Below are 71904 nucleotides of genomic sequence, written 5' to 3'. Positions count from 1 at the left end.
CCTTTATGTAATTTTAAAAGGTCCTAATCTAACGTGGTCTAACTTCTTGCTTAGTCGTCGACTCTTAAAATTTTTATATAGTAGCTATACTTTATCTCCCTCCTTAAGATCTNGTCCCTTAGATCTCTTAGCATTATAGTACTTTTTTATTCTTTACTATACTGTCTTAGCTGTTTCCGTAAGGTTTATATAAAGATTCATTAAAGTCTCTATTCTTTGCTTAGCTTTACTACTTATTTTCTTTACTTAATATAGCGATAATGATGTTCTTAGCTTATATCCGTAATTCGCCTTAAATAGTGACGTACCTATTCCTTCTTATGGTGTTGTATTATATGCAAATTATATAATTAGTAATAGCGATACCTAATTATTCTATACGTAATTAATATAGTGCCTTAGATACTGCTCTAGTATCTAGTTTAACCTTTCCATTTAACCGTCTGTCTGTAGATAATATGCGGTAGAAGTTACTGCTTAAACTCCTTATTCCGCTAAAAATACTTCCTAGAATGCTGCTATAAATCTTAGATCCCTATTTAATATAATTTTGCTTAGTGCTCTATATCTTACAAACACTTCTTTAATATAGATTCTAGTAATATCTTCCGCTGAGATTTCTTCTATATAGGCTATAAAGTATCCCCACTTTATAAGCTTGTCTACTATTACTAAGATTACGTTGTAATCTTGTCCGGTAATAAGATCTCTTAACTTTAGTAACTTAATAATAAAGTCCCATAATATGACCTTCTATAGTCTCTCTAGTATTTTAACAGGTTATAGCTCTCCGTATGGCTTATACCTTATTAGTTTATTTCTTTAGCAATCTAGACACTCTTTAGTAACCCTTCTAGCTATCCTTTAGATTCCGTTAATAATATACTCCTTTTAGAGTCTTAACACTAAGCCCGTGGCTCCATTATGTCCTTAAGTTAGTCCCTTATAGAAGTCCTCTATAAACTGCTTTGCTATGCTTCTTAGGATATACTTTGCTTCTCGATTTTCGTATATGTCCGACTATAGGTCTTCTAGTTATACTTTTAGAATTCTTTATGCCTAAAAGCTTTCTAGTGTCTTATAGACTTTCTTTTCTAACTTATTCTCTTGTATTACTGCGATCTTTAGATAATTATACCTAATTAGTCCATTTATGTCTTTTCGCAGTAAAGCCCCTAATGGCTTATCGTTACTTTATAGTTTAGCCTTTTAACTTAACGCATCAGCTCGCGTATTATCTGTACCCTTAGTATACTAAATTTTGAAATAGTATTCTATAAGCATCTCTGCCCATCTAACCTATCTTTAGTTAAGTTCCTTTATTGTTAGGAATCCTATTAGGTTCTTATAATCCATTTTAACTATAAATGGTTTTTCCGTGCCTTATAAGAATACTCTCTATTTCTTTAGTACTGTAACTATACCTAACAACTCCTTATTATAGATGTCGTAGTTTAACTCTAGTGGTGTTATCTTTCGACTATAGTATGCTACTAGATGCTATCCATCTAGATACTTTTATATAAAATATACTTCTAGTGCAAAGTCTAATATATCTGTTTTTACAACCGTCTCTAGTCCTAGTTAATAGATCTTAAAAACTGGCTCCTAGGTAAATAACCCTTTAACTTTTTTAAAGAGTTCTTACTATTCCTTTCCCCATACCTATAGTTCTTCTTTCTTCGTTAATCATATAAATAGTTCAATATCCTTTAACCATTATACTATAAACCTTCTATAGTAATTACAAAACCCTAAAAACAATCTTAATTACGTAACGTTCTCTAGTTCCTACTAATTCACTATAGCTTTAATCTTCTTTAGATTTATGCTAAGTTGGCCTAGTTTAATAATAAATCTAACACAATCGGTCTTCCTGGTAAAGAACTCGCATTTCTTAATTACTACTAGCATTTGTTCTTTCTATAGTCTCTTTAAAACCTATTTAACGTATTCTCTATATTCTTCCTTATTTATTAAGTAGATAATAATATTATTAAGGTATACTATAACAAATTCATCCAAATGTTCTCCTAATATATTGTTAATACGCTTCTGGAACATTGCTAGTGCGTTTATAAGCCTAAATTGCATAACTAATAGTTTATATAGTCCTTCCTTTAATCTAAAGACTGCCTTCTATTTATTGCCTTCCTTAATCCTAATTTAATGGTATGCCTATCTTAGATCTATCTTTATAAAGATTTGCGTATTGCCTATCCTATCTTAGATTTCGCTAATTAAGGGTAAAGGATACCTATCCTTTCTAGTAATGCTGTTTAACTGTCTATAGTTAATGTACAGCCTTAGTTTACTATTTTTTTTAGTACGAACAGTACTAGATAACCCGCTAATAACTGCAATAGTCTAATATATCCCTTTTATAAGTTTTCTTAGATAAACTCTTTTAATGCTTTACCTTTTTCTTTGGTAAGCTTATAGATTGGAAAGAACCTTAGACTTATTCCTAGTTCTAATTCTATCTTATAGTCCTATGCTATATACTCTAACAGCTTTTTACTCTTAGGTAACCATAGTTTCTTACTATACTTATGGTATCTTTTTAGTACATGGCTTAACCCTTTTTCTGTTTCTTTATAGGTCGCTCCTACTTAGTACTATACTAGCTTAGCTTATTATTATATTTTGCGGCGTTAAGTATCTCTAATATCGACCTAACCCATAACCTAATCAATCTTTAGATTGTATTTCTGTAACTAAGGCATTCCTAGTACTACCTTGTTATTCCCTAATAGTAATATATTAAAAGACATCTTAACTAGTCTTCCTTTAATGGTTAACTAAATAGGTCCTATTTCGAGATTGATAATGCCTCCTCCGTAGGCTATTAAATCTCCTAAAATTGTTACTAATAGGTAAGGATATTCCTTTTACCTATATAGTAATCCTATTCTTTTAACTACTACTAGCGAGATATAGTTCCTTATTACTCCACTATCTATTAATGCCTTAAACTGTTAATCTTGCTACTTAATTCATAAGTTTAGGTATTATCCTTAAATTCTCTTAAGGGTCTAAGGCTTTACTACTGGCTCCCTCTAGTCCTATAGGCCTCTACTTTTCCCAACTATTAACTGCTAGATCCTATTAGTACTTAGTCCAATTTAGGCCAATACTTAGTTCGTTTTTTATCTTTAATATACTATAGACAGGTGTTCTCTAGATATTCCCACTATTATTATCCGTCTAGGTATTCTTCCGTAAGGAATCTTCCTAGTTAAAGTATTAAGTCCCCTTATTCTTAAACTTCTACTAGGTACTAACTATGTATATACTTAGCATTTCTATATTTCGCCTTATCCGTTATTTAATATATCCTTATTAGATACTTCCAATTTTTATCTTTTAGTATTTTATATATATTATACGCATCATCCACGCATGCTATCCATAATAGTATATAATATGCTTAGTATTTTGGGTCAACTCTTAGCTTATCTTTATCCTTAAGTTTAAACCTCTCTTATATTGTTCTAAGCGTTATAACTTTATTCGCGGGTACTAAGATTTATCTTTCGCTTCTCTAGTTCTCTAATTGCTCCTTTAGATCCTTTAATGTTATAATTAAGGCCCCCTTAATATAAGTTATAGCCTTCTCTATAATTAGGTAGTCTTAGACAACTTTTTCATCTAACTATATATAGAAATCTTCCTACTTATTATTATGTTGTTATCTATACCACTTTTAGTATAGCTGCTTAAGTGTATACGGCTCGTCCGTAAGAAAATATCTCTTTATTACTGCGTTATAATAGCCTTTAGTGTGTCATTCTTCGAACCTAGTAAGAATCCCTAAATCCTCTTCTTGTTCCAGTTCGGTAAGCCACTTAGCTCTTAATATGCCTATTTTAGGCCTATTAGTAACTCTTTATACTAGCGCTCTATCCTTTATACGTCTCAATATACTAGATCTCTTATCTAGTTTCTGTTCTTACTATAAGGTAATTCTTACCCTAAATTCCTCTATAGTTTCTTTTACGTCGCGTCTTACAAGTAGATCCTTAAAGTCTTCGTACTTCTTAATCTTAGTATTAACTTTTTAATCTTTAGGCTAAATACTATGTTCCCCTAGTAAGTCCTCTAGGTCTATATATCTGTCTCCTAATCTAATCGCTATTTGCGCTATAGATTCTCTAATCTATAAAGAAGCCTCTTACCTCTTACTTGTGGGTGTCCTAATTCGTACTCCAAATTCTTAACCCCTTAGATTCTTTAATCCTAAGCTTGCTTCTAACTTAAGCTTAGCCCCTACCTTAGTCTAACTAGGCTTAACTAGTGTCCTTATCTCCTCTTAAGAGTCCTAGATCTCACTTATCTCATCTTAAAAGTCTTATACTGTTGGGAATTCTTATCCCAAGCTTATTTATATATCTTTAAACTAAGCTACTACTCTACTCCATTAGTTTCTGTCTATTATAGGTCTTTAAACTTACCTTATCTCATCTTAAGAATCTTAGTTATCTCTCATCTCGTCTTAAGAATCTTAAGCCTTTAGCCTTTTACCTTTATTAAGTGGTAAGCTAGCACTAGCAGTCGTCTACTTACTTAATCGTCTCTAGATATTACTCCTTCCATCTTATAAAGCGATAGATGCCGTATTTAATGGTGTTATAATACCTATTACTAAACCTTGCTTTATAGCGGTCTTAGTCTCTACTTTTATTGCGTTATTAAGGTTTAGATACCCCTAGTTAGTTCCCTTACTATCCTTATCGCTGTTAATTAATAAGTACTCCAACTCTATTATTATTATTACTAATCTTTATCTATATATTGCTATAATATCTTAATCTAGCTTATAGAGTTAATCTTATTTTTTATTTAACTCTTTAGTTCCTCTAAGTCCCTTTAACTCTAGCTCTTATAGCTAATAGCTTACACCGTACTTAGCGTTTTTATAAATCTGGTATGTGTTATTATAACAAAACGCAAAACTTCTAATTAAACACTCTTTTATTCCTTGTAGTATACTATTGTCCCTCTATATATATATATTATATACTACTAGTCTAGTTCCCTTTACTGCGTAATAATTCTAACTACTTCTATAGTCTTTAGCGAAATAACCCTGTTTTCCGTAATTTATATAAGCTCCTTCTTTAAACCATTGCTTCTGTTATAAAGTCTGCTTAAACATCTTCTTCTACTAAGATCCTTAGTTTAGCCTATGCTCCTTAGTCCTATAATCGCTCAATTTTTAACCTCTAGGTTTTTATAGTTTCTTACTCCATCTCTTATAGGTTTCTTTAGTACCGCTTAGGTCCATTAGCTCTACGCCATACCATAGTTTCTAATTTAGCTTTAGTTATTACATACTCTACGTCTTATATAACTATAGAACTCTATCCTAGCCTCTTTTAGCCTATTCCCTTTAGAAGATCCTATTGTTAATCTTAATTGCTTAATCTATTAATTCCCTTAGGGTATCCACATCTTCCATTAGAATAATTACGTCTTAGACTTTAGCCTTAAGTCCCTGTTTATACTATGCTATAAGCGCCTTATTATTCCACTTAAGTTATATAGCTAGCGTTTAGAATTATATCGTGTACTTAATTGCTAAAGTCCGTTACGTTAGGTCCTAAAGCTTTCTTTCCGCTATAGTTGTTACTTCCGGGTCCCCAAATATTTATTATTATTAATTCTATTTATTGCCCGATTCGGTCCCTTTTCTAGGTCCATACAGGCTTCTACCTTCTATATATAGGAAAAACCCCCTAAAGGGGAAAACCTAGGTGTGTCCTTCCAGCTAGTCTTACGCGCTCCGCCTGCGCCTAGCCTGTATACCTTTGTACTACGTCTGCCTTTCGAACCATGCTTCCAAGGTGACTTGGAAGATCTAGGGGGGGGTAGTAGGAGGGTTCGGCGATTCGCCTGCGTGTCGCCTTCGGCTAGGCGGGGGGGTCCAGTCTCTAAGGGGCTGGAAGGGGGCGTATCCTTCGGTGTCCTCCTGTTGGATCTCATTTGCAGTCTGGAATTGCTGGAGGACTCCTTGGCCTATAAGCCATTGTGCTGCTGCGTATAGACCCCTACTTGTAGAGAGCATTCGGGTGATATCGTTTGTGCCTGCCCTAGCGAATAGCTGGTCTCTTGCTGTGCGGTGGATGCAGAAGAGTAGTATATGGCGCACTGACTGTGTAGGCCATCCGCACGTGCAGTGTGGTGTAGTATTTGGCACATGGATACTTGCCAGCCATGCGTTTAGGCCTAGGACCTCCGTCCTTAGTAGGAATGCGGCCGTCCCCGAATATTTATATAAGTTGTTCTATAAATCCATTCTAGCTTAAAAATATAAACCGTACTTCCTGGTTTATTATTATTATTCTATTTGCTTATATCTCTATAAGGTAAGGCTTAAACTATTTAAGTGCTCTTCCTAATAAGAACAATCCTGCATATGCTACTTAATCTATAGTTATTGCCAGCTTTGCTCCTTCCTGCGCAACCTTAAAGTATATTTACATAAGGAATCCCTTAAGCTTTAATCTTTCTCCTAAAAATCTTTTAATTAATAGTAACTTAACCTTTGCTGCTCCTATCCTATTAATCCTATTTTTAAGTGCTGTATTATCTCCCGTTAACTAATTAACTATTGTTTATAACTGTCCTACTATTACAGGTTATTATAAGTTAGTATTTACTATACTAGTGTTGTTACCTAATCCTAAAGTAGTTACCGCCGTCAATGGCGTTGTAGTGGCTGCTTTTAGTGGCATGTTATTTAACTTATTAAAACTATAACCGTGGTAGTAATTATATAACGAAGCCTTATAGTAGGGATTATGGTAGACTTATTAATGGGCTAGGTATATAGGTATTATAAGTAAGTTAACAACGTAATAATAACTAGTAGAGTAGTTGCCTAATAGATTAACTCTAATTGTATTCTAAGAATTACTACAAGGAAGAAACTATCTAGGTAGGGACTAAGGGTCCTTAAATACACAACTGTACTCCTACGAAATCCTTCTTATACGTGATGTACGTTTTGTACGTAAGGTACGTGAGTTCCCTTTGTTCCTCACGTTCCTCTTATAGCACCTCATATAACCTCGGCTACTATTCTTCGTCACATGGTTTCACGGGTTCCATCCTAGACCGTGCTTGTATTAACTAACTAGCTTCTTCTGACTCTTCTCTAAGTAGTCGTAACATTGTACTTAAAGCGTCCGTAACAATTGGCAATTTTACTCCTTCTTACGTAACCTTAAAGTGCATTTGCATAAGGAATCCTTTAAGCTTTAATCTTTCCCCTAAAAATCTCTTAATTAAAGGTAGCTTAACCTTTACTACTCCTATCCCATTAATCCTTTATTTAAGTATTGCATTATTCTCTATTAACTAGTTAACTATCTCTTATAGTTATCTAACCGTTATAGGTTGTTATAAGTTAGTATTTGCTATACTAGTATTACCTCCTAACCTTAAAGTAGTTGCCGCCGTTAATGGCGTTATAGTGGCTGCTTTTGGTAGCATGTTATTTAACTTTCTATATTTAATACTGTAACTAGGTAGTGATTATATAACGGAACCTTATAGTAAGTACTACAATAGGCTCGTTAATAGGCTAGGTATATAGGTAATGTAAATTAAAGTTAATAACGTAATAATAACTGGTAAAGTGGTTGCCTAATAAATTAACTCTAATTGTATTCTAAGAATTACTATAAGGAAGGAACTATCTAGGTAGGGACTAAGGGTCCTTAAATACACAACCGTACTCCTGTAAAATCCTTCTTATATATAATATATGTATGCTCTGTCTGCTTTATTATAGACTCTATAGATTACACAGATTATATAGATTACCTTACGTAACTTATACTACCATTCCTCGTTATATAGTTCTATCGGCTCCATCCTAAACCGTGCTTATATTAACCAACTAGCTTCTTCTAACTCTTCTCTAAGTAGTCGTAATATTATACTTAAAACGTCCGTAATATAGAGCCTCTAGTTGGTTTAGGAAAAGGAGCACCTTTTGTAACGGCGTATGGGATAACTATAAAATCGAAATTAAGCCAGATAAGGAAAACTCCCTTAGCTATACCCCCCTTTGTTAATAATCTATTGCTAAATTATAGGCTACTAAGTAGTACCTTATTAATAACCTATATAAAGGATTTATTAAGCCTAGTTAAGCCCCTTTTACTGTACTAATTCTCTTTACTAAGAAGCTAAATAGAGGACTTTGTTTCTGTATTAATTACTATAAGCTAAATAATATAACCTATAAGGACCGCTATCCGCTGCCTCTACTTAATAAGACGCTGGCTTAAATAAGTAGAGCTAAGTGTAACGGCTCGAACTATTGCACAAATGCCTTAATGGAGGCTTGTATAAATACTTCCAAGATAAAGCAAACGAATGCTGTATTACGAAGATATTAAGCTAAGGAGTAAGAGAAGGTGGTGAGCCTATATCTATATATATATGCCAAGTCTTAAGCGAACCCCTAACTAGGTGACGCGCTTCAGCGCCATTACACTAAGGTTTTTATAAAGCTTAATATCCGTTAGGCCTTTTACTAAATTAAAATAAACCCTAGATATATAGATCTTACTATATTTTAGACCTATTCTAAATTATATAAATATAAAGTACTTCCTTATAAACTAACTAATAGATTAGCTACATACTAGCAATATATAAATAATATACTCTTTAACTACCTTAATAACTTCTATACGGCTTACTTAGATAATATTATAATCTACTTTAAGAATAAGTTGGAATATAAGAAGCACGTCTATAAGGTCCTATAACGGCTCCGTAAGGCTAGCCTCTAGGCTAATATTAGGAAATTAAAATTTAGTGCTAAGCATATAAAGTACCTAGGATATATTATTAGTATAGATAGAATTAAGGCAGACCTAAAAAAGATAGCTGTGATTAACTAGTAGGTATTCCTAAGGGCCGTAAAGAGGGTATAGTTATTTTTAGGTTTCTATAACTTCTACCAACGCTTTATTAAAAACTATAGTAGGATTATCTAGCCCCTTAGCCGCCTTACTTAAAAGAACCGGCCCTTTTACTTTAATACTATATATAAGCAGGTATTTAATAAGCTTAAGAAACGACTAGTCTCCGCTCCCTTACTTACCTACTTTAACTTAAAATAGCCCTTAATGCTAGAAACCAATGCTTTAGGTAATATTATCGCTAGTATTTATTTCTAGAAGTAAACGAACGGAGAATAGTACCCTATTGCTTACTACTTAAAGACTATAGTAAATACTAAGCTAAACTACCTAATTTATAATAAAGAAATGTTGGCTATTATCTCTAGCTTTTAGTACTGGCGAGTATAGCTAAAAGGGACCTCTAAACCTATCTAGGTAGTTTTAGATTACTAAGCCTTAGAATATTTTATAATAATAAAGGCCCTTACGGCTCGGTAGGCGTAATAGACGGATATTCTATCTTAGTTTAACTTCTTAATTATATATAGGCTAGGCGCTATAAACCGTGCAGACGCCCTTATAAGGTATAGATAAGACCTAGACGCTTCTATAACTAGAATACCTTAACCCTTAAATATAGATAGAACTAAATACGGACTCTATAGATACTGAGATATATTTTATTAACTTTATAGAACTTAACCTTATTAATAAACTACTGTAGGCAAACTATATAGCCCTATCTCTATAGAAGTACTATAAAAAGATAAAGAATATTACTAGCCTATAGTCCCTTAAAAATGGATTACTTAAGTACTAGGCTTGGCTAGTAGTAATAAAGGAATAGAACTTATTGACTTAGCTTATCGCTAAAGTATATACCTAGGTCTCTATAGCCTACCTTAAAAAGAATAAGACTTATAAGATTATTAGTAACCGTTACTACTGGCCCGGAATAGTTATAGATATTAACCGTTATATACGGAACTGCAATAGTTACTATAAATCTATAATCCCTTAAGATAAAACCCTAGGACTATTAAAACCACTTCTAATACTAGAACGCCCTAAGTAGTATATATTTATAGATTTTTATAAGTTACCTATAAATTATAACGGATACGATATAGTTATAATTCTAGTTAACCGCCTTAGTAAGCGCCTATTTTTTATTCTCTATTATAAGAATATTAATGCTAAAGAGACGGCCTAACTATATATCTACTATGTCTATTAAATTTACGGACTACTAAATACTATTATATCTAATTATAGGCTGTAGTTTATATTAGCCTTTTAGAACAAATTTACCTAAATTTTAGGTATTAAGCTAAAGCTCTCTATAGTATACTACCCCTAGATAAATAGCTAGATAGAGATTATAAATTAATATTTAGACTAGAAACTCTGGACTTTTATTAACTACTTTTAGAATAACTAGGCTAAACTGCTACCCTTAATAGACTATACCCAAGTAACCCCACCCTATAACTCTACTAGATTTGCCCCTATTTAACTAGAAATGGGCTACTTACCCTATATAAGCTTTAACTAGAAAAAACTAGAAGGACCCCAGACTGTATATAAGAAACTATCCTATAAGGAAGCCTAGCAGTACCCTAAGCGCTTAGAAAAAGCCTAGAAATTAATAAAATAGCAGGTAAATAAGTATAGGCGCGAGCCTAACTTTGCTATATGCGATATAGTCTAGGTTATAGCAAAGAACTAGAAGATAGAACGGCCTAGCTATAAGCTAGACTATTAGATAGTAGGACCGTATAATGTTCTTAAGAAGATAGGCAACTTATATAAAGTAAAGCTCCCAGATTTAATTAAGGTCTATTCTATTTTCTCGCTAGATAAGCTACGGAAAGCTATAAATAACCTATTACCTAGATAAAAGAATAAACTACCCCTACTAATTTAAGTTAATGGTAACAACGAATAGAAAATTAAAGAAATACTAGCCTGTAAACTTATAAGGGGAACGCTAAAGTATTATATTAGTTAGAAAGGATATAACCTAGACCCTGCTTAGTACCGTATATAGAACTTTATAGGTAGTCCCTATAAGCTTTAGAAGTTCTATAGCCGTTATCCTAATAAACCTAAACTGCCAAAATACCTAGACAAATGGACATAATGCTAGTATAATAAAGACGATAAGCTACTAGAAGAATATAAAGATTAAAACGCCCTATAGATATAATACGGACTATAAAGCCTAAGGGCAGGCTTTTTTTTAGAGGGGGGGGGTTAATGTTATAGTACTAGTAGAACTTAGTAGAATGCGGTAGAACTTGGCAGATAGCTATAGTTATATAACTTAAAGATTGTATAAAACTTTAAGCGGCGCTGCTTATCTTTTTCCTTTCCTTTTCTCTAGCTTTGGATTCTTATTTATAGACAATCCAATTATATAGGCTTGTATGCGTCCTTCTTGCTATACTTATGCCTCAATTAATTAAGTTGCTAATACGCTTAATGCCTAAGTAGATATAGATATAGACACAGATATAGACATAGGTAGTAGGTAGGAAGGATTAATTTAGATTGTTTAAATAGCTTAAAGTATCCTATATATAAGATAGGGCCTAAAATTTAACTAATTTTTATATTTTAACCGCTATAAATACTGGAGTATTAATATACCTTATTTTAAAATCTAGAAAATTTAATATCTTAATTATTATTCTAATTGTTTTAATTGTTTTAATTGTTTTAATTGTTTTAATTGTTTTAATTGTTCTAATTGTCCTAATTGTCCTAATCGTTTTAATTGTCTAAAAAGCCTTCTAATGGGTTCCTGATAGGAAGCTAAGTATAAGTATCCTTTAAAGCTTCTAGCAGCCCTAATAGGAGCCTATTAGTACTATTAGGAGGCATAAATAATTTATTAATAAAAGAGCTTGCCATCTAGTAAAAAGACCACGTTAGGATTTTTTTTTTCGCCATTTAGCTTGCATTTCGCCGCACTTCGCTACATTTTACTGCATTTAAAAAGACTATAGCCCTTAAGCATCTTATAGGTAGCTATATTTATATAATGTTTAAAAAAAATCTAGATAGCCTATTAGATATTGTTGGTTACATAAGGGGATATCACGTAGCTACGGTTCGTAGATAGTATAATAATTGTTATTCTTGTTTTAATTCTTAAAAAAAGGGGTAAGGAACTTAAGGTTCCTCACCACGCTAGTGCCGCGGCGGCACGTGACGGTAACTTGCCGCATATAACGGCAACTTGCTATACGTGGTGGCAATATACCTTATATAGTAACTACTTGCCTTTATTTCTAACACTGGCAACTCTTCTTTTATAGTTGCTATCTACATATATATACCGCTTGACTAGCGTAACAAATATTAATCCTCCTTACTTACTATTGCCATTGCAATATAAGTCTCGCTGTCCCAAAATTTGCCTCTTAGCACGTAGTGCTTTCTTACTTAGGAGTTATAGGTAGATATCTTATTTAGAGGGCCGCTAAGGCGCTAGTAATAAGCAAGCCAATAGCAATTTTCCATCCTAGGGATGAAAAATCCTAATTAGCTGGGTTAAGTTAGGGTTTACAGAATATTATGCTTTAAAAAGTCTTAGCAAGAGAATCTAACCAATTAGATAACTTTAACCGCTAGTTAAAGTTCCTAGATATCTTAAGACCTTATATAACTAAGAAATTTCTAAAGACTCTCTTTTAACCTAACCTTTAACTTATACACGTAGAGTATTTATATTAATAAACGTCTCTAGTACCTTATTTGGGTTCGCCTTCGTTATTGCATTTACCGGGTTATTTTAGCTATTAATCTATTAAATTTTAAAGAGTTCTTAACGCTTATAGGATTACTAAAGTGCTATAATATTAATTATAAGGCGCTTCTCCTTTATAGTACTAAGCTTAACTAAACACTCATAGAGGGAATATAAGTTAGTGTATACGATTATAGGGATAACGGAAAATTCAAGTCGATCTATAATTATCTTTAGGGTAGTTCTAATTGTAATTACTATATTAACTCCGCTAACTATTCTATATATCTCTAACGCTAAAATACTTTAGGTAACGCGCTTACTCTTAGTTAAGCTCTAATAGATAAAATTGCTATAGATTATAAAGTTATTCTCTCCAGTAAATTCATTCGCGATAATAATCTTATATCCTAATTAGGAGCTAAAATCTTTATTATTTATAAACGATTTATTAATAAATATAAAGAGCTTAGCGGTAGGAAGATTAATAGGTACATAGAGTAGTCCCTAATTAAGATGGTTTATTTACTAGAAAAGACGCTTATTTAGGGCAAGGACATTATCCTTAGTTAATTCCTAGTGTTAGGCGGTAATAGAGAGATTAAATAAAGCCTTAGGTTGATAGATAAAAGCAATATAAGCTCTATAAGCGCGTTACTCTATATATCCTTACTTTAGAGAATTAGCGTTAATAACGTTAATCTTCTTACCTTAACCCTTTTAGCGCAGAGCAATAGAATCCTTGTTTAGGGAGAGAATGCATTTATTAAAGAGTAATAGTGTTATTAAACTAAGATTTTCCTTTAGCTTTGCTATAAGATTTGCCTTTACTAGCTTATCTTCTTTAAGAGCTAAGAATTGGTCGTCTNCTAANATAATTATATNNTNNNTTTATATGCNNANNATTCTAAATAGAGTTCCTNTAGTTGTAATAAGGAAGTAGGGATTAAATATAGAAGTAGTTATTAAAAGCTTCTCTTTATAGTGCTTGCTATAGGTAGCCTACCAGTAAGTTCCTACCTCTGCAATCCTATATAATGGCTTAAGCACAACTATAATTATATCTTCAGGATACTAGTGGCGAATTTACTCTGGAAGGTATGCTAATATTAAGCGTTAAAGGTGCGTCTCTAATTAGGTATAGGCTTAAGTAATATCTTATAAATAAACCGCCATTCCATTCTTTATTAAGGAGGGAGCTAGCGTAATAATAACTCGCTAACTAGCTTATTAAATTATAGGAGACTATATAAGAATTACCTCCTTACTATTATCGTTATAGCCTTAGATAATAAGCCTTAATTTCTTAAATGGGGCGTTAGTAGCTTTGCCCTTAATCTCGTTAACCATTCTTAACTTAAAGATGCGAACTCTATTAAACTTAGTAGGGTTATACTTCTTAAATTTAAAGACTCCTCTTGTAATAAGACTATCGATCTCCTACTTATTGGATACTTAAAAAGGAGCTCCTAGAGTTATAATACAACCTTCCTTTTAGAGCTGTTTTATAAGTTTAAAGTTAGCCTTCTCCTTAGCTGTTATAAAGGCCATTAATAACTTAACTCTATTCTTAATAGCGGCAATAAATTATTCTTTAAAATTAATAAGATATTAGCGATTTTGTAATCCCTTTAGGCGACCTCTACCGCGTTATAGTTATAGCATATCTACTACAATTATATTAGGATTATAGTCACCTTCTAGAGTATATTAATTATGGTTCTCTTTTAGGGCATCTTCTAGGGCATCCTATAAAGGCTTAGAATTATTATCTTTATAATAAGGCTTAATAACAGTTAAATAAAATTAAGTAGGTCTGTAAGGCATCTAAATAGTATAAGTTTAACTATTAATTATAATAAGTTGGTGTAGGCCTAACTATTCTCCCTTTTTACGCTATACGCGTACCTTAGACTAGAGTGGCAGATTAAGCATAGTTAAGGTGTTTAGGCTATTTCTTATTCCTAGTACCTTATTAACCTAGCGTATAGCATAGAGATGTCGCACTTCCTTTATTGCTTTATAAATAGCCTTGGCTTATTATATAATAGAGGAAAATAGTAAAGAATTGTTAGTTATTTAAGGGTAGGCGCTAAAGACTAGTAATATAGGTATAAGTCTATCCGGGCCAGCGGAATTATTAATAGCTTTAATAGCTATTTATAAGGTAAGTTCTTTATTAGCGTCCTTTAATTCTAAAGAGATAATCTTATATACGCGGCGTAATAGCGCGTAATATTATTCTACTTTTTTAATACTATTATATGCCTTAATAGGGACTTCCTTAACCTTAATTGCTATTGCCTTTATCTGTTATTAAAACTCTATAGATAAGAAGTTCTTTCCTATATTATAGACGATTTAATTAGGGGGTCCTAAATAGATATTAATCTAGTATAACTAAAGGGTCTCCTATGCGTTTCTGGCTAATATATCTTTTAAAAAACGCGCGGCTTAAAAGGAGGTTAAGAAGTTAATAACTTAGAGTACTGGCTTGCCGCTAAGATATATAACGTTAATAATAATAGAGAAGTTAAAGTTGTAGTTATCCTTAAGGGTAAACTTAAATCGGCCAGGGGACTTTTAATTTATTTAGTAGTAATAATAATACTTTATAAGATACTTAATTGCCTTAACCTTAACTTTATAGCCTATTTACTAAAGAACCCTAAGTAATTAATAAATAGATAGGTGGCAAAAATAATAGTATAGTTAGCGTAATTCTAATTTAGTTAAGTGGCTTTAAGCAATACTCTTTTCTAGTTAATAAAGGAGCAACTAGGGGTAACCCTACTTGCGCATAATAGGCACCTAATTGTCTCCCTAAATAAGTATATTCTTAAGGTTGTTAAGCCTAACGCCTAACTTATTTATATCTTTAATATAAAATAGAAATAGAGTGTTTATAGGAATAATATAAAAACTAATATACCCTAAGGGGGTTTAAACCCTAATTATGCTAAGAGAGATTATAGTACCTTTGCTAAAACGAATTGTATACTGGCCTACCGTTAAATGGTTAATCTAAATAGAGCTATTAAGCTGCTAAAGGGCTCGAACTTAAGGTTCTCCTACTATAGATACTCCTGTGGCTCTAGTATCTGGTATAATACTATAAAAGATATTTGCCGAGTATCTATTATTAAAGGAAAACGCGGAGCTCTCCTTTGGCTTATTAAAGATATTTAACTTTATAATAAAATAGAGCGTAGATTGGTTATTAAGGACAGTAATAGTTTATATACCATTTACCTTACTATACTTAGTAAAGTATTGGTTAGGTAAGTAGTTTTTAATTTCTATATCTATAAGGAGCTGTTTAGTCTTATTAACCTTACCCTTAAGGTTTTCTACGCCTTTATATTAAACTAGGAAGCTTTAGAAGTAGGCCATAGTAATCTTATAATTTTTTATATTTTTTATACTCTAACGGAACTTATTATATACCTCTTTTTACTTATTAAGGGAGTGTTTAGTTAACTAGTAATTTAGCTTCTTACAAACATAGTATTTCTTTTAGTAATTACTTTAAAATAAACCTCCATAAGGACCTCTATAATTACCTTATAGCCAACGTCAATCGTACCCTCTTCTATATTCCCTACCGCGGCCACTATATATTTAATTAGTCCAGTTATAATTATATTAGTTAGGAATACTTAGTTAGGTAGGGTTTTTAGTATAGAACTGTTAAGATTCTTATATTTATATTATAGTACCTATAGCAAAGTATAGCTTAGTATATACTCCTTTAAACGTATTTAAAGGTTTATATAGCGCTAAGTTATACTTAGGAACGCCACGGCATGCTAAGGTAACCTAGTCCCTTAGGCTATTCTCGTTTTAGTAAGTTTTAGTAAGGCTATATTAGATTTTTTAGAGTTTATTAAAGAGTAGTTAAAGGCACTCTAAATAAGTCTTTATTAGGTTAGAAGTAATAACTTTCTAGAACATAGTCTCCCGCTATTTAGATATATAAAGTTAGTAATTCTTATTAGTCTTAAAGTAGGCTTTAGTAAGCTAAAGCATTATATTAAAGTTATAGTTTTTACCCGTAATATAGTTATAATAGAATGTTACCGCCCGTCCCTTTAATATAATAGAGAAAGCGTAATAGTACTTATAGCGTTAAATTCTGACCTTATTACAACAGTTATAAAAGACCTATAGTTTTACTCTAAGTATATCGTATAGTTTTTCTTTAAACTTCTTCTCTTTGTCCGAATATACCTTTATTAGATTTATAACTTCTTATAATAAAGGCTTACTAGTTAGCTAGAGTAGAGGAGGTAGAGGCAGAGCAACTCTAAGTAGGAGAGTACCTTTAGGTAGGAGAGTAGCTTTAGGTGGGGGGTTAGCGTTCTAAGGGTTTTAATATAAATTAAAGTTGCCTTTTAAAGAATATGGGTTATTTTTAGGTTTCCGTAGTTAACGTATAATCTTAGCTTCTATCTATATTAGTTCTTTTATACTAGTAATAACGGCCTAAATATTACTAGTAATTAGGTTACCGTTCTTAGTAATATATACCCCATTTTTATAGAGGAAGTCTTAAAAGTTCTAAACAATATTAATGTTGCTAAGTACCTAGGTATTAGCAGTCTATCCTATAAAATCCTCCCTAAAATACTCCTATAGTTGTAAGTTGGTATAGTATCTATTTTAGTAGAATATAATATAGTATAGGAGAAAGCCGTTAACTTGTTTTATGGTATAAGTTATTATATTAAAAGCGAATTCGTCCTAATCTTTATTAATAAGTTTTGCGTGCTTAGCTACCCCTAGTAGTAAGGAGTCTTTCTAGTTATTTAAGGTAGGCGTAGCCATGTTTTTGGANGGAGGGAAGTGTTATTAGTGTAGGGATTGTTGTTTAGTACGCGTTTATAATGTATATTTATTATTTAGTACGCGTTTGTTATTTAGTACGCGTTTATAATATATATTTATGGTTATAGGGCTTAGGACTAGTTCTAGCCTTAAATTATAAAGACTTATAAAGCGTATTATTCTATGTAATAAACGCAAGAATCCGTAATCTTAGAAAGGCTTAGGACTAGTTCTGGCCTTTAGATCCTTAGATTTGTAGAAGAGTTCTATTTAAGGTTTAGGACTAGTTCTAACCTTAAAAAACAGCTTTCTCTAGCACGAGTAGCACTGGTACAGTGGCTTGTCTCTTCTTGGTGGAATACCTAGCTATTTTATAGTATAATAGTAAAGTTAACCACTAATTAGTGTTAGTTATATAAGGGGATATTACGTAGCTACGGTTCGTAGATAGTATAATAATTGTTGTTCTTGTTTTGATTCTTGAAGAAAGGGGTAAGGAACTTAAGGTTCCTCACCACGCTAGTGCCGCGGCGGCACGTGACGGCAACTTGCCGTACGTAACGGCAACTTGCTATACGTGGTGGCAATATGCCTTATATAGTGACCACTTGCCTTTATTTCTAATAGATATAGTATATTATATAAGCTATTCTACTTCTAAAAAAAGATAATAAAAAAAATAACTTTTTTTAGAAGTAGAATAACTTATATAATTTATAAGTAATTTATTAAAAAAAATTATATAACATACTATATCTAATAGACTGTTTAGATTTCCCCCCTATAAATAATATATAATATAGCTGCCTATAAGATGCTTAAGGCCTATAGTCATTTTTAATGCAGTAAAATGTAGTGAAGTGCAACGAAATGCAGGCTAAATGCAGGTAAATTTTTTCCTAACGTACTAAGCTAACCCTATCTAAATAATCGTTAAGAATGCTATATAACGCTCTTATTATTGCATCCTAGATCCTAATAGTGTAGTTATCCTTAAGGTAAGAAGCATACTATTTAGTGAAAATACTACCGCGCAGACTATATATAAATAACTTTTAAGAACAACGCGTAGTACTCCTATTGTTGCATCCTAGAGCCTTACTATATTATCATTAGAGGTAGAAGTAAGGAGCTTACCATCTAGTAAAAAGGCTACTTCGCTAACCCTATTTAAATAACCTTTAAAAATGCTATATAATGCCCCTGTTATTATATCCTAGAGCCTAACTATATAGTTATTAAAGGTAGAGGTAAGGAGCTTGCTATCCGGTAAAAAGGCTGCTGTATTAACCTTATCTAAATGACTTTAAGCGTCTGTATGGTAGAGTTCTAAGCTATTTAGACTTCTAATAGGTAATAAATCTATAGAGAGAACTGGTCTAAGAATTATTGCCAAACTATACTAGTCTTTAGGGCAAAGATAAGAGCAGTAGAATACAGCTATAGAGGTGCTTTTTTAATAATTAATTAGTTATAGAGGATGAATTGTTTTTTATTATAAATAATAGTATACAAATAAGAGTTTTTATCTAGTTTAAAAATTACCTATATTAGACCTATATTAAATAAAACTGGCTTATTAAGTTACTTACCACTATAGCCTATAAGGCTATTACTATACTAATACTATTAGATGTCTTCCCAATTAGGCTAAGGGCCTTAAGCTAGTTAAAGAAGTGCTTCTATAGGAATTTATAAACATAGCAGTTATTAACAAGGTAGGCTTTACTTAACTAAAGATGTTAAACCTAGCAGCGGCCCGTATACTAAAGCTCTGAAGGAAGATATTATTCTATCTTACTACCTTCTACTATACTAATAAGGATACTAGGTGCGTATAGACCACAGATATCCCTCCTTAGGCCTTTAAATATAAGCCGTAGGCAATCCTTAGCTAGAGCTGTATATGCCTTCTTTTTATTTACCCAGAAGCGTTAATTATAGCATTTCTACTTATTAAGAAGAAAGTTATAAAACGAAGGGTAATCTTAATCTATTAGTACCTCTATAATAAAATGCAGATTATATAGCGTCTAGTCTATATCCTCTTTAGGAATATAAAGCAACCTAGCTAAGGTAATAGTAAAAAGGGAGGAAAAGAGGATAGCGATAGTACTAAGAGTTACTTTTATGCTCTTATATAGATTCTCTTTCCTTTAATTATTATATGCATTACTAACGGAGTTTATTAGGATTGTAGTGTAAATATTATTAAGCTTCGTTTCTGGTCCTTTAGCAAAGGTATTACCTTAAAGGATAAAAGACAGTTAACTTATAGCAAATCGTTCGCCTTTACTAATAAAATAGTAGATAGTTACAGCTTATATAAATAAGCCACTAGCGGTTTAAACTAGACGTTTAATAGTTTCCTAACCGGGCTAGTTTATAGTAAGAGTACGCTTCTGTCTAATAATACGTAAATAATGTTTAAGAAAAATGGAAATATTATAGTCTATAATAGACGGAGATATATTATAAAGAATAAAATCCTAGTGTCCAGTCTCTGGGATTTAAGAGAAGATATAGCGAATAGGATTTTAGGTCTGCTTGTTATAAAGATTTATAACTAAGCTGCTTTTAATAATTAAGCCTCACCTAAGAGTTAAAGAATTACTTAAATATCGTTTTCGCCCTTATACTTATTTAAGGCGTTAACTGCAAGAATTAACGGTAACTAAAGTAAGTTGGCCTTTAGCTTAGAAAGCGGTTAAAGGACAAGCTAATTCTATTAGTTACAAAGAGCTTAGCTAGCAATATTGCTATACTGCTTAATGGCTTTATAGATATAGTATTTAAGAGACAATGGCTTCTCTGCGAGTTATATAGTAATACTAAAACAGAACTTGCCGGTATAGCTAATGTCTTCTTTACCTTTGGAGAGGAAGAAACTTGCTCCTATAGATTCTTAATTAAAGTATCTGCGGGCAACCGTGTAGGCAATAGTAGACTTTCTAGTGCCAGCTATACCGCTTAGCCAGAAGATGTACCTTTCGTTACGCCTATTAGCCCACGCTATTATTTATTAGAGGGCGTTAACTTAGGTATCTAAGAGGTAAAGAGGTCTATACTACTTATTATAAGAGTTAAAGACTGCTTTAGTAGTATATAGTAGCTTAGCTAGCAGCTAGTTATCTATAGGGTTATAGTTATTTATAGTTAAGTTAGCAAAATTGTATTTAATAGTAAAGAATAGTGCTTCTATTAAGCTCCTGGTAACAACTATATAAGATACCTTTTTTTAATATAGAAGAATAGATATAGTAAATTATATAAACTAAACTAACTATCCTTAGCTACTTTAGCCGGAGGTATAATTAATAGGACCTCCTTTATATAAGTGGCAGCCGCCGCCGCCGCATAAGGCTGCCACTTCCTGTTTTTGTGAGTTAGTATAGTCGTATATGCCCTATATAGTAAGGCAGGGAAATCTGTTTACTAGTCTAGCCGCCTCTATCTTAAAGCAAAGTATACTGCCGAGCTTTAAGCTTAACTTGTCTCTAGTAATACTGCCCTTTATAACCTGGCTACTACAAGCTATTGTGCCGTAGTAAATAACAATTTCTTAACTTCTATGCTAAGTCCGCTCTACTAATCTGTCTTTGCTATACCAGGCATACATAGGTCCTTTAATGTGTTTGTAGGTCGACTTAAACAGAACATTAGGTTCTGCGTTATTATACATAAACTTTAGTAGATGGTTAATTATGGACAGATATATAAGAATGCTATTTCTGCCTATATTATAATTCGCTTATAGCTTAAAAAGCGCTTTTAGTAGAATAGCTGGTAATGCGTTAAGGAAACCCATTTAAGTATCCTCGTCGCCGCAGCGAGTTTAATTAGGAGAGCACAAACCTACCCCACTGTGTAGTCTTAGGCGCGTAAGTGGTGTTGCATTAAAAAGGAGGTGCATAAGCAGTACGACTTGATTTTAAGGCATAGAATATGGAGCAGCGATTACTGTAAACTTATTAGCTATAAAAGTGCTATCAGGGACTACTAAACGTTTTTGTGTTTCGTTTAAGGCGAGGTTATCGAGTTAGGCTCGCTTTATTTTTGCCTAACGGTAGCTATAGTCTTCCGTAAGGTAACATAATTAAGCAGCCTACGCTTAACTGAATTAGTTAGGTGGGCCTAAGAACCTTAGTCTAGAAGTAAGAGAAAACTTCCAGCAGCTTAATACGGAGGGGAAGCCGATTTCGCTAACAAGTATATAGCAAGCCCTATCAATAGTCTGTTGGTGAAAATTGCTCTTCTAAGTCTTATAAACAATTTACCTAAGTAGCTAAGCATTAACGCATCCTGTTGAGAGCGTACTGCGAGGATACGAGAAGGCACCCGGTCACGACTAAGTGAAGACCTATATCCTAGCGCTGAATACAACTTAAAACCTTGCTATGCTGTATAAGCAGGTGGGCGGGGCTGGTAAAACGGAAGGACTGTGCCCTTTGTGGTGTCGAAGTAGTTTTCGGAAGTCCCAGCGAACGATACCAAGATATTGTTACAACACTAGCAGGTTTGCACGATAACAGCACTGTTCTTAGACGAACTCTCTTATAATTAATCCATTACTGTAGATTTAGAACATGTGCGGAATATAACAGGTTTACTTTCCCGCCGAGCTCCTTCCGATCACGTGGACTGAGTCTCCTTGTTAGATAGTATTGTAATATAAGGCTAAGGTTTACCAAACTGGCTTAATAGCAACCCTTGGTAGCCTTGTCTGGGGCTTAACTATGTTTAGTAAAGTGCGGGCTGTGCACGCTCTTGGCGAGGTAGCAAAGAATTTTGAGATGTGCAATTGCGGGGAAGCCGGTTTTGCAAGATACTGTAGCAGGGAGGGCGGCCGACCCGCACCGACCACACCCTTATGAACCGTTACTTATCAGGGAAGCCTTTCTAATAGATAGCTAAGTGTAGAGGCGATGGATGATAGCTTGCAGGCTGTTGGGGCGTGAAGTCAGCATGATGAAAATTCTTCAACACGCCAACCGCACCACAACCACATCACCTACTGCCTCCGCTTGGGCGATGCGATCATCCATCTAGGGAGGCCCGTCAAAGGCAACTAGGATACAAAATCCACCCGACATATGACTATCTGGCCCGCAGTCAGACCCAAAACTGGCCTTATCCAGCCAGCCGATGTGGACGCATCCTAGGCATACGACAGGACACCTTTGGGCTTGCACTAGGTCTGAGACCAAGGTAGGACACGGCAAAGGCGTAGGGAACCTCTTTTCATGACAACTTGTTAAGGTTAACGCGTCACAGATCCCTTGTATGAAACTTGTTAAGGCACCGAAGCCTCTAACCGCGAAGAACTTGTTAAGGCCCCTCCACGAGGGCCTATCTGGTACACCTAGGTGACTCAGAGGAGGGCCTTAATAGGCGTAGTGCGCGCGACCCGGACCGGATGGCGACCGGAAGGCTTAACAAGGCGGGTCACCACAGGTGGCAACACGGGCAAAGCTCTAGGTGGTGGAAACATAGGCCAGCTTCGACGGCCCCCATGGCGTAGGCGACTCAAAGGAGGGTCTTAATAGGCGTGGTGCACGCAACCTGACGAACATATTCAACATATATGGGTGGGGCCTCGGATAAATCACAGGCCAGTCGGACGAGGACCCGACGGTTAGAGACACAGGCAAGCTTGTGGAAAGGGGGGACATAAGCTTGGTTAATAGGATAGGGTGGAGCAGGTCGCCCGGCGTGGGATCTGGTCTGTGGCCCGTCCTGCAAGACACGGTTGGCCTGTCATGAGGAGACTCTTACAGGCAACGCGAAACGGGAACTAGAGGTATGTCAGAAGTTGCGCCCCTACATTACAACTGGCCTCCCGCGGGGTGTAGTGCATAGTGGCCACTGCTGGTTCCAAGGACCTCACCCCTTAGCTGGGCTCTGACCCTTAGTGGACCTGGTTGGCAGGCAGATCACATCCTGGCCGGAGAGACTACTGCGCGGCTCGAGAGAACGGATGCGCGTGTCGGTACATCAACAGACGGAACCATTCGCTGGGATAGCATGCCGGTGAGATGTGCTTAAAGAGCAAACAGGAGTTACCCAGGCGGGAGAGGTTTGGGTCGGCCTCAGCCGTGGAAAGTGTGTGAGGTGTCCAACAGATGTAACAAAGCCACTAGAAAACTAGGGTAGAGGCCTAGATAAGCAGGCATGTCAAATTCTACTGTATTACTAGCATTACTAGCTAATATATAACTACCTGCAACGCAGATCTTGTACAGAGCGCACCTAGAAACGGCAGCTCCATAGCCTTCGTCAACGACTACTCGGCATAGGTCATAGGCCCTATGGCAGAGGAAAACACGCAGATCATCCAGGACGGGATCATACCGATGCTTGAGAAATGGGAGAGGACTAATTTGAAGCGGAGAAAACGTCATTATCTACCTCACTAGATATAAAGAAGCGGGCAGGGATGCCACCACACCGTTCCAATTCAAAAGGAAAGAAATCCCCCAACATAGGATGTCAAAGTCCTTGGTGTGATTCTCGACAAGGAGCTGCAGTTCAAGGCACACCTGGCGGACAAGGCAGGCAAAGCCACTGAGGTAGCGCTAGATTGAAGGGACTGCACCCTAAGAGCGTTAAGCAACTAGCTAAGAGCTCGGTCCTACCAGTAGCAGACTACGCGTCGCCGATATGGTACCCGCTTGCGACGCAAGAGCTGATGCAGCTCTCCAGCAGGCGCAGAGGATCACGGCATAAGCTGTCATCAGGGGGTTCTGCACCGTCGCTCTATCAATAGCGGAGGTAAAAGCCGGCTTGCTCCCCCTTGAGCAAAGGCTGCGCAACCAGGCCATCGCGTTCTGGGTGTCAAACTAGGAAAATCGCATCCTCACTGGATGATTCGACGACAGAGGCTCTGCAGACGGCACCGGTCGCCGCTCCAGAGGACAGCAGCGATGTGCGAGGAGGTCCAGGTGGATAAGGTGCTAGAGGTCAAACCGTGCGCACATCCGCTGCGGGTAGCTAAGCCCGATGTGGTGATATACAAGGACGAAGAGCATACTCTAGCCATCATCGAAGACTACAAGCCAGGGCAGGTTAACATACACGTTAATGCATCAGTTCGTAATGGCAGGGCAGGAGTCGGCGTATATGCTACGCCGTCTAAAGTAATGTTTTCGAAAACGGTAGTAAGCTCTAACCAGGCCGACGCTCACCTCAGAGCTCCTAGCAATCAGCGAGGCAGCCAACTAGCCGTGGGACCCCACGTGCACGGCTATCGACCAAGCAGGTTTTTCAATACCTGCTTCTAGCATAAGAATATTCTCCGACTTGCAATCAGCGCTACTGCCAGTACAGAGCTGGAGGGCTGAAGCCTGCCAGGAAGGAGTCACAGAGATCACAAAGAAGCGTTGGTTGAACAATGTCACGCCATACTGGATTCCAGGTCACTGGCTAGCTGCTATGTAAGCTGGGCGAAGCTACAGCATGCATGCATACGTGACAGAGACTCAAATAATTAAGAGATATGATATCAGACAGGTCACTCAAGCCCGCACATCGCATCATATAAGAGTGACGAACACGGACACCTCAGAATTCTTGCTATAGTAAAGAAAGGGAGGTTTTGTTAAAGTTGATAAGGTGTAATTAAGCAAAACTACATACAATATCATGGCGACCTTTCCTCCCCCTCCGGTTAATACGATTGACTGGACCAATATAAAGGACTTCAAAGTCCACGAAGGTGTGCAACGTCCACAACATTGATTGATGGTTACTAGCATTCTTTGCAGTCAACGGCCATATCGAATCCATATACTCCAAGGCCACTGGCAAATGGACGCCCCTCAAGTTCGTCTCCGACCCGTACATGCGCATTCACGGTATGTCGCCAGCCCTCAACTACGGCCAGCAAGCCTTGGAAGGCCTCAAGGCCTTCCGCATGCCTGGCAAACCTGGTAGCATCGCCCTCTTCCGCCCCGACCGTAATGCCATGCGCTTTCAGCACTCGGGGGCAGTGCTCTCGATGCCGTCCGTCCCTGTTAACATGTTCCTGCGGGCGTGTCGCGCTGTCGTCGCGCTTAACGCCGGCTACGTCCCTCCGTATGAGTCTGGCGGGGCACTCTACGTCCGGCCGCAGCTATATGGGTCGAGTGCGCAGCTCGGACTTAACCCACCGGACGAGTATACGTTCTGCGTCTTTGTTGTTCCGACAGGCGTGTACCTTGGGATGCAGGCGGTCAAAGCGCTGATCGTGGACGACTTTGACCGTGCAGCGCCCAAGGGTACGGGCCATGCCAAGGTGGGTGGGAACTATGCCCCGGTGCTGCGGTGGAGCGACCAGGCAAGGACGGAAGGGTTTGGCGTCACACTGCACCTGGACAGTGTGCGGCATGAAGAGGTGGATGAGTTCAGTACATGTGCGTTTATCGGCGTGCGTTCCCACGGGGGCGGTGACGACGTGACGCTGGTGGTGCCCGACTCGCCGTGCGTCATTGACAGCGTCACTAGCGACAGCATGCAGCACATCGCCCGCAGCTTCGGGTGGAAGGTGGAGAAGCGGCCCGTCCGGTACACGGAGCTGCCTGCGTTTAGTGAGGTGCTTGGCGCTGGAACTGCGGTGGCGCTGGTGCCAATCCGGTCCATCACGCGGCGCCGCACGACTGCCCGACTGCCCGCTGGCCCACGCCTGCGGGTGGACGCTGAGTCCGAGACGGTGGCGTACCTCCCCGACGAGCAGCACAGCGGCGGGCCGGTGTACCTCAAGCTACTGGCGCAGCTGAGGGCGATCCAGCTGGGCAAGGTAGAGGACGAGTTTGGGTGGCGCTTTGAGGTGCGGGCGGAAGATCAAGAGGTCGACGGCGGGAATGAGCACCCTACCAGGCCGCAGGCAGTGGCTTAGCGTTAGACGTATATATGAGGAAGGATCTGGAAGAGCCCTCCACATTATCTCATAAATCAGACCCTCGGTGGACCGTTGGTACGTGCACTACGCGCACGGGCGGGCATACTGCTCTTTATTAACCAAAATTCACCTTTTTCACTGCCGTATCTCACTCAAATCTTCTAATCTATACAGCCTGCTTATTAGCCTAAAGTTCCAGTTAAAAGGAGGAAGCTACAACGAGCCTTAGTTCACAACCGTTAAAGCTCTCAACACTAGCAATAGCCCTCTAGATTAATACAAGCAGGCTCTTGGAGAGCTATAAGAGAAGATTATAGGCAAGAGTAGGATCGCGAAGCATTGCTTAACTCCGCTATAGAATTTGGAGAAGGAGGAAATTGTAAGCATCCTAGCAAGAATAGAGCGCTTGAAGTCTCTCGTATAAGCTGCGCTGGAGCTGGATCATTTATATATTATCTTACTAAACAGGCATAACATCTAAGGGCTTAAAAGCAGCATCGATGTAGTACATAAGGAGAGCTAGGTAATTGAGTAGAACACAGATACGCTTAAGAAATTAGATAAGATAAGGCAACACGATATCCTAGCGGAATAAATTTCAACGTCAAACTAGCCTGCGCAACAGTCCAATATTATTAATGCAAGACAGGAAGGTACCAGAGAATAGTTCATAAATTCCCCAGACGGCATCCCGTGGTGTATCGATGAACAGACAAGCAATCAGCCACTAGAGGCCATGAGGATAGGAGTGAGGGCTACGCACATTGCGCTCAGCGCGGACTGTTAGAGGTAACAGTGTGCGAGGATAGATATAGCAGCTAGAAGTCATGTTTCTTGCTTAGCTACAACGTATACTAACGACTTTATCTGTAGTTAGGCGTGTTCTAGTTCGAAGATGACCGATAGCGACAGCGATTCAATAAGGTGCCTTTTCACACAACGCCATCTGCCCTCGGCGAAAACACCTTCCCATTCCTCAATTGTCGGCAGATAGGTGCCCATCATGGCGTGGCCGAATTCAAAGCCCAGGGTAAAGACGGGCACATTATCTCCGGTGACGGCGTGCTTAGAGCGAGCGCTGTCGAGCAGGATCCGGGTCGCGTCGCCCAGGAGGAAGCGGCGGACCTTGGGAAAGGCCTTGCGCAACCGCTGCAGCGTCGCGACACAGTTGTCCCGAGGCCAGAAGTCATGGCCCATCATAAAGCACGTTAACAGGTCGACTTGGGCAAACTCGTCGCGGTAGCTGATATCACGCGCGTCGCCCTCGGTGAACGATAGCCGATCGCCGAAGCCATGTTCCAGCGCCTCGGCCGCGGCGACGTTAATCGCAGGGCCGGCGAGATCGATGCCAATGCCGGTGGTCCCGGGGTGCCGGTCGAGAAGCTGCATTAGCCGCTCGCCGCTCCCGCTTCCAAGGTCGACGACCGAGTGGAATTTGTAATTAAGCCCGTCCATGGCCGCCCAGAAGGCCGGGTCGAAGTGCTGGCGGTTAATGTCGCGGCAGGCGTATGCGATGGCTACGGGATCGCGGCGGTAGAAGGCCCCTGTGCGATTCTCGTTGCGCAGCACGTACTGCATGCGCGCGAAGAGCTCGCCCGACCCGAGGGTGAGCCAGTGGAACAGCGATTTCGTCCGGTAGGCCTCGTCCAGCAGCCTACCCGCCGCGACCGTGTCCTGATCGCGCTCGATCACGTCGACGACGGCTAGCGCGGTAACCAGGCCTTGCATCGAGCTGCTGTCCAGATTGTGTTGTGTTGCGAACTCGTGCACATCAACCATCTTTTGGTCTCGTAGTTCATCGAGCAAGCCAAGTTCCCAGGCGGCGCCGATGGCTACGGCTGCGATAGCCGAGTTGAAAATAGTCGCAACGGCGCGCTCTGGATCAACAATAGTTGAAATCATCACCGCGCACTCCGTTATGGGCACGATGAATGGATAGGAATACTCGCTAGCTTAGAGCCAGAGATGTGACGATGCGTATGAAGTGATAGTTGGCGACCAGCCCATCTATACTACGGAAAACTGTTGGGTGTGCATATATACGTCTAATTCATCTCATCGTGCACGTCACCTGAGGGGCTCTAAGGAGGAGCAGGGAGGGATAGGCGGGCGCGATTTCCTATTCCCGGCCGAAATGGATTCATGCCGGGCTGGCTACCTAAATGCGACTTCTTAGCACATGGGAGGAATCCTAGCTTTATGTACCGGTAATCATAACCAGCATAACTGCAACCTAAACAGACATAATCCTTGTACACGGCATCTAGCTGCTGTTTTGGACGGGAAGAACGCCGATATAGTGTTCGTAGACCTGCAGAATCTACCTCAGAGCATGCTCTCTTAGTTGCAATGCGGGACACCCCATGTCTACCGAGAGACTCGGTCCTCCCTTTTGCCACTAGGGAAGTAGAAATGTCGGCCGACCTCTGCCCGTCGTTACAGCTTAAGCCGGTTTGCCACAGCGCAGGGAAGAAGTTCTGGCGCACTTACAAGCATGCAAGATTTTTTATTTCGCTGGCCATGGACGTTTGGACCCCCTGGATCCTTCGCGAAGCTGTCTGTTCCTAGAGGATTGGAAGGAGAGTCCATTAACTGCAGGAGATCTCTGTGACTACAAGATCCAAGAGAGCTCTCCGTTCCTTGGTTATCTCTCGGCCTGCTTGACTGGCGCAAACAAGGTAGACAGGCTTGTTGATGAGAAAATCCATCTAGCGAGCGCGTTCCAACTTGCGGGGTTCCGGCATGTTATTGGAACGCTCTGGGAAGTATCCGACAGTCACTGTGTAGACGTGGCTAGGGTGGTCTACGAGACGATCCAGCACGAAGGTATGACGGACATAGCGGTATGTCGGGGCTCCATCAGGCCGTCAAGGCGCTACGGGCGCATCGATGCGACAAGAATGATGGGCGAAAACAGCACCACCGGAGCAGGCGGCAGAGGCGAATAATGGCAGGGTCGAGGTGGTACAGAAAGTGGACGATGAAAAAGCGCAGCAGGACTGGGCTGACTTATGAGGCTGAAGATGTAGGCGGTAGAGATAGTGGGGACAAGGAGCATGCAAAGGCAGCTGGAGATGAGAGGGGGTATGATGCAATTAGCGAGAGATGCGGAACTTTGCGATGAGAGCAGTACGCCACAGAGCCCACGAGTAAGTGGTCCGTGCGCGAACACCAGTTGTAAACAACGCGTGTACCTATATAGATTCCATCAATTAATTACCTACTACAATGCAAAATACGGTTCTGCAGGAATATAAGCGCTAGAAACCTCATACCGAGCGACTTGACTCCTAAAATTAGGCGTGTATATCAAATTACTATAAAATCAAAAGCTTTACATTCCTTAGTACGGGGGTTAAATTCAGCACAATTGATTGGCTAGTTCTTATCGATAACCATTGGACGCGAATTGACGGGCCAAGGGATATTGGGCTCCGTACTTCACTTTGGCGTCTAGGCGCTACCCAATGTGGATTCGGATTTTGGGCGTGTCATAGGCAAGGCGTGTTGGGTTCCTCTTTGCACAGTTTCTTACTATAGGCTAAATTTTCAGAAGATGTGATTTGGGAGTGAGTTGAATTTTTTTCCCCAAGGTAGACCATCGCGTACCTAAGCACTGCCTCATCTCCAACTCTTATATAGTTGGCGGCTTGGCGTCTGCCACCGCCCTCATCCACCACAATACAATCAGTGTCAGACCGGTGACTGGTCTGGTGGAAATGATATATATGATGCTCTATGAGGAAGAATCTAAGGGGCTCGATGGCCGAGAAGATATCTACAAGATGGCCCGCGCGCTGTCACGTGACACGTCGCCGAGCCCAAAGAGACTGCCCACTCCCCCAACTCCAAACCACTTTTATATGGCCCGTTCCCATTCCACATACCGCTCAGAGCCGTGATGACCAGATGCATGTAAAATATCAAATTCATTCGCCGTAGCCCTCTCTCCAAGCCGCAATGGCCACGATTTAACAATTGAATTTTTCTCCTTCATCCTGAGCCCGTTGACTGCGCTAATTTCGCTGAATCGACACTGCTCCATAAATCGCCTGAATGGCTTATCAAAATCTCGAAACATAGCTGATGCCTCTATAAACCGAATAAAGTCTGCACTGGAGGGTCTGGCATTGGCGAGCACCTCTCTTGTGAGAGGTAAATAACGGCAAATCCGATCTTTGTCGGATTCGAGTGAGGCGATAACGCTGGCACCATAAGACTCTTCGTGGATTGCGTTGAGAAAGAGAGCCAGAAGAGTTGCCTTGGGATTTTGAGATCTCGGTTTGAGCAGCGGACCAAATATGGAGAGTGTGAGCTCCAGCCCGAGGTAGCCACGATCGGTGATGTTTGAAACCTGCAGTGCGTCAGCATAGAGAAATGCGATTGCATAAAATGTGCTAGCAAACCTCGATCCGATCGAAAGAGTAATTGGCTTGTCCGCCTCTTTTAAGGAGACTGGGCAACTCCAGTGCGTCTACTTGAAATAGCTGGAGGTCGACATTGGAGTTTCTGAACTGGTGACAAAATTGCAAGAGAAGTTTTCGGAGATAGAAGAACAGGCTTCCATACATGTCCTTCTTCGCAAAAGAAGAATGCTGAATTATCTCATCAATCCTCCAACTACGGAGTGGGTCCGAATCGTCTTTCATTGGCCAAGTGTCCTTCGTTTGGTAGAATGTCCTCTTGAGAGTTAGTGTTACCCTGCCCTTGTTAGTCCTTACGCACTTACGGATTAGGTATATCAAATCCCTTTCGCGATGAGCCGAACGGTAGGAGAATCCCATCCTCGCGGAATTTCATTGTGCATACGCGCCATGCCGGTGGTTGAGTGTACAAGGCACGATCAACATAATCTCTCCTGCCCGGAGCCAGCATCACCGATTTACGGATCTTCTGAGCCAGGGCAGCCGAGAGCCCCTCCGGGACGTTAAAGAATTGTTGAAGACGAATCCATTGCTCTTTCCGGAGAACTAAACGCAGTGATCTAGTACCATATCTCCAGGTCTTCGCTTGAAGCGAGGATGGTGGTTTGGACTGAATTTTTGTGCATACGTCTTTGATTAGAGGTAAGATATTGTCTTGAAGTGATTGTAGGACTTCCACTGGTATTAAAGCTGAATACCAGATATGGAGCATAATCGGCATCGCTATCCCTGGTTCGAAGTGCAGCGCTGTCAAGAGGAGTATAGCATTCCGCGCTACGATGTCAAATTCCCGGTCGTTTATCGTCACAGTACAAAGGCCTGTATATACTTCCGGAAGCCCTGCAATAGAGCTCACCAAGTTTCGGATATCACCAGAGGCAGCGATAACTCAGCTGCGGGTACAAGATTAGGGGTGTCTGTCTTACCTGCAAAAAGTAAAGTGTAGTCTCTACCTTCCTCAAATCCTTCATTTCGCTCGAGATTAAGCACGTCCAGGGCTGGCATATTACCCCACATATACTGTCTACCCCCAAATGGGGTCATCCCAAGATTGGATGCTTCGAAGCCCATAAATGCAGGATGGCGGCCTTCCTGACCCCACGATGGCCTCCATGATTCTTTGATATATGGGGATCTGCAGTCTTTCTTATGTGTCTTCCAATGAACCGATTGACATTCTTTATTACAGTACTAACGCCAAAGACGTCAGCAAATGCACCCTGAAATTCTTTCGAAAGCGGCATGAATATGACGAACCTGAACTAAATAGCAGCCGGCACAGACGTTTCTTGCGGACCCTGAACACGAGGATCCCGCTTCGAACGAACGCTCTGTGTTGGCGCAAAGGCCGGGGTCTAGTAGTGAAGAGTCCGCTGAAGGCATCAAGATCCGTCAACGATAGCGGCTGAGTCTGTAGTTTGCGATATGTAATTTAGTGCGTTCGGGATAATACAGGATAGCACAGGATATCCCAAAGTAAAAAATAGCAGTCTTGCGGGGTAGAAAAGACCAGCAGCCTTCGCACCGGTGACGTGGCAATTCATGAACCAGCAAACGGCAACAGGTATGCACGGCACTTTGCTATTTTCCGTTTACATGTGCTCCTGCTGTGACGTGACGGCTTCCTTTCGTGCGTCCCGAAGAATCTCCTTCATCCGAAAATAGAGCGTCCTGTCTTCGTTGTTTATCCATAGGGAAGACCACCCTCCGCAGTTAGTCGGCAGCGGATCATTTGGGTTTGTTTGGAGGGTTGTCAGAGATTATATACTTAAAGAACCAAAAATATACCCCTATAAAAAACTTAAGGTCAGCTTATTCCAATATAGTAAACTGCGCCGAGATCCTGAATGAGAAGGCCGTCTATGAGCGACTAGAAACCCATTATATAATCATCTATTGTCTTAAAGCTCTAGAGGAGTTAATTAAACTCGCTTTTTCTAACCAAGGCGACTTATTGACCTATATATAGGTAAACCCCTTAATATCTTAAAAATTTAGAGTTAAGTAGATTTAAGTGCTTATGGATGCATTCAGCCACATACATGCCCGTAAAGTTATTATCTAAGATATTTTTCTGCGGAATATCGGCCAAAAATGAATATATGGGCGATGGGTCCCATCCTAGTTTCTCCTCGGCTGCTGAAGACGACTTGGTTATTCCCTCCATTCTATCGGTGTACGAATCGATAGTAGTGCTTGTGTCCTCGTTTGGAAGTATCCTGACCGTGACACCTGCTAACCGAGTATCTTCAGCCTGGAGTTCAGTGATTTGATGTCTGCCGCTGCCTGCTTCAGATAGAAGTTCCATTTCAATCGATGCAACATGCCCTTGTGCCCTGTAAGGAACCCTTCACGTCAAATATGTGAAAGTTTATCACACCGATATTCATCTTCTCCTCTGAAACTTCCACAATAATGCTACCACCATATGTCTGACTTGCTGAAATTATGTTCTCATCCAAATTTGTTCCCATGGATAGGTGCTGGGAGGAAATTTTATGCTTAGCATCTTGGTTATGGCCGCGGACGAGGCATGAGGTACGTCGGGGGTCTTTAGGACTTATATTTCAATGGAAGGTGTTACCGCTAGCGTTGTACGAAGTTTAACCATTTTTTATGACTACAATGTGTCAGACACAATTCTACTGTGTACGATGAGAAGACTAGCGGGGTTTCGGTCATGTCGTTAAACCCTCTCTACAGCCGTAAGTAATGTTCACCCGTGAAACCCAGTAACCTTCTAGATTTTGGGTGACAATTTTGGCTAAGGTAGAACAATGGGGGTAGCTTGGAGTGATGAGGGATGTGTACTTCTTTACACTAAACCGGAGGTCTCATCTCAAGGCCGAGGCTGGAAGCGATATTAAAATTTTGGAAAATCTCATGTGCTAGTTCTAGGAGGTGGTACCAGCTTCCTTCTGTCTATCTCGTCTGGAGCGTCAGGCACAATGAAGACAGTTAGTCGTGGAATTAGGCCGTCCGATTTTGGTTAGTAACCTCGACCACACCCTCTCTCTTCATGGAATCGAGTAATGGACACGTACCTGCTGGTAATCTGGAATTTTTCAGTGGGTAGAAACTGCGGAAGCGACAATCAGCCAACTTTCGTCCTCTTCACGTTTTGTTTCAAGGTGGCGTTGGCAAAACACCATCAAAGGAAAGTTGCTAGACTCTTTCTATTTCCGCGTTGGATAGTAGATGCAGTGAATGGCGGTCTGGAACTGATATGACCTATCGTTCATATCAGGAGTTGGTGTGAGGAGGCGGCCGGTCCTGGCGAGATCAGTGATGAAGAGATGCTGGGACAGGCATGAGATGAGTGTGTATTTATGTCAGTGTAGTAGAACCAATATGTTTCATGGTGCCAAGACAATAAGACATGACGTTTCTGAGAAAATATGACTCTCAATTTGATGAGTTGAGTAAATGTACGCTACTTGCACCTTGTTCTACTATCGCCTAAGACTCTAAAAGGATGAAAAAGCCTCCTAGTCTAGTATGTCGGATAATGAAACTAAAGGAATGTCCCAATGTTCCAATGTCCCAATGTCTTAAACCTCATCTTGTCCCAAATATGATGACGATCGGCATGTCTCATGAATCACATGATGCCAAGGGTATTTCCAAAATTATTACCGAACCAACCGTTAACGCCGTGTCAATGTAAAATCAGCAGAAGCCCATATATATTTTTTTTGAAAAAGGACGCGTCAGAACGAAGTCCCTCACGCAGCCATAGCGACCTGCGGATGTTGTCTCCGCATGTGTCGTTGTAGGTTGTCCCTCCGACTGAAACCGTCTCTGTTATTACACCCTTGTACTGGACAGAAAAGTACTTCCTGGGGAGCGTGAGTTCTCTGGTGTCGGTCGCGGTCTTTGGGGTAGATGAACCCTTCATCACAAATGGAACACTTGTGAGGGCGTTCAGATCTCACTAAGTGAGTCTTCTTATGACGTCTGTCCGGTATTAGAAGATTGACGTAGCAAAAACGGTATGAGAACTCACCTTAGGTCACAATGGCGACTATATACCTTGGGACAGTCTGGAATGTCGCAAGGAAAGCCACCTTGCCTTGGTGCATTCCGTCTCTGGTGCATTTGGCTTATTGCAGGAGGCGACCGTCTATCTCCCGGATTATATGGTCCATCCACCCACGCCTGCATTGTACTTGGCTGCACAGTCGTGGCATTCGCATTCAGTAGCTGTACACTTGTAACATTGAGTTGGTTGTAACCATGCGTCTGCCCTGCCCATAGGCCGTCCGACTCGTTTCCGCTGGGGTCTTGTGGTAACCGAGGCCATTCGGGATGATCGAGGAAATCGCGTGCCGTAAAGAATCGTTGCACAGGTGGATTTAACTATTCAGATAAGCTAGTGCTGCATCAGAGTAACGAGGGTACGGTACCAATTCTTGTGAGATCTTATGCAAGCAGTAATTGATTGAAATACCACAAATGTCACACAACGAGGTCAGGATGCCTTCAGGATCTGGGTAGAAAGACTCCCCAGGCCCAGCCGTCATGGCAGGGTCTAGAGGAGGACTCTGTGCTAAGACAATATCGAGGAGAAGAGACAGAGAGAAAAGAATAAAAACCAGATTACCCATCATAAAGTTGGGGCCTGAAGGGTACTGGTGAGGAAGGAAAGTGTCGCACTAGAGGAGTAGAGGGAGTAGGGAAAAAAAAGCCTGGTAGTCTCAAAATTATGTCAGTGCGAATCTGGGCAAAATTCTATGTGAGTAGAAGAAGGACGGGTTAAGGCGGAGGGTTGCGTTGGTCGACCGATGTAAGGTGTGGGAGGGAGGCCGCCTGCCTGGGGCATCTCCATCACTGTGTGGCTTAGCAGGGTGATTCCCCCACGAGAATTTCATCTTGTTCACGGGGTACGGCGCTGCGATCAATTAGTCGTAGAAATACTCGGCTCGTCCAAAGGAGCAGAGAAGGATGGAATTGAGGATGCAGTGATGAGGATGCGGAGGTGGATGGTCGCTCCTGCGTGAAATGCTCCTTGGCGGGGGGTAAATGCGAGGGAAAACGAAACTCGTGACTATAGAAAGATTCAGACTTGATACTAATCGATAAAAAACAAATGAGAATGCATAGAAATGATATACAACATATGAGAATTTCACATTAGTTGAATGCAGAGCATGGTTCCAAATGCAATTCTTTGTATAGCCCCACGTGCTTACGCGCAATCGTGTACGCGAACAAGGCAACCATCCCTTGCACCCAGCTGGCCAAATAGCAGTAGCCGAGTGCAATTGTGAGTATGAAACAAAGAGCAGGATATAATAGATATCTCTTCCCGTCGAAAAATCCTTGGGATGGCTTTGGAGATCCCACATTGGTTGCAATAATCAAAACCGGATAAGACCAGGAGGTAGACGCGTCCATTTTCGAAGCTCGAATACGAAGAGGCCAAGATGTTGCAAAGTTTAATACGTACTATTAACCATGCCCCGCAACGATGTAGGGTGCGTACTTATACCATAGCAGCTTCTCCTGAGCACTCATATTCTTCCAGGCTCCATCACACCGACTTCCAGGCAACAACCTTTCCACCTTCAAAGGCGCAATAATAGTCACTTTAATATCGGGTGCCTGCATACGGCTGAGCCTATTGCGGCACTCTCATTAATTCTTGGAAGCTGAAATACTCCCGCATATCAAAGCTTCTCAATCAGAATCCTCCATAATGGCAAATACGACAGTTCACACCGGGCCAATCGCTAAGCTTCCAGAAGATTCGTCTCCAGGTTAGACTTCCACATTTTCCTGTTAGTGAGATTTGTCGCCGAATAAATGCACGGAGAGCAAAAGGACGGTTACGCACCTATCCTATCGAGTTATTTAAAGCAAGCGCTTTAAGTCTTACCAAAACAGAGCCATAGCTCCAAGGCAGCTGCTTTATCAGCTGGGCAGGCCCTTTTCGCAAGGCATCTCTGCACCGGCACTTTCTCATTTCCTTACTAGACAATGGTCCATTCACTGATATTATGGCACCACTCAGGTCTCAGATTCCTGAAAGAATACACCCCTGCCCTTGACAGTCTCAATCCCGAGTCTCCCTTGCCCAAATTCCTCTCCCCAAACGCTGTATTTATCATGAACGGGGCTACGCCAACTCCTTTCGCAGAGATGGAGAAAATGTTCCAGATGCGCTCACAGATGCTGAAGGACTTCCATCATGACGTCACTAGAGCATGGGATATTGAGGCCTTAGACGTCAGAAACGGAGCTAGGACAGTCATGGTCGACTGGACCTCGACGACAATATTGAAACAAGACGCTGAAGGTAAGTGTCGACCTGAATCGAAGTTCCTTACTACCTCTATAGTCTTTAACGAAAACTCCCCTCACCAAGGTCCATTTCCGTCTTTGGACCTGAGCAGCCGCCGCTTTAACCTGAGCCGAGGGTGAGCAGCCCTGAGCACGCCCTGAGCACGTAAGGGGTGCCTGGTTCTGGGCCCTTGGGGCCTAAATTTGGGAATCGGCTAAAGATGCCCAACATCGCCTCGAACCAAAATTTTGGCTAAGACTGCTGCGGACTCAGCTACCCCTTGAAACCTATTGCTAACGTATTTACGCTTACCCCTTATCCTAACAACTAACGACTTTAGCTTAACTTATATCCAGCTTTAAATCTTAGGTTGTTATACCGCAATTATTATTATTAAGATTAATTAAAATAGCTATATTGTACAAAATGTTCCTTATTAAATATTATTTTATTCTTCTAAGTATTTTAAATAGCATTTCCGTGTTGACTTCTGGCTAACGACTGTATAGTTTCCCCCTTTACGTATACCGCTCATAACCGTAAAACTATAAGGTAATTAGCCGAAGGATTTACACGTACTCTTGGGCCTTTAGATACTTTAGCAGCGGACTAGGGTATAGGTTAGAGAGGAGATCTAATAGACCCGCTTTACCTAGTATAAACTTAAATGCTCCTTAGTTGGACTACGCGGCGCGGGCTTATAGGGGCATAGCTCGGCGAAGAGTAAACCGGATTAAATAGTGTCAGCTAGGTTTAGCCTAAGTTACGCAGATTATTATACGGATACGGCCTAATTCAGAGCAGAGGGGTTATATTAGTAGATCCCCACCGTCTAGGCGAGTGGGGCGGGTATAGCCGATATAGATAAGACAGTACTAACCTTAACTAGTTGGCAGAGCGGCGCAGATCTAAGGTAGGTATGGCTTTAAAGAGCGTAAGGGAGCTGTAGTAAGGAGAATAGTATTATATAGAGACGGCCTAATGCAGAATAAGGGGGTTATACTAACGGCGCGAGCGTTTATAGATGGGCTAGATTGGACAAGTCTGGTATCTAGAAGTTAATTAAGTGGGGTAAATTTATGCGAGCACTAATGGCGGACGACGCTAGGGTTAGATTCGATAAATTATGGCTCTTTTAGGCTAAACTACCCGCGTAAAGCTAAGGGGAATAGCTTAGTAATGTCCTTATATAGGTCTAACCAAGCGGAGCCAGCTCATGCAGACGTGGCTTTAATTGTAAACGTTAAGGCAGGATTAGACAGCTCTAGTCTCCGGAAGTTTATCTACTTAGGTAACTTTATGCGAGCATACTAGATAAAACTACGGGAATCTAACTAGATTATATAGTGGCGGCACTCCTTAACCTAAGCAAGTAGGGTAGGATCCTACGAAGCGGAGAGCATCTAGGTATTATTAGATGGTACTAGCCTTTGTAAAGTTAAGAGGATTAAGCTAACCTACGGTTTGGTAGAGCATAAGGGGCCTAGATTAGGTAGAATTTATGGATTAACTAAAAAGACTAAAGTTATACGGAAACAGTACGGCGGATAAAGGGGCTTAAATTAGGTCGCGTAAGCTTTTACTAACTTATATATTCTTAAAAGATTAATGTAGAAATGGACTTGAAAAAGGAGTAAAGGCTTAGATTAAATAATACTGGCTATTTTATATCGCCCTTATATAGAAGTATAGATTTATCTAATACTATAAGGGTAGGTTTTAGGCTTAAAGATTAAAAACTCCTATAGTAAGAGTATGCTGCCTAACCTTTAGCAATCTGGCTAGCCAGATAGCTACTATAGGACTTATAGAAAGTATATCTAGCGCTAATAACGCTGGCTACTTAATTTATATACTTTGGCGCTATAATGTATAAGGTTATAACTGGACAGCTATATAAAATCAATCTCTTTAAAGACCGGCCGCCTAGTAGCGGAGGGCCTCCTTAGCACGCAGAATATCTAGCTAGGTTCTATAATTAAAATATACTAGACTAAGGGTGCCCTAAAATATACGGGAGCTTTAATATAAGGGCCGGATTGGATAGTTCTAGTTTCTAGAAGTTAGATTAAGTAAGTAGATTAATATAAATACGGTTAATAGAGGATAAAGAGGTTAGATTAGACAGTGATAGGCCCTCCTCTAAGTTAAGCGAGTAGTGCAGAATTATATAAGTACTATTAGGTGGAGAATATAGGGACTAGATTAGATAGTGCTAATCTCTATATACTAAGAGAGAGTTATAATTTTATATAGAAGGATTAGGAATCCGTAGGATAAGAGAGCTTACTAGTTTTAATATAAGTAATACAATTCTGTAGGCACTAGACTATTAGAGGGAATTAATATATATATATAGCTATTTCTATTAGTATTTATAAAGAATTCTATAGAGGAGTTAGTATAGAAAAATAACTTTATATAATAGGTTACGACTCTACTAAATTATCTATAGTATTATAGGCGTTCTTTTTGCCGGGATTTTTTATATTAATTCTTAGCCTAAAGCTTTAAACTATATTTAAATAAATCCCTAATTAGCCAGTAAGCGAATAGGGCTACTACGCCAGCTTTATACTGGATTGGTTTGCCTTTATAAAAACTATGTCCTATATAATAATACCGAATTCTAAAGGGTCTACTTAATAGTCTTAAACTTAACCTACGCTATACTATTATTAGTTATAAAAGTATTGCCTTTATATACTAGACGGTGGGCGCCCTTTAAGGGAACTATTTCTAGACTTCTTAGTTTAAATAGACTTGGGAGTAGATTGGATAGTTAGATAATGCTCTCTCTATAGGCTTACTAAGGGGTATAAGTTTATATAGAAGAATTTGAAAATCTAGGAGCTAGGTTACTTTAGCATAATTAAGCAATATAATTCCTATAGGCATCGTACTATTATCGACTTATTTAGTCTATAGCGGTTAGTAGTTAGCATATTTAGGATAATGGTTAGAATCCTACTGCCTTTAGTTAGGTAGTTAAGCACCTTATAAAAAGCTAAGTAGTAAGGAATTACCAAGGAAGCTTATATATGTATAACCTAAGCTACAAAAACTAAAGTAATTTTCCCATTACCTAGAAATATCCCTGTAGTAATACCGGTGTATATTATCTACACTTTAACTAGGATTTTAAGATTAGTAGATATACAAACTTTACTAATATCCTCTTAGCTATAACTTAGAAATCTTACTAACCGGCTTAGCCTGTATAGATAGAGTTATACAGTATATATGCCTAAACGTTTAGAGCTTCGGTCGCATCCTTCCTTATTAACGTTATACTTACTTTAAGTATAATAATAATATAAATATATATCTTACCCCCTTTTTCCAATTAGTATGGCCCGCGGTTAAGTATAGCTACTAGCTTAGAGGTATAAGCGGAAGGTCTTAGTACTAAAAGACTAAGGTATATATCCTTCACATTTAGTTATATCTCGCTAACTATTGATAGGAAAGCAGCCTTAAGGTATTAGGAAAGAAGAAGTATAGTAGCCTTTCCGTTAAAGCGCACGTATCTAAAAGATACTATAACTTTAAGAAAGGAGCCTGTTTAAGGATAGGTAGATACCTCTATAATTAAAAGACTAAAAGCGGCGGCGAGAAGTTAAAGACCTAGTTAATTGCATTTTGGCCGAACCCTTTATAAAGTAACCGCAAACGTCTCTTGCAGATACTACTGTTAAGGGTATAATTAGCTAAGAAGTAGTAAGCATTATTAGCAACACGTAGATTAATCTAATTAATTATTAGAGGAAGGAAGGAACTTAGCCTAAAGAATACTTTAAGAAGTATAATAATATGGAATATTTACTTATAAGGAAGAAATTGTTATTATCTTTCCTTTACCGGAAATAATTGGAAGCTAGCTCTATTACGCCTAGCTCTACTATACCTAGTAGTTAAAAGCCTAGGGAAGTTAAAAGCGCCTCTTACTAAGACGCGCGTTATAAAACTCTACTTACAACTAAAGGGAGCTATATAGATAAATCCGACTTAGGTATTACAGATTTAAGTAAGGCATTTTACTAAAAATTACTTAAGAAAGAGCAAGCGGTTCTTTAGGATATATTATTTCGTAATAATCTCTTTAAATTAGCCTATTAGAAAATGCGAAACAGGAACGAGGCTAGAGTTATCTAAGATATTACTTAATTAGTTGTTCCTTCTGCAGAAACCCTCGCTATATATAACGCTACCTCTCTTTAGTGCTTAGTTAAAAGCGTTAATAAAGGCTGGAACAATTTAATCCCTATTACTTAGACTCGCCTATAGCCCGATTATACTATAAGATTTAGGTAAAAAGCGTTTATAGATAATCGGCTTAGTAAGCTTTAGCCCTTTATTAGTAAGCTTACGGATAACTCCTTCTTTATAGCTATATACTACTAGTACTTCCCGTTCTTAATATATAAAGTTAAGTATAGCGCCGCGGCACTTAATATTGCGGACCGGCAAAATGCCCATAGCATAACTCTTACAGTAAAAGGTATTATTAAGCTCTTCCGACTTATAAAGCGCGAAAAAGAGCTTTACTAAGAAATTCTTACCTTCTTAATCTTATATAATTACCAGACCGTAAAAATATACGGCTACTACCCTATAATTAATAGGCCTAAGACTACCTTCTACCGCTACCTAATCTGCACGTTTAACTTTATAGAATTAGATAGAAAAGAAAAATAGATAGTATATAAATTTACTAAGAATGTTTATAATATATAGATGCTGACTTACTTTAAAAGGCTCTGCTTAGTTATTAATAAGTTACCCCCTAATTTGGATTTTAAGGTTTCGTGGTAATTAGAACTATAGTTTCTAGAGGGTTCTAGACTTTTATAGGAGTTAAAAAGTCATTATCTCTTAAAATATAATGCTAATTCTATATCTCTGCTTAGGGAATATAATAGTTAGTTAGATCTATAAGATAATACTCTAGATACTTTTATAACTAAAGAAACTAAGTAGGCCATATTTAAAAGGCTAAAGAAAAGGCGTACTATAGAAGAGGGGCGCTAAAGAATAAACTTAAGGACGGCTATAGGACTAGTTAAACCGTCCTAAATGTATTTAAGGACCCGTAATAAGGCATACTTAAGGTTATTAGTATCCTCTCTTCCTCATCTTTATTAGTTCGGAGTGGCGTAGCGTTATACTTTAATGACTAGGCTTAAAGTATACTAACCCTAGTTAACAGTAAAACCTAATAGGGGAAGGGTTTCTAAAAAATAGCAGCTTCTAGCATATATAGGCTAAGTGCTCCTAGTAAACGTATTATATTTCTATATTACTAGAAAGCTTTTATATCTCCCTTATATATTAGATATGGCCTATACTACATATAAGTATTATAAGCTCCGCTGACTAAGAATAACCCTAGCATTAGGGCGGAAGCTATTAGTAATCTTTTTAGACTAGAGCCAATATGGAGCTCTAGGATGGACTAAGGCTTACCCTAAAGTAGATACGCAGGCGCTTATTAGGCTTAGCGCTCCTCTTTATTAATTAGGTAAACGTAGATTCTCTCCCCCCACCTTCTATCCGCCTATCTCTCCGTCTCCCTTCTACTCTCTCTCCGTCTCCCTCCTACTCTCTCTCCATCTCCCTCCCACTCTCTCTCTGTCTCCCTCCTACTCTCTCTCCGTCTCCCTTGCTCTCTCTCTCTATCTCCCTTACTCTCTCTCTCTATCTCCCTCGCTCTCTCTCCACATCTCCCTTACTCTCTCTCCGTCTCTCTCGCTCTCTCTCTCTATCTCTCTTACTCTCTTTGCTATCTCTTTAAAGCCATTTAATCCTATTTAGTTTGGCGAGCTTACTTATATTAGCGCTGTCGTCTTCCCTATACCTCCCTCCATAGACTATTTCCGCCTTTAGTCTTTATTTATGCTAGTAGCTATAAGTGGTATACTTAATATTCTAGAAGAGCTCTTAAATCTTATATAGTTATTTATTACTACCGGCTTTTACTTATAGGATATCCGTAGGACCTATAAAGCATTTAAGCGCGTCTTCTATAAGACCTTTATAGATACCTTTATATATAAAGGAAGCCTGTTAATTATTATAGATAAGCTAGACCTTAGATATGTAATAGAACTATTAACAAGCATATATAGGATATCTATTAGATTAACTTATATCTTCTCCCGTAACTAGGCAACTAAAAAAGATTTATAAAGTTAGGTTTACTAGGTCCCTAAAGATCTAGCTTATATTAATTAAACTATACTTCCCCAGATTATATTATTCTAGGAGAACTAGGCTAAAATCTAGGAAACCAATTTAGATATAAAAATGCTAGCAACTATTATTAAAAACCTAGATTGCTAAGAAATCACTATTAGGCTATCTAATTTTGGTAATAGCGTTTAGTAAGGAACCTACTCGCTATATAGATTTAATTAACTTTTATAGGAGAATGGCGCGCTGTTAGTTTACTATATAATAGCTAGGAATACCCTCAATTATATTAGCTAGATCTTTAGGAGGATACTTATAGCAATATAAGCGGCGGAACGCGATATAGAGGTCATAGGTGTTGCTATTTCCTCGGCGTATTCTCCGGAACGGAGAACTAAGGATTTTAAAGATAGGGTATAAAAGTATATTGCTTTTTATAGGGCACTCTTAAAAGGTACAGACGTTAGTTTTGAGGTCTAATTACGCCTAAAACCTATAGTAGCGGTATTTAGTAACCTAAAGTCATTGCATAACGGATCACAATTATATTTTTTAATAAAGCTTTTCCAGACGGCCGAATACCTTAAACTTAACACCCCTCTATAGTGTGCGTTACGAGATACCATTTTATTTAGAAAGTTTATAAACCTACGCCGTTTATATTTGTGGTTCTTAGACCTTAGTAACAATCTAGCCGAGTTAGTTAAATTCCTTCTATAACTGCTAAAATAAATAGAATTAATAGAATTAGCTAAACTACGTTCTAGCTTAGAGAATTATTAGATTTACTTCTTAACTATCTTAACTAATTATAATCTGTCTTTCTAGTTATGCTTTTTTATATTAAGTTTTAACAAGCTATATAAAAAGGAACTATAGTGTCTTAATAGATGTATGGGCGTATATCTACTAGAGCCAGAAAAAGTTAAAAAGGGTTTCTATTAGCTACGAGAGTTAGTTATAAGGTTATACGTTTAGCAACTATTTTAAGATCTATATAGCCGGGGGAAGCTGCACTAAAGCCGATATTCTAGCCGTAGTAAATAGTTAACTACAAAATATTACCTATATACATTTAATTAATATATATTACTTAACTATGCCTTCTAATTATACTTCTAATAATATAGACTTTGTTCCACCAATTTAGTATTTAATTCTACCGACTTAGAAAGCAAAACAACCATCCCCGCAGCCGTGGCCGTTGCCCTACTTTAAGCCCTTATATATCGCGAATTTCGACGACTATAGCACCCCAAATCTTCCTCCTATTACGATATATATAAGCAGTTCCAGAAGGACCTCTAGTAGGCCCTCTTTAAGCAGTTAACTCGCTAGCGAGTGTATACTTAGGAGAGGCCATTATAATACTCTATAAGTGATATTTTATGGTACCCTATAGAGGGTTATAAGCTTATAAAGCTATTTACGCGGCGCAAGTAAAAGTACTACTTTACTTATATTAAAGCCGGTAGGAAGACTTAAATATAATATAGAGGACGTAGGAAGCCTCTCTTAAACCTCTTACTAAATATAACTTATAAATCTCGCAATAGTAGGGATTAAAGGAGGCCTCGCAGAGCTCTAAGAACTCTATATAGCTATTCTGTTTGCCGTATACTATTCTATAGAAAGGACAGCTGTTAGCTTCCTTATACTAAGCGACTTAGCTCTAAAGATTAAGTATAAATAGCAATTATATACTAAAATTGACGACTTTTTACCTCGTAGATTTGATTACGGAGCCTCAATACTATAGATCCTATTAGTCGGCTCTTATTAATAACTATAGGACACATTTTACTAGGTAAAGGGATAACGTCTGTTCCTAGGTCGCGTAAAACCTACCATACCGCAAAATATAAGGGGTACTTTAATATTAAGCGACTATAACTATACGCACACGTAAATATTTACTATAATTCTATATTAGTCGTATGCTATAGCTACTTTTAAATATTTAGAACTCCTTCTATCTAAAAATTACCTTATATATTGTCGCCTTCGCGCCTAATACGCAGAGAGTCTTATTCTTTAACGAAACAGAGTTCCTTCCCTATAGTACTACTATGAGGCTCTAACAACTCTATAACTTATAACGGTGCTACCTAAGCCTAAGAACCTTATTATAATGCTAGGAAGTTATTATTAGCCTTGTGTCTACTATTGCGTAGGGTTATAACCCTGGTCGGTACCTCTAATCGAGAGCAATTACCCATTCTAGCTATTGCGAAACAGCTATATAATTATTATATTATAATCTATTTATAGCGGCCGCCAAGCTAGCTTATAGCTCTTATACCTATAGCTATATAATGTCTTAGTAAGCGGGGCTTACCCTAACCTATAGCTATACCTTTAGTAAACTAACTTACCTCTTCTAGAATTCGCCACTATATATATTGAGGTGGCGTACTAACGCCTATACTTCGACTTAGCACGGGACGGGTTTGGCGGCAGTATAATTAATAGTATTTATAGTAGGTAATTAAAGCGTAAAATACTTTTAACTCGCCCCCGTTAGTAAGGAGGGTAGCTAAACTACACTAACTAGACCCTTACGAGTTTTATAGTAATAAAGAAGTACCTTAAATTGTATAGTGAAGTTTAAGTTATAGCGCTTTAAAAGTTATTCTAGAGTAAATAAGGTAAGGCTTCTGCTAAGCGATATTAAGCCCTATGCGGAGAAAAAGTTTTAAAGTTATAAAAACTAGAAGCTGATTTTGTAAGCGAGTGTAATATAATAGGACAAAGTAAGTGAGTGATCTATAAGATGCTGCTCTTCGCTTTTATAAGCATAAAACTCGTTTAAAGCCTTGTTATTAGCCTTTTCTTTAAGCATAGCCGTTAATCTTATGCGTTTCTAAATGCTATAGCGAGTCTTTCCCCATCTGCTCGGCCATCTAGCGGTCCATTTTAAACTTGTTAAAATCATCTAAATCTATAAAGTCTAACATTATAAGCTTAGAGGAATTCTATGCTGTGCACATTATATAATAGGGAAAGAAGACTAACTGGACTAAATAATATTATAATCTAGATCGTCGCCCTCCTGTTCCCTAGTAAGAGCACACTTTAGCTTCTTAATAATGTCGCGTTTTTCTATTATCTACCCGTTAACCCTTGTGATTATAACTTTAGTAATATAATAGGTGCCATAAATATCTTCTATAGAAGGCGCTGAATGTTTAGGGCACTACCTAAAGTGCTATTTGGTAAAGCATTGCTTTATATAGTAGGTCTCGGCGCAGTTCTTATAGGGACTGTTTATATATAAGCTATGCTAATTACTTAATATTACTTAGTAGGACAAACTATTTAAAGCGTTCTCCAAACGATTTAATATCATTTAGGACGTTTTTAGTTCTTTCCCTCTATTCTTAGGCTTCTTTAATTATCTAATCCTTTAAGTCAGGCATACTGCGGAAATTTAACTAATAAAGATAATAAGTAATCAGTGCGATCGGATAGAGGAAAGGCGTTAATTAAGTTGGGTTAATTCTACGGCGCTGTATAGAGCTAGGGTAGCTAGTTAAGGCCTTAGCAGGGTAACCCCTCCTAGACAGCACGTAATGCCATGCTTAGAATAAACATCCGCAGTCGTCCTTAAAGCTTATATCCATCCACTATAAGTATTAATAACGCAGGCAGATAGTATCCAACTTTTAAAAATTTAAATGGAAGACGCTAGAAGAGGAGCTAGAAATAGTAATAGAACTAGGGTTACTATTTTCTAAGCGGCTTTTAAGCCGTTGGACTTTTCGGAGCCCCTAGCGATTGTAATTAACTAATTAAGATTAAGCTCCAAACATCTTACTATACTATATCCTATAAGTTCTACTATTAATACTACAACTTAATTGTCCTTAGGTGTATTAGCTTGCACTTGCCCCTAATTTAACTAAATTTTAATTATAGGTTGTCCTTAGCCAGTACTATTCGCTGTCTTCCCCTAGTCTTAATATCCGCTTCCACTTCCTCTATATAACTCCGCCCGTCGCTTATATCTCTAATGTCTATTCTTTAGCCAATAATTCCTTAGCCTGTCTATATGGCTAACTGCATTTAGTATACGATAGGATTCAGTTCTAAGGATATCGTTGGCTAGGGCATAACTAGTATAGTATGCCTAGACAATGCGTCGCAAATAGTTATTAAGACCGCTTATGATAAGGACAATAAGGATAGGATTGCTGTTAAAAAGGCTATCTATAAGCGATTTAAATAACGCGGTAGATATAATAGGCTACTAACGTATTACGGGCTATACGATATCGGTATCCGCCTTAAGTATGCTTCAAAATAGAACCTTTTTAACTATCTTAGTAAGTACCTGGAGATTGACGTCCAGCAGAGGCTATGTTGGGGGTATTAGATTATAGACGCCCTCTATTATACTTATACTTTAAAGGTTATCTATAGGGATCTAACTCTAAATAACGTCTTCTTAACTAATAAGCTTGACGCGAAGCTAGCAGACTTTAGCGGCTCATCCCTAGATAGGTCTCCTCTACTTATTACTGTAAACGCCAGCTATTGATATTTAGGGCCTAGGTAATCTATCTACGCCAACTTCTTTACTCTAGGCTTTGTCCTCTACTATTTTATAACGGGGGCGTTTCTATATTAGGACCTCTTAGAACTAGAGAATAAGGACAAGATTTAGAAATTAATCTAAAACGGTGACTTTCTGGAGACAGACTCTTTTAGGCCCGTTAGAACGATAATTACAAAGTGCTAACAAGCTATATATAATAGTGCTGCTAATATCTGTAAGGATATTAAAGGTATAAGTACTATTTCCCTAGCTTGGACTATAACTAATAGATTAAAGTTATCTGTAGATTGAAGCTATTAGATATATATAGCGCCGCTTATATCGTCTAACTACCTCTTATACTTCTTATTATCGGGATCACTATAGCAATACTAGGCAGGAAATTAGTTTCACGTTTGGTATCTTAAAAATTGGCGTATATTAGATTACCCGAACTTATAAAATGAGTTTAGGTAAGGCATATCTCATATTCTCCTTACTGCGTTATAGAGCCAAGCTAAATAGGTTATCTATTCAGACCCTTTACGGGAGTAGCGTTATCGCCGCAATTTAACCCAGACTCTTCGAATTTCTTATATCCAGCTATATTATATCTTCTCTTAGTGATAACGTGCTTATGCTTTTCTTTATACTTGTTAAACTTTACCTTGTACTAGATATAGGTGCACATTTCTTTCTATCTCTGGCAGTTGTTTAATTCCTTTAATCTAGGCAGATATTAATAGATATTAATAGGCTTACCTTAAAGATTTGGGTGTTAGGCTTCTCTTAGTTATAAACCGCTTACCTATAGTTGTTCTTAGAGAAATACGGGGCTATTTATACGTGTAATGGTTCTTTAGAGAGCTAAGATATCTATATAATCGTGCTAGAGCTAAAAGCGTTAGCATAAGTAGATAAATCCTTAGCTATAGGTTTAATAGCTATAAGTACCTAACTTACTTGGCGCCTCTATTATATAAGATATAATACTACGTAATAAATTTACTTGGCGTATAGGGTCTGTTTCGTTTTAACCAGGAAATCCTTACTTGCTTTAATTAGAAGTACTAATAAAGGTGGCAACGACGTATAATATAGCATGCTACGGCAACCATAAGGCCGACAATGACTTTTTAGCTGTATAGTAAGATTCGGAAACCTAGATTTAACTATTCTATAAATTTAAAAGGCGAAAAAAGCTCAATAGTAGTGTTGTGGATTAAAAGGTCTTTTTATAATATAAAAGGAGGCTCTCCGCAGTTAGGCGCGAAGGCAACAACATAATTGTTATTTTCGGCGTAGTGAGGCAAAGAGTATTCTTAAGAAGGTATACTTTATAATATATACAAAACTTTGGGAATATTCAATACGCTTAGAGAGTTAAAGTTGCTTAAATTTAAAGTACCTATATTTTATCTCGCGACAGGGTACGTCTCTCGACCCAGGGACGGACGTTACTTTAACTTTAAGCAACTATAACTCTGCGCACACGTTATACTTCACTATAATTATATATAAGTCGTATACTGTAGCTACTCTGCAATATTTAAGACCCTTTATATCTATAAATTATGTTTATATTATCGCCTTCGCGCCTTATTTACAGAGAGCCTCCTTTTAGGGCGTAATAATATCCCTTTACTATAACACCACTATTAAGCTTTTACTACTTATAAAACTTATAATAGGGTCCTATCCGAGCCTAAGAACTTCATTACAATATTAAAAAGTCATTATTAGCCTTATATCTACTATAGTACGCAAATTTATATAAGGTTGCTACGCGGGTCAGTACCTCTAATTAAAGCGATTACTAATTCCGGCTAGTGCAAAACGACCCCGTATATTCCACGTGATATCTAGGAAGTAATTTACTTACGTTAATTAAGTAAGTCTAAGCCTATGGCTGTGCGGAGTCTTAGCAAGTAGGCTAATCTTAGCCCCGTAGCCTTGCGATCTAATTTAACCTTAGCTATGTGTCTAGTTAACTAACTTAACTCTCTAAAAACGGCTACAGAATTCGCCACCTTATAAGGGTGTGGCCGGAGCGGGTCGGCCGCCCTCCCTACTAGCTCCCGCGAGCTGTTAGTAAGTGCTATCTTAGCGTCTACTAGCAGACCGAGTTTGCCGTAGGCTTCTTAAATATTATATAATTATAATTATCCTATTCCATACTTGCCTTTAAGTTATTCGCTATATAATATAATACCTAACCGGCTGTATAATATAGCCCTACTTATTAACGCCTAAACAGCTCTAGCCAGCATAGCCTACCTTATAATAGTTTAGCGCGGCCAACTTAGCCTAGCGTCCCTTTGCGCCACCTAAAGAGCTCTACTAACTACTAGTTATATTCTTAAAACCCTTTCTATAAGTACTCTAAGAATTATTATAAGGAGATCGCGGTAGCTTTAGCCCTAGTTAACATCGTCGCCAATATAATTTAGCTTGTTAACTTTGGCTTTTAGGTTTTAAAAGCGTTCCGCAACTTTAAAGCTAAGCTACCCGTATTACTGCCCCCCTAAAGGCGAAAGCGGTAATAGATGCCAGATTTATACAAGATGAAATTAAAAAGGCGCTCCTCCTAGCTATTAAAGGGTAACTCTAACGGCAGCGAGAGCAGTATTAGAGGCGTAACGTATTTATTTGGCTGCGCGCTTAACTTTTAAGAGCTGAGCCCTACCACTATTAGCGACAACACCACTAGCTAAACTAGCCGGAAATAACTCACCTATTTAGCAGCGACAGTAACCATAATTATATTTACCGCACTACCTAGGTACCTGTGAGATTTTTAGCTTATTCTTTAACTATTATATATTATAATAAGGGCAACAAATAGCAGTCCCATTCGGTTTCTCCATTAGTGATTTTATCGCGGTAGGTCTCTGCTCTAAACTATACTACTCCTCCTAAAAGCCGTCTTTTAAGCTAACCGGACCTTTATAGGTAGGAGGGCTTATATATAATATTATCTAAGCGATTAGTGAGCATAATGGGGCAGCCGTAGATTATTAATCTTTCGTCTCTACTCTTAGATCATTATACAGTTGCACTAATACGATAAAGGATGTCCTAGAAAAGGATGTCCTAGAAAAGTCCGTCCAAGATATCTTAAATTTAAATTTAGATAAAGCCTTAATTAACGGAATTATATACGAGATAGACTACTATAGGGCCCTTTTAAATACATTTCTAGACAATATATATAAATATATAGCGAGCCTTCTTCCCTCTAGTAAAGCACGGAAAATTAAGGAGGTATAGACGGTAATATCGCTTTTCTATAGACGGAAAGCAGGCATAAAGGAATTAAAGAAGGCATAGAGAAAAGTATTATAGGCTATCTTCTAGATAGAGGATGTCTAGAAGCTTAAAAGAGACTTATAGGGTCATCTATACGCATTACAGCTATTTAGATCGTTTCTTTAGAAGTAAGTATTAAACTATTCTATTAAAGACAATCTCCGGTATACTTAGTCATTTTACTAACTAAATGTCTTTATCTAGGTCGTCTCTATCTTAGGTCGAGAAAAGCACTACTAAAATTGCGTTTATTATATATAAGACTAACATTATAACTATAGCGATATTCGATCTCCTAAAGTCCGTCTATAATATACTTCCTTTACAAATTAGCGATAAAATGAACAAGTGCCAGCCAGTCTTTTTTGAAGATGCTCTTAGACGTTCAATCGAGCTCCCCTAAGAGTTTTGCGTCTCTAAGGAAGTATATTAGGGAAGGCAGTAATATATTAGAGAATTATAGCGGCTAAAAGTTATATAGAGATTCCAACGACACCTTAAGATATTATTTAAGGGTATGCCTAGGCATAACAAAGTTGCTAAGAAAGAATATTAACTAGAAGACCCGGTGGGGATAAGTGCTATTTTAGCCCATAACTAGCATCTTAAAGTAACGGCTAGGGCAAGAGTAGCGATGACCTTACTTTTTTAACTTACTTCTAAAGTAAAAGGCTTAATTATTTAAATTTACCCCTAATGCAATACCATAAACAACAAATCCGATTTACGGCAAGGCATAACTAAATGGTATGTCATCTTATACCCTTACTATATGCCATACTAAAGAGGAAATCTTCTAAATAGCTTTAATTGCAAACTCTTATTTGAAATAGTTAATATAAAGTATATTGCTGAGTTCCAAGACGATAAATGGCACAAGGTAGGCTGTGCGGTTAATGCCTCAAACTACTAAAGGTCCCAGTAGCAGGAAAAAATAAGCATAAAATAGGATGCATTTCGTAGGATCCGTTATTTTTGCAAAACTAAAGTAAGAGGCCAAGTATATATCTATCGGATTGATGGCTAACACTATTCTTTTAACTCTTATAGATTGTAAGTAGAGCCGACCTAAGCTAAGCAGAAGTCTATCCAATAGATAGCTAATACTATTCTTTTAACTCTTATAGGCAGTAAGTAGAGCCGACCCTAGCTAAGCAGAAGTCTATCGAATGGATAGCTAATATTATCCTTTTAACTCTTATAAAGAGTAAGTAGAGCCGACCCTAGCTAAGCAGAAGTCTATTAAATAAATAGCTGATACTATCCTTTTAACTTCTATAGATAGTAAGTAGAGCCGACCCTAGCTAAACAGATATCTATTAAATGGATAGCTAACGCTATCCTTTTAACTCCTATAGTGGGTAAGTAGAGCCGACCCCAGCTAAGTAAAAGTCTATTAAATGGATAGCTAACGCTATCCTTTTAACTCTTATAGTAAGTAAGTAGAGCCGACCCTAGCTAAGCAGAAGTCTATTAAATAGATAGCTAACGCTATCCTTTTAACTCTTATAGGATGTAAGTAGAGTCAACACTAGCTAAGCAGATGTCTATTAAATGGATAACTAATGCTATTCTTTTAACTCTTATAGGATATAAGTAGAGCCGACCCTAGCTAAGCAGAAGTCTATTAAATGGATAGCTGACGCTATCCTTTTAACTCTTATAGTAGGTAAGTAGAGCCGACCCTAGCTAAGCAGAAGTCTATTAAATGGATAGCTAATGCTATCCTTTTAACTCTTATAGAACGTAAGTAGAGCTGATACTAGCTAAGCAGATATCTATTAAATAAATAGCTGACGCTATCCTTTTAACTCTTATAGAGAGTAAGTAAAGCCGACTCTAGCTAAGTAGAAGTCTATTAAATAGATAGCTGACGCTATCCTTTTAACTCTTATAGAAAGTAAGTAGAGCTAACCCTAGCTAAGTAGAAGTCTATTAAATAGATAGCTAACGCTATCCTTTTAACTTTTATAGTTTGTAAGTAGAGCCGACCCTAGCTAAGTAGAAGTCTATTAAATAAATAGCTGACGCTATTCTTTTTAACTTTTATAGGGAGTAAGTAAAGCCAACCCTAGCTAAGCAGATGTCTATCAAATAAATAACTAACGCTATTCTTTTAACTCTTATAGAGAGTAAGTAGAGCCGACTATAGCTAAGCAGATGTCTATTAAATGGATAGCTGATGCTATCCTTTTAACTCTTATAGGAAGTGAGTGGAGCCAACCTAAGCTAGGCAGTGTCTATTAAATAGATAGCTAACGCTCTCCTTTTAACTCTTATAGTCGGTATATAGAGTCGGCCTTATATCGACCTGAAAATATAAGTAAGGAAAACTTATATATATAAAGAAAAGAGACTATATATATAAGAGGTAGTTACCCCTATAAGGGTAGTAAAACTAGGCCGAAACTAGGCTAAAACTGACGTCTAATACCTTAGCTAAGTAGGAGTCTGTTAAGCGAAGAGTAAACAAAATAGAGATTATAAAGGAGGTGGTTAAGGTAGTAGTAAGTAATATTTATAAATACACTTATTTAACAGATATTACCATAATCGCACTTAGGCGAACGCTTAGCGACGCTATCATTAGGTTCTTCTATCTCGTAGGAATTAGTAGGGAGTATAGCTAACCCACACTGGCCCTACTATTAGGAAACTTTTACTTTCTAAGAATAGAGAGAGCAGAGAAAATAGGCAACTATGTTTAGAGTTAAAACCAACAATGTATTAAGCGTGGCGTTATAGTAGTTATAAGCCGCCAGTTATATCCGTGGCGTCTTCTAGTTAATATTCCCTAATATACTTCCTTAGAGACATAAAACTCTTAGGGGAGCTCGATTAAACGTCTAAGAGCATCTTTAAAAAAGACTGGCTGGCACTTATTTATTTTATTGCTAATTTGTAAAGGAAGCATGTTATAGACGGACTTTAGGAGATTAAATATCGCTATAGTTATAATGTCGGTCTTATATATAATAGACGCAATTTCGGCAGTGCTTTTCTTGACTTAAGATAGAGACGGCCTAGACAGAGACGAGAGACGTTTAGTTAGTGAAATAACTAAGTGTACTAGAGATTGTCTTCAATGGAATAGTTTAATACTTACTTCTAAAGAAATAATTTATATGTCTGTAATGTAAACAGATAAACCTATAAGTCTCTTTTAAGCTTCTGGACGTCCTTTGTCTGGAAAATAGCCCACGATACTTTCCTCCATGCCTTCTTTAATTCCTTTATGCCTGCTTTCCGTCTACGGAAAAGCGATATTACCGTCTGCGCCTCCTTAAATTCCTACGCCTTGCCGGAGGGAAGAAGGCTTGCTATATATTTGTATATATTGTCCAGAAATACATTTAAAAGGGCCCTGTAGCAGTCCATCTCGTATATAATTCCGTTAATAAGGGCGCGTTCTTCTAACTTTAAATTTAAAACATCTTGGACGGACTTTTCTAGGATATCCTTTATTGTGTTAATGCAACTGTATAATGATCTAAGAGTGGAGACAAAAGATTGATAATTTACGGCCGCCCTATTATGCTTACTAATTGCTTAGATAATATTATATATAAGCCCTCCTACCTATAAAGGTCCGGTTAGCTTAAAAGACGGCTTTTAGGAGGAGTAGTATAGTGTAGATTGGAGACCTACCGCGATAAAATCACTAATAGAGAAACCGAATGGGACTGCCATTTGTTGCCCTTATTATAATACGCAACAGTTAAAGAATAAGCTGAAAATCCCGTAGGTACCTAGGTAGTGCGATAAATATAGTTATAGTTACTGTCGCTGCTAAATAGGTAAGTTGTTTCCGGCCAGTTTAGCTAGTAATAAGTTATTAGGCTAGCGTTGTGGCTTATAGTAGTGAGGCTCGGCGCTTAAGCATATAGCTAAATAAACACGTCACGCCTCTAATGCTACTCTCGCTGCCGTTAGAAGTCACCCTTTAATAGCTAGGAGGAGCGCCTTTTTAGTTTTATCTATTTTATATAAATCTAGTATCTATTACCGCTTTCGCCTTTAGGAGGGCAGTAATACGGGCTAAATTATATTAGTAACGATGCTAACTAGGGCTAGAGCTACCGCGATCTCCTTATAGCAATTCTTAGAGCACTTATAGAAAGGGTTTTAAGAATATAAGCAGCGGTTAATAGAGGTCTTTAGGTGGCGCAAAGAGACGCTAGGCTAGGTTGGCCGTATTAGGCTAGGTAGACTATATAAGGTAGGCTATACTGGCTAAAACTGTTTAGGCGTTAATAAGTAGGGCTATATTGTATAGCTATAGCGGATAACTTAAAGGTAAGTACGGAATAGGATAATTATAATTATATAATATTTAAGAAGCCTATAGCAAACTTAGTCTTCTAGCAGACGCTAAGATGGTACTTACTAAGAGCTTACGGGAGCTAGTAGGGAGGGCAGTTAACCTGCTCTAGCTATACCCTTTATTAAGTAGCGTTGGGATAGGAGAAGAGAACTTTTAAAAGAGGATATTTATTTTAGACATTCTTTTAATTAAATCTTAGTCTTTTATTTATCTAGTTCCTGCTATAAGGCGGCTCCTACGGCCCACTAAATAAAGCCCCAAAGCCCTAATAGTTACTTTAACTCCTAAACACGTATTAGTAATACTACCTTTAGTTACGCTAGTAGCTCTATTAAGAGGACATATAAGGAAACCGAGCGCGAAGGCGCTAGAGGCCTAGTAGTCGCTAAAAACATAAATAATCGCGCTACGATCAACGTAGAATGGACTACCCCTATTCCCTACTATAAGCGTCTCCGTCTCACCTAAACGTGAGGAAAGAAGCACTAACTTAAAGGAAATTGCGAGGCTTATTATAAATCTAAAAGAAATTATAACATAGTAGAGTAGTATTATTATAAACTAAAACAGTATTATTAAAAGCGTTTAAGACGACTTTATAGAGATTTACTTAGAATAGTAGAGCCTTAAAAGCTAATACGCCGAACTCTAAGAGGAGATCCGTTCTCTCTAAACGCAGTTTAATAATTTTTTAGCATCGCCTCTATTAACATAATTATAGGCGTTAGTTGCGGCTAGTAGAGGCATAATGGGATTAGGGATAACTCTTTTATAAATAATAAGCACCGGGAACCCTTATAAGGAGCCTAACGGTTAGCTAGTAATTAATATTAGCTAAATAGGACAGGGAGTAATAGAGAAGGTAGTAAATATAAAGGTGGTAAAATAAACTATTATATAGGGTATAAGTAATGTTAAAAGACTTACAGGGGCCATAATTAAGGACTTCTAAGTATGGTAAGTAAACAACAATATAAGCGTTATTAAATTCTTAGTAGAAAAGGATAAAGAGGCCGCGTTCCGGTAGATAACTACTTAGTAGCTTAAACCGTATATCCCTAGGGCTAGGCTTATTAGACCTAAGTAGTATACGGTTAAAGCGGACTAGGTTAAAGTGGCTCTAGTAATAGATATAGATAGCGGGAAAGTAAGTAAGTTAGCTATAGAGCGGTTTAGGGTAGAGAATAGGGTAGAGGTATATATAATAAGATGGCTTAGAAGACTAAGGCCTAGCGGCTAGCACATATTAGTAGTAGTTAAGGTAGCGATAAAGGAGGACGCGGAGAAGCTTCTTAGGATAGACAGTATGTTGTTTAGTGGGGGTGCAATTATAGTGTTGCTATTTAAAGAGCGACGTACTTTAGTGGCATATTTTAAATATAGAAGGTTTAAATATAGAGCTAGAGACTATATATAACCTAATACGTGCGATATATGTGGCTAAGAAGGCTATCTCTAGTATAAAATAGTAAACCTACGCTATGTGAACTACCAGGGCCTATATTAAGCCTTATACTATAAGTGCCTAATATATAGGAAAGAGAAGGACAGGATTCTTGTAATTTAGCAGTATGGGTAACCGGGTCCCTATCCTTATCCTCTATTAAATTTTATTTTAGATCTCGCCTTAATATACAATTACCGCCGCCCTCTTAACCTACTTATTAGTATTGGGCCATTTAAGAACAATATAACTTAGTAAACTACTACTAAGGGAAGCAGCTATTGCAGTTATCGGCAATAGTAGCTAGAGAGGCGCTCTTTAAGGGTAGAGGCGGATACGGGTAGGTTATAGGATGGAATTTCGATATATATATACACTCTTTATCTCTTAGGTTTGTATACTCTCTCTTTATTTCCTATATTAATTATAGCGTTAAAGAAAGGAGAAATAGCTCTTATAGTTAGCTATTAAATTAGAGCCGGTATAATTCGTATTAGTTTACTCTAGTTAGCGCTTAGTAACGGCCTATACCTAAGTTAAACGGTGTATGGCTATAATAGAATATATATATATACATACATAAGCCACTAAATTTTGCGTAAGACTTAAGCTTAGTGATGTAGCTATAAAGCACCACCGTATAGCCACATTTTTACTCCTGTTAAAGTCGTAATATATAACTTACCCTTTATTCTAAACGCAAGCTATAGTTAAAATAGAGAGGGATAAGATTATATACACTTAAGAGGTATTATATAGTTAGGGAATTTATATATTAAACAAATTCTATAACATCCACTTTTAGTAGGGCTTCTTAGCCCGTTACTGTAATTAAATAAATACCTACGTACTATTACTGGCATTAAATAAATATAGGTAATAGAGGCAAGCCACCTATTTCCCCTAGACCTTACCGCCGCTTATTCTAAAGTAACTAAGTTTAATACTACTAAAAGCCTACGTGTGTTCTAGAATGCACCCTTAGTCTAGTATATTTTAATAATAAAACTAAGCTAGATGTCCTATATACTAAGGAAGTCCTTTCTCTGCGGCTAGGCGGCCGTAGCTAGCCTAGCTGGCTAGCCCTTATAGAGATTAAATTTGCACGGCTTCCTGGTTATAATCTTATATATTATAGCGCTAAGTTAGCTAATATTGGTATAGATTAAGTAGCTAGCGTTATTAGCGGCCTGTATATTGGTACTAAGGGGCAGAATAGAGGATTTAGTGAAGTTTAAGAACTTAACGGACAGGTTAGTAGCAAGGAGAAAGTTCTGGGTAGTAATATTAGTAATAATAACGCAAAGATCGTAAATATGGATAAGGGTGCGCGCCATTTCCCAGAACTAGGTAAGTTGGGCGGGTTTAGCAGGCCGATATTACGCTAGGTAGTCATTTAGATTTCCATTCTCTATTAGGGCCATTTAAATGCCAGTACCGGATAGGTTAAGGTAAGGGATAATACCACAATTTGGACCTAGGCGTTAGTAGACTTCCTTTTTATGCTAAAGGGATTTATAAGAGATATTACTATATCTATTATAAAGCTTAGTATAAGCTTCGCTAAGGCCAGTTGTGCGGTACTTTAAGGGAAGTTTAAGGGTAGTATTATTACGGCGGACTACTACGCCAGTTCTGCCTCTACTAAGAACGCCCTCCTAGAGAGGACTTCTATTAGGCCGTAATAAGGCTAATTAGGACGGTAGGGACATGCTAGTAGGGAGTAAGTGGTATTAAGTTTGGGTAGTTAAAGATAGATTAATGCTTATTTACAGTAGCCATTAATATATAGGGAAGGGTTTAGGTTTAAAGCGCTAATTTTAAATAAGAGTAGGTGTTGCTAGATTTAACTTATAAAGATAGCGGAGGCTATTAGAAAGAGAAAATATCCTTCTTATTAGTAAGGTAAAGTAAGTAAGCTTACTAAGTAAACCTATAACTATAGCCGTAACACCTCTACATATGCCTAGCACCAAATCTAACCTATAACCTAAACTCCTGGCGGTTATGCTGTTAAACTGCCATAACTTTTAGCTCTAGATCCCTAATTATCGTTGCTAGGAAAAGGCTTCGCCTGGTTTTAGTAGTTAGGACAATTTATCTTACGTTTAGTAAAACTCGCTTAGGAAGTCGGCGTTAGATTTTTATATAGACTTTCTTATATATCTGTATTAGGGCACTATTATATAAAATTATGGTCGGGGTTATAAGTGCTATATGGCCTAACTCCGCTAGCGCAATCCGGCCAATAGGCAGGAGTTTTATTCCTTTACTAGCACATCTTAAATGCTAATAAAAGAGGTTTGTAAGATAGTAATTGCTTAAAAAACTAGGGATTATACCAAGATAAACGTGCAAGCTTACTTAGTGTTTAGTGCTTGGCTAATAATTCTTTAGGAAAAAATAATAATGCCAATAAAGGAGAAACAACAGGAATATTCTTGGAGCCGGTATTCGCTTATTAGATATATACCTATATTACCCTCCTTATCGCTACGCACGGCATCATACCCCGCTTACTATGCATTGGTTCCACTGTAATATTATAATTATATGCATCCTATATATAGGGTACTACTTTTAAATAGATTAAGATTCTTATTATAGACCACACCGTGCTAACGCCTATGTTATAGGTAAAGTGTAATAATCCTTAAAAGTATTGCAGACCTGGTAGAACGTACACTAAGTGCAACTATTTAGTTAAAGGAGTCGGACTGGTTATATAATGCACTTTATATCCCAGATTATAAGTATATATTAATGAGAAACACTTCGTCAGACTAAGAAGTTTTTACTTATAGTTCGTAACCGTTATGGGCTTAGTGAGATTTGCCTAGTGTAAATAGACTAATGTCCAGGCATTATACTTACCTTATATATAGTGTTTAGGATTATATCCATTGCGAGAGTGCAGCTAAGGTAAGACTCCTAATATCGCCTAGAAAGAGTCGTTGATTAAGTAAGCAGGCGTCTATATGGTTAGTTATTACTTAAAGTGGTAACTAGAAATAGTGTCTATATTATGCGATAAAAAAGAGTAGCTGGAATAACGAGCGTAAATTGCGGGTTTTAATTTAATTATAGAAGTATACAAAATTTAGACGTATAAATACCTACAGTCTACTTCTTCGCCCTTCTTTTAATGTTTTATTTCCCTTTCACCAACTTTACCGTCTTATACTTAATATTATAAAAATAAAGAGCGTTACTATAACTAGGGTATTTATTCTAAGAAGGGTCCACTAAAACCCTTATATAAATCGAAGCCACCTAGTCCATTAAACGCTTAATAGCCGTAAATTTCCTTTCCACTAAGCTAAGTGTTAACGTCACTATGCCTTTCGTGTGTGCTGCCCACTTTAATTGCTAGCCTTTTCCTTGCCGTAGAAAGTGCCTTAACCGCTGTCTTAAATGTCTTCTCCTACTATGCTTAGTCCGTAAGTCTTAGCTTAACCAACTTCTTTCCTAATTTGGGCTTCTCTCTTAGTAAATTAAGCGCAGTTCCCTTTAACTTCCCTTTAATTTTATTGTTTTTAGAAAATTGTATATAGCGGAGGTTTAGGCAATTCGTAAAGAGAGTAAGTAGAGACTTATCTGTAAGCCGGATTCCACTATTAAAGCCAACGTAGATAAGATTTGGACATGCTTTCGTAAACTAAATGACTGCTACGTCGCTTATACTGGCACTATTACCTATCTCTATATTACCCGCTTAGAAGTCTAGTAAATTATAGTAAAATAAACAACCTCTTGTAATAATAGCGTTAAGGTACACGCTGAATTAATTAGTATGATATGGTTATTTTCCTTGGGGAAGCTTACTCGGTGATATAAAAGGCGCTTATAAACTTAAGCCGCTTAATATTGCTAACTAGTTTAGAATCTCGGTCCTCCCATAATTAGTCTAAGCTAATTAACGCGATTTTATTTAGTAAATACTTATTAGGTATATAAGGTTTCCAAGTATTTGTTTAATAAAAGCCGTTAAAACTAGCACGTTAAGTTAAAGCTTTCTTAACTACTCCCCAGCTAAACCTACTCCTACTCTTAATAGCTCGTCCGTGTACCGCCAATATGTTACTGTTTCTTAACTTTTCTCAAAATTCCTGACTACGCGCCATTAGAGAACTGGCGTATAATAGCGTCGTGTAAGTAAGAATCTAAGAGTTTCTTACGTGGAGGTTTAAACGCGCCCCTTGCCTAAAGCCGCGATTTAGCCACTACCGGTTAGGGTTCCTAACCTTAAGCCCTAACCTAACCCTATATAACCCTCTAATCCCATAACATTAACCTAGCAATTAAAAGCCTTAGATGCGCAATAATACCTTAGCTAGGAGTACTTCTAGCCTAGGCGGCTGGCCACGAAGACTCTAAGATTCGCGTGCTCTAGTTGACTTAGCAACGCGCCACGCTAAACCGCTCTAGCTTATTACTATAGCCGGGCTATAGGCCGCAAGGGTATATATAGAAGGGGACTATGGCTAGTAGCGTGGGTCGGATGGCACATAATAAGGCAGTACTTATCCGCCACAACGCTATACTAAGATAGTCAGTTCCAACGCTAAACATAGTTCCCTATTTCTCTACTTTTACTATTCTTTAACCTTATAAAGTAGACCTTAATAAGGGTATGGCTAGTGCGGGTCAGCCGCCCTCCCTATTAGCGCGGGTAAAGTATAAAGAGCTTTTAGGCGAATTTATCGCCAGAAATACCGCTAATTATCCTATATCTAAACGGCGTGAATAAAAAGGAATGCGAGCCTCGGCTAAATATATCTCCGCAGCCTTATTGCCTTACTAAGCTATACTACCCATCTATCCTCCCTTTATCCTCTAGTTATGCCTAAGTATAGCCTCTGCCTGCTTACCCTTAATAGAGGCGGCGTTCGCGGCTTATCGACCCTTTAGGTCTTATAGCAGCTAATAAAGACTATTAACCCGGACGTGTCGCCAAAGCTATATAACTACTTTAACATAATTAGAGGCACCAGCACTGGCGGGTCCCTTACTAGTGTTATTGGCTTTGCTAGACTTAGGCTAATAAGTAGTGTAGGCTTATAGCGATTATACTTAGTTGGCTTTGGATGGCGGTTAATAAGTGCTTAATATATATGTCTTACTTTTAGATAGGATATTATAGAAATAAAGATACTATATAACTATTAAGGGGCTAGGCCTAAGGACTGTTTAACTTAGCTAAGCCGGAATATATAATTAATAAGATTATAATAAAGTAAGGCCTGGCTAAGGATGCGCTATTAAAGGACGCTCCAGATATAAAGTATAAAGTGTAGGTTATAAGTTCTAATACGCATTAAGTTAAGGATATACTAACTAGTAGAGTGTAAGTTTATATATATAATAAGTAAGGAGACCGGCGATACGGTTTAACTTACTAGCTACTACTTGCCACGCGGCCGCGAATAACTACTCTGCATAACTAAGATCTGGGAAGCAGGCCGGGTAATATCGGCAGCGTCATTATTCTTTAATCCGCTTACTATTAGCGACTTCTAGGAGGGCTTAATTGATGGCGCTATAGGCGCGAATAACCTAGTATATAAGGTGTGGAACGAAGCGTAAGATATATAGCTATCCGGCTCGCTTAAGGATAAGGTTAAATGTTTAGTATTAATTAGAATAGGTGTTCCGTTGCTTACGCCGTTTAAGGACAATCTAGATAATATTAGGAAGAGCCTTTTAGCAATTACTATAGATAGAAAGATAGTAGAAAGGTTCTATTAAGATAAGTTAGCGCTTAATAATACGGGACGCTACTATCAGTTTAACGTTCTTAGAGGGCTTAAAGATATTAGGTTAAAGAATATAAAGTAAAGGAATATAATTATTATAGTTACGGACTGATATATTAAGTCTTAGGCGGTATTTAACTAGATAAAAGCGTGCGCTAATGATTCGAGCTTATATAAGAGCAGGTAGCTTTAGTTTAGTAATCTATTATTGCACCCCCTATATACCCCCTATATACCCTACTTTTAGGAAAGTCTTAACCCCTTAAAGGAGATACTAGAATCTAAGTAGCGAATATAACAACTATATAAGTATATAGTCCCCTTAACTCTCTATAAAATAGAGATATAAAGAAAATAATATATTATGTATGTAAGGCTACCATAACCTTACTAACTATACTCTTTGTTGACGTCGGCGCCCTTACTTAGTAGTAGCTCAATAATCTTATTGTGGCTTCCTCCTAATACTGCCTGGAGCGCGCTACCGTAGAGTCCACCTTGCGCGTTAACGTTGGTGCCCTTACTTAGTAGCAGCTTGACAATTTTGTCGTGGCCCCCTCCTGATGCCGCCTGGAGCGCGCTGCCGTAGTCTCCACCTTACGCGTTGACGTTGGCGCCTTTGCTTAGCAGCAGCTCGACGATCTTATTGTGTCCCCCTCTTAATGCCGCCTGGAGCGTGCTGCCGTAGTATCTACCTTGCGCGTTGACGTCGGCGCCCTTGCTTAGCAGCAGCTTGATGATCTTGTTGTAGCCCCCTCTCGATGCCGCCTGGAGCGCGCTGCCATAGTGTCCACCTTGCGCGTTGACGTCGGCGCCCTTGCTTAGCAGCAGCTTGACGATCTTATCGTGACCCCCTCCCGATGCCGCCTGGAGCGTGCTGCTAGAGCGTTGACGTTGCGCGTTGACGTTGGCGCCCTTGCTTAGCAGCAGCTTAATGATCTTATTGTGGCCCCCTCCTGATACCGCCTGGAGCGCGCTGCTAGAGTGTCTACCTTGCGCGTTAACGTCGGCGCCCTTGCTCAGCAGCAGCTTAATAATCTTGTCGTGGCCCCCTCCCGATGCCGCCTGGAGCGCGCTGCCGTAGCGTTAACGTTGCGCGTTAATGTTGGCGCCCTTACTTAGTAGCAGCTCGACAATCTTATTATAGCCCCCTTCCGATGCCACCTGGAGCGCGCTGCTAGAGTCTCCACGTTGCGCGTTAACGTTGGCGCCCCTGCTTAGCAGCAGCTTAATAATCTTATTATAGCCTTCTCCCGATGCCGTATGGAGCGCGCTACTATAGTCTCCACCTTGTGCGTTAACGTTGGCGCCCTTGCTTAGTAGTAGCTTAACGATCTTATTATAGCCCTCTCCCGATGCCACCTAAAGCGCGCCGCTATAGAGTCTACCTTACGCGTTAACGTCGGCGCCCTTACTTAGCAGTAGTTTAATAATCTTATTGTGGCCCCCTTCTAATGCTGTATAGAGCGCGCTGCTAAAGTCTCCACCTTACATATTAACGTCGGCGCCTTTGCTTAGCAGTAGCTTAATGATCTTATTATAGCCCCCTTCCAATGCCGCCTAGAGCGCGCTACTATAGTCTCCACCTTATACGTTAACGTTGGCGCCTTTGCTTAGCAGCAGCTTAATAATCTTATCGTGGCCCTTTCCTAATACCGTATAGAGCGCGCTGCCGTAGACTCTACCTTACGTGTTAACGTCGGCCCCTTAGCTTAGCAGGTACTTTACTGCATTTACTAGACCTCTAAATAATGCGTAATATAACGCTAAAGCTAGTTCCTCTCCTAGTGCATCTTCCTATAGCTAATCTAGGCGATAAAGACTATAGCAGTTTCTATACAAGTTTCTATAGTAGTAGAAAAACTCCCTAATAAAACCTTATAGTGTTTTATCCTTGCTTTTAGCCACTACAGCGTAGGTTATCCAATATCTTATGCTATACTACGCCAACGGAAATTTCTATCTAATCTCCTTAGTTGGAAGCTCTATATTTAAGTATAATAAATATACAAGGCAAACTGTTGCAATTAATGCTTTAGCAGCGTTCTCCTAAAATTTTTACGTAATATTATTATTAAGCCGGTTTAAAGTTAGATACTCTTTAACCAAGAAATATACCAACTAAAGCTTTACGGTCTTTTCATCCTTATTATACGGATGGTCCTTTATGGAGACTAAGACTACTAGGCTTAAATAGTAACGTAAAATTTTATAAGGAACAGGCATTCTATATCTTATATTAAAGTGTTAGTCTTCTTTAGTATCTACTACTAAGGCGTTAACGGCCTCCTTAATCCTTAATAGCTGCTCAGAGTATATTAAGAATTAAAGAATTCTTATAGCATTCTGCTTATGTTTCTTAGGGATACTATATAAGATCTTAGTATAGGTTTTGTCTAATGTCTTCGGGAGGGATATAAGAGCATTTTAGAGAGTGTAATAGTCTAGGCAATTTTCTAGCGTATTAAGCTAATATACAGCCCATTAAAACCTATTAACTCTTAGTACCTTTTATAGATAATAGATTAATAATAAAACTACTTAGTCTTATATTCTATCTACTTTCTCTATAAGTTAGGTCTTAATCTTATTCTAAACTTCCAGTTATAATCGCCACCTCCTAAAGCGATTATCCTCTTTAACTCTTATATAAACATACGTACAAATATTATTAGTAATAAGGTTGCTCTAAATAGGCACTCTATTATTAATATAAGTAAACTCTATTATTTCGGATTTGATATCCTATTCTGGCCGACTTATTACTAAAAGGTAAACGTTCCTTTACTCCAAGTTTAGGACTTCTCTTATTCACAATAGTAATCCTTCTATTAACAATCCTTTCCTTATACTACATTTATTAAGCGCATCTAAAATAAGCCAGATTTTCTTAACTTACTCTATTATATACAAGAGAACCTTATAAAGTAATCCGCTAGTTAGTTATTAACGTCCATTTTTATAAGAGGAAAAGAAAGTCTCTAGCTCTTATAAGGTCTCTAAATACTAGTAGTAAAGCTAACTAATAAGGGCGCGGACTATACTCTTAACTATTTACTTGCCTATATTATTAAAGTCGAAATAGAAATAAAGGAGAGGCTAAGAATCTAGGATACTTCTAAGGTTCTTAATAATAGTAGAGCTAAGAATCGTCTTACCACATCTAGGAATACCATAAAGCTATAAAAAGGAATTTTGCCGTATCTTCTATTTTGTAAAGTTATTACTTTCTATAAACCAAAGGCCTAAGCCTTTATAGCGTTACTATAGGGCTTTATTATAGTTTGTTAAGGGATCTAATAGCAATAGCCACCGTTTAATATTTTCTTATCTATACTTAATGCCTAAGTTTTTAACAGTAATACTTATATCCTAAGTAGTAACACGCACTTCACTTATACGTTATTTAACTTAAGTTTAGTTAAAAGAATAATTTCTTATAATCCCTTAGACTAACTAACTAGAAGAAAGAATATTACTAATCCTCCTTTTAGCCTCCACCTTATTTAAAGCAATTTAATAGAGAAGGTCTTTAGCATATATAGCCGCTACTATTACTACATACCCTTGCCACTCCTTATTCTTATAGGAGTCCGAGTAGTTATATATACCACGAATAACCAGACATAGAAAGTGATTCATTAGCCCTACTACTTCCATTTCAAAGCATAGCACGTCCTTCTCTTTAGTAAGTATATCCCAAATTAAAGCGTCCTTTATTAACTAGTTTACTAAAGCAATTAGGCCGTAATAGATTACTAGATTATCCTTACTCTCAGTCCGTTTAGGTTGTAATATTAGGTTTAATAGATTATTACTACAGACTACCGCGTAGCTTACTTTGTCATCTAGAGGATAGATAACCCCAGTTTAATATAGCCTGTTACTACTTGGGTTAGGTTACTTGTACTTCTACCACAGTCTTTAATGCTTCTTAAGAATACTATTAATAGCCTCTTTAAGCCTATGCCCTTTAATTTTATAATAAGCCTTAAGCCCACTCACTGCCGTCTATAGGGCGGGTGGTGGCTAATTTAGGAACCCTATTTATTAGAAGCTTTAATCTTATATTATTTTACCAAAGTCGTATTAAAATATACTACCTTTCCCATTATAAGGAGAGCTAACTACAATGTCACCCAGACGGATATTATGCTTTTAACTTAGCGCACCACCGCTGATGCCGACTATTAGACCAATTCTAATATTAGGAAAGCTATATAGTATATCTCTTGCAATATTTGCTACAGAGGCTATGCCATATTCTCCGTCGGGCAAGATAGTAATAACAATGCTATATTTCCTAATTTTGCCTACTATATAGCTGTTATTATTACTAAAAGACATATATTCTAGTCCTTTATGCTCTTTATTAAGAAACGCTTTCGCGGCAATATACTCCGTAGTTATAGCACAGATCCAGCCAACAGTATAGTCCTTAGGGTTTAATATACTAAATGCCAGAGTCCTGCAGTTTCAGAGAACCTAGGAAGGCTTAGGATCAGTATCTTAACATCATTAAGCGCTGAGTTGCAGTAGGGCACTAGAATTACTAGGTAATATAAATAGTATATATCCAACTTTCTAGTTTTATAAGAGGGTTAATACAAGAGGCTATTAGTAAAGTCTTATAGCTATTAGACTTAAGACAATACTTTTATTTACTGGTTATATTATATTACAAAACCTAGGGGATAGAAGGGACAATGTGAGGGTGTATACGGTTGCGGCTACGCTGAATAAATGGACGCTAAGACACTAATGGGCAGGTCTAAGGCGCAAAGTTCATATAAAATGGCGTAATAGGCGCCCGTCCTAATTCGTAAGGGGAGTTGTACGGCGTATATAAACAATATATAGTGGCTTATAAGGCGGGATAACGTGTGCTATTACTATTGGCGGGTTTTAATGTTAAGAGGACCGGTTCGGACTAGCGTCCTACACAGCCCCTCATTCTCCCACTGATTTTATTTAATGTAGGGTAATTAGCGGTGTTTCCAGTACGCAAATTCGCTAGAAGTAAACCTTTAAACTAGAAAAGTAATAGTCCGACGTCTAAGCGGGCTTAGACCGCCCAGGCCACGCGCGCTTAGGCCAAATCTTAACGTTGCTACCAAAGATAAGCCCCTTTCTCGGAAAAGTTAGCAAAATTCTATATACGGCTTAGTTAATGCCTAGAAATACCTAGTATGCCTTAATATAAGATAGGGCGCGGAGTTAGACTTACTCTAAAAGTATGAGATAATATGTCGCATTTTATGTATTTTTTAAGAAAAAATATACGTTTAGTCCTTTTTCTAGTACTTAACGGACTGTTATAATAGAACCTAGCGCCAGGTTTCCAAAGGCATGTAATTACTAGTAAAATTAGCTTGAAGCTTCTTTAAGACTAAAAAGTAACCATTCGGTAACTATCTAGTAACAGTCTAATAGAGGTCTAGATATAGTCTTAAGGGGTGCTATTAGGAATTTGGCCTTATCTACTAAATTTTCTAAGAAAATCTTAAAAGCGGGCATGCGCTGTAAGCACGAATTTTTTAACGTAGTAGATACTAAGTCTTATTATAAATTCTAAATACGCACTTATAATTTATTGGAAAAAACAAGAGGAAAAACCGTAAAAAAGTTTTATTGTTTTATTGCGCTAATTAAAATCATTATTATCCTAAGGCCGAGATTTCCCTTTAAGTTCTTGGTATTTCTAAGTAATTTAGTAATTACTCTTATATACCTCCACCTTTAAACCTTTTTAATATATAAAAACTTTATTAAAACCCAGCAATTTTCCTTAATATTCAGCTCTTGCCCTTGCAACATCCTCGGTATTAATTATTTAATATTTTAACCGAGCTTTTAATACTATTTCCATCTATTTTATGTGCCTACTCTGCTTAGAGCTCTTATTAACCATAAAAAAGTCCTCCTAAAAAGCAGTTTCACTAGAATATATGCTATATATTGATATAATAGTCTATAAAATAAAGTATAATTAGTAAATATAGGTAGGGCTTTTAATATAAATTAGATATATTAATACCTTTTGCTCTAAATAGCCCTTTTTTAAGGTTTCCTAAGACTCTTTTGCTACGCTACGGTATAATTAAGCCCAATATTTTAATGGAATTAGAACACCTTTTACTTTTATATATAAAGAGTAGTGCCAATTATAAAATAATTAAGAAATATTATTAGTATAACTAATAATTCCGTACGGCCATATAATATCCTTATTTAAGAACTTTAGTAGTGTTCCGTTTATAGTAATTTCCCTAAATAGGCAATAGTTTTCTTAGAGTGGCAGAGAAGATTTAAGGGTATTTAACTAGAAAATCGAGGTTAATACTTAAGGTTGGTTAAGGTGCTGAACGGCATTAGACTAAGATAGATTTCGTATAAGTTCCATAAAAGTCTCTTAAAGACCTCGCTGCACTAAAGTAAAATCTCTAGCAGTCTTAATATTTAAGTTAAAATTAAATAAATTCTGCCTTCAAATAGTAACCTCTGCTTAGAGAGGTAAAGCGCAATCTCTTTCTTAATGCAGCCGAGATATATTAAAGGAATTCTCGGAGACTAAGAGAGTATAAGAGTGGGTCTTAGAGGGACTAAAAAGTAAAGGCATTTTTTAGTATTTTTAAAGATTATTTGTACGGTATAGGTGAATTCTTAGAGGATTAATATCCTTTATATCGGATTCTTCAAGAAACTGCACTGTTTCTCCTTTATCTTGCCTAAAGAAATTAATTATATTTTTCTATTAAGGATATACTCTTATTACAGTTATACTAACATTTCCTTATAAATTACAATCTCTTTATATATTCTTCTTCTAGATTAAATAAATTCCTTAGCAAACCTAAGAAGCTGTTTATTTTAAACAGTAACTACAGCATCTTAAGCTTTATTTCTCGTTAAACCCAAGGTTCCTCCTATACCCCAATTAAGCTACTACTTTTTTCTTTTTAATAGAGCTATATTAAGGGAAATAATTACAATAATAGAACTTTTAGAGATTTTATTAAAAATATCTTAAAATTTTAGATATTTAATTTTAGATTTATATAGCAAAAATGGCTGTATTAGCGGTTTTTTCTATAAACGCTAATTATTTTTTAGATTTCTTCAATAAAGGACTTACCCCGCACCTTATTTTTACTAAAAACCTTCTAATTATTTTCCACGCATATAAGCCTTAGAAAAATTAAGAATTACTTTCTCTCTTCTTAGAAAATGTCTTATCTCTCTTAAATTAACTCTTTTCTTTTATTATTAGACACTAAAACTCCCTTAAATCCTATACAGAAAGCTATAGAAGATGCCGAAATTAACAAGGAACTTAATAAGCAATAAGAGATTTTAGTAGCAGAATCTAATAATTCCGTCAGAATTAATAAGTTGTTTGAAACTGTATATAAGGCTACAGAGGGTGCATTAGCACCTATAACTTTATCAGGTTATATAGGGTATATTTCCTATATATTCCAAGAATTTAGTTAAAAATACTTATATCTAATAAGATTATTCTAGGCAAATTAAAAAGTATATTAAATTTGTAAAAAAGGAAGCCCTAGAGCTCAAAAAGTTTATTAAAAAGCCAAATAAAGATGTTCCACTATTAATATGCCTATAGATTTAATCTATCTATAAAAAGGCCGAACCTAGCTCATCTTCTCAGTTGCTATAAAAAAGTAAGAATAGAACCTAGTCACATGCGCAAAAAATGTGTGCAGCAGTCTCCTATTTCTACGCTCATAAGGTTTATCTTAGAAGTGATTGATTTTCCGAGAAAAGCAATAGAGAATAGACAGGAAACCTAACACTTTTAGATATTATGGCAAGATATATAAGAAGTCTACATAAACAAAAGGTATATTTTCTTTCTTGGTAATACCAATAATTATTTACTATTTACTATAACTAACGCTATTTTATAGACTTATGCAGGAGAAACTTAAGAAAGCGTAAGAGTAATTACTGCGTTAAAGCTTTAAGAGCTTTACGAATATAACGCAAATCTTAAATATACTTCTTAGTTATCCCGTCTTCCTATAGGTCAAGAAGGACGGATTTAGGGAGGTATTCATTAGCGTATTATGATGAGCCTTATATATGCAATAGCTTTTGCCTATTTTCTTAGATTTAATAAGGTTCTGCGTATTAAAGTTCAGCATATTCGAATCCATAACCTTGCCACTAGAAAGGTTAAACTTACGCTTAATTTTCGGAAAACACATTAAACAGGAGGTAAGATCTTAAAATTTTAAAAATATACCTAATTTTAACGGCTTTATAGAAATCCAACCCTTTTTTCTTTACTTTAACCGAGAAGAGCCCTAGCTTAATATACCTACTCTTCTACTTAAATGGCTAGATATCTTAAAAATTACGTCAAGTTACTTATTTAGACCATTTAATGCATTTAACCAGCCAATGGTTAGTAAAAATGTTAAATTAGTAGGTTTTTTATTATTTTATAGAGAGTTTATTATTTTAATATTTTATCTAGGCCTCTGGAGTTTTTCTTTAGAATTTTCAATAAAATCTTATTAATATTGGGGAAGATCCGCTTGTTTATGGGGGCCACTCCTTTTAAAGGGGTGGCGTTCAGTATTTTTCTAGTAAAAAACGCTAGGGAATTCGGAAATTATATAGTTGGGGAGGCTAGAGCTTGGAGTTTAATTCTTTAATAATTATACGGTATCTTCTCGGTAGAAACGATGATCTAGTTAAATCTCGCGAGGATTATATGAATCTGAAGGCTCAAAAAGGTACCTTATATCCTTATTGTGGAAGATCTTGTAATTATGCTTAATATATAGTTTTATTAGAATATCTTTATTTAATATAGCTTTATATATATATTTAACGTAAGTAATAGGGGTATAATAGATAGTATAGCTATAATAGTAAAACCTTACTACCTTTTTAAATAGACTTCCTATNTACCTAATTAAGTATATTACTAGTTCTAAAATAAAAATATTAGAAACCTACCTCTATTTTAAATATATATTATATTCTTTAATTAATATCTAATATAGATCCTATATAGGCCTATATAGACTACTCTGTATATAAAGAAATTTATATATTTATAAAAGAAAGCCCCTAGTATTCTATTTTAAATACTTATACTATAATACCTTACTAGCCTTTATAACCTAATTATAATAAAACTATATAAATCGCTACTAAAACTTAGCGTTTTAGCTATTATAATAATTAGAGAGCCTATATAAAAGCCTATAGATTAGATCT

General features: G+C 37.8%; 7 protein-coding genes across 7 annotated transcripts; 2 read left to right on the top strand and 5 right to left on the bottom strand.

Moving 5' to 3' along the window:
- Nucleotides 1–24966: 24966 nt before the first annotated feature.
- On the top strand, nucleotides 24967–26815 carry K441DRAFT_34370 (branched-chain-amino-acid aminotransferase 5). Its single transcript, XM_067641278.1, has 2 exons — nucleotides 24967–25219; nucleotides 25269–26815. The coding sequence occupies exons 1-2, from the start codon at nucleotides 25147–25149 to the stop codon at nucleotides 26375–26377; spliced, it is 1182 nt and encodes a 393-aa protein (XP_067496184.1). The 5' UTR covers nucleotides 24967–25146; the 3' UTR covers nucleotides 26378–26815.
- A 438-nt stretch (nucleotides 26816–27253) lies between these two features.
- Nucleotides 27254–28282, bottom strand: K441DRAFT_598239 (methyltransferase MppJ; the record flags this gene model as incomplete). The annotated part of the gene is made up of 1 exon (XM_067645099.1): nucleotides 27254–28282. The coding sequence occupies one exon, from the start codon at nucleotides 28280–28282 to the stop codon at nucleotides 27254–27256; it is 1029 nt and encodes a 342-aa protein (XP_067496183.1).
- A 563-nt stretch (nucleotides 28283–28845) lies between these two features.
- On the top strand, nucleotides 28846–29328 carry K441DRAFT_598307 (uncharacterized protein; the record flags this gene model as incomplete). The annotated part of the gene is made up of 1 exon (XM_067645102.1): nucleotides 28846–29328. A coding segment is annotated over one exon (483 nt), but the record flags the coding sequence as incomplete, so codon positions are not given.
- A 783-nt stretch (nucleotides 29329–30111) lies between these two features.
- K441DRAFT_649833 (uncharacterized protein) lies at nucleotides 30112–32301 on the bottom strand. Its single transcript, XM_067646957.1, has 5 exons — nucleotides 32062–32301; nucleotides 31731–31995; nucleotides 31110–31692; nucleotides 30787–31060; nucleotides 30112–30734 (listed from the first exon to the last, which is right to left on the bottom strand). The coding sequence occupies exons 1-5, from the start codon at nucleotides 32185–32187 to the stop codon at nucleotides 30240–30242; spliced, it is 1743 nt and encodes a 580-aa protein (XP_067496181.1). The 5' UTR covers nucleotides 32188–32301; the 3' UTR covers nucleotides 30112–30239.
- Nucleotides 32302–34500: 2199 nt separating this feature from the next.
- Nucleotides 34501–35559, bottom strand: K441DRAFT_34273 (uncharacterized protein). Its single transcript, XM_067641273.1, has 3 exons — nucleotides 35211–35559; nucleotides 34811–35163; nucleotides 34501–34761 (listed from the first exon to the last, which is right to left on the bottom strand). The coding sequence occupies exons 1-3, from the start codon at nucleotides 35412–35414 to the stop codon at nucleotides 34530–34532; spliced, it is 789 nt and encodes a 262-aa protein (XP_067496180.1). The 5' UTR covers nucleotides 35415–35559; the 3' UTR covers nucleotides 34501–34529.
- A 24585-nt stretch (nucleotides 35560–60144) lies between these two features.
- On the bottom strand, nucleotides 60145–60545 carry K441DRAFT_713021 (uncharacterized protein; the record flags this gene model as incomplete). The annotated part of the gene is made up of 1 exon (XM_067653927.1): nucleotides 60145–60545. A coding segment is annotated over one exon (219 nt), but the record flags the coding sequence as incomplete, so codon positions are not given.
- Nucleotides 60546–63246: 2701 nt separating this feature from the next.
- K441DRAFT_598296 (ankyrin) lies at nucleotides 63247–63579 on the bottom strand (the record flags this gene model as incomplete). Its single annotated transcript, XM_067645101.1, has 1 exon — nucleotides 63247–63579. A coding segment is annotated over one exon (333 nt), but the record flags the coding sequence as incomplete, so codon positions are not given.
- Nucleotides 63580–71904: the final 8325 nt, after the last annotated feature.

Source organism: Cenococcum geophilum (assembly GCF_001692895.1).
Source record: "Cenococcum geophilum 1.58 unplaced genomic scaffold K441scaffold_116, whole genome shotgun sequence".
NCBI lineage: Eukaryota > Fungi > Ascomycota > Dothideomycetes > Gloniales > Gloniaceae > Cenococcum > Cenococcum geophilum.
This window is presented reverse-complemented; position numbering and strand designations above follow the sequence as displayed.

Coding starts and splice junctions, on each gene's coding strand:
- K441DRAFT_649833 (XM_067646957.1), bottom strand. CDS start 32,187: ATGCCTTCAGCGGACTCTTCACTACTAGACCCCGGCCTTTGCGCCAAC. Junction 31,996..32,061: donor CCGGCTGCTATTTAGTTCAG/GTTCGTCATATT, acceptor CTTTGGCGTTAG/TACTGTAATAAAGAATGTCA. Junction 31,061..31,109: donor GGATTTGATATACCTAATCC/GTAAGTGCGTAA, acceptor AACTCTCAAGAG/GACATTCTACCAAACGAAGG.
- K441DRAFT_34273 (XM_067641273.1), bottom strand. CDS start 35,414: ATGATGGGTAATCTGGTTTTTATTCTTTTCTCTCTGTCTCTTCTCCTC. Junction 35,164..35,210: donor ATAAGATCTCACAAGAATTG/GTACCGTACCCT, acceptor TTATCTGAATAG/TTAAATCCACCTGTGCAACG. Junction 34,762..34,810: donor AGTCGCCATTGTGACCTAAG/GTGAGTTCTCAT, acceptor AATACCGGACAG/ACGTCATAAGAAGACTCACT.
- K441DRAFT_34370 (XM_067641278.1), top strand. CDS start 25,147: ATGGCGACCTTTCCTCCCCCTCCGGTTAATACGATTGACTGGACCAAT. Junction 25,220..25,268: donor GGACTTCAAAGTCCACGAAG/GTGTGCAACGTC, acceptor CATTCTTTGCAG/TCAACGGCCATATCGAATCC.